The sequence below is a fragment of the Apium graveolens genome, chromosome 1 (genome assembly GCF_009905375.1).
Source record: "Apium graveolens cultivar Ventura chromosome 1, ASM990537v1, whole genome shotgun sequence".
NCBI lineage: Eukaryota > Viridiplantae > Streptophyta > Magnoliopsida > Apiales > Apiaceae > Apium > Apium graveolens.
The window spans coordinates 95,939,296-96,011,384 of NC_133647.1; positions in this window are offsets into that span (position 1 = coordinate 95,939,296).

A 72,089-nucleotide genomic window follows, 5' to 3' on the forward strand; every position below is an offset into this window, starting at 1 on the left:
GTCAATCACGTATTCCAGCTTCTCAATCCTGAGAACAATTCTCAAGTTTCGAAGCCAGTCAGCATAATTAGGACCAGTCAATCTGTGAGCATCTAGTATGCTCCTGAGTGATAGTGCAGAAGACATAACGTACAAAGTAAATCTGTAAATGATAAACACATAACACCACTTAGCAAATATTCGATTTCATTTCAAAACACTATATGAATCGGGTCTTTATTCATAAGTGGCTCCCACTAGTTTTCCTAATTTATTCAACCCCCTACATGAAAAATTAAGCATTCATAATGCTAGTGGAAATAGGGATCCTACATTCCATTACACAACCCCGGCTGTGGCACAAAACGCCATGTAATGTTCAATAGGCAGACAACTCTTGTCAATTACATCTAATGTTATTCCCTAATCAAACTTTAGCCTCTTGAATAATTGAGTCACGGCTGTAGCACGACAAACTCAATATTCTAAGTCAAGTCTAACCTAACATTCTGTACAATTGAATCAGTCCCCAAAGGCCCACGGCTGTGGCACATAACGACCTTTAGATTCTTATTCAATGTACACATCTCTATGTAATAGACAAGTATTTCTTATTTTGAAATCAAAGCCCTCGGCTGTGGCACGAAACGACAATGATTCAAAAATAAGAACTACTTTCTACCATGTTGGAAGGCTATGACCGACACAAGCCCGTTGTGTCATTGGCCAATTACTACTTGATATTATTTAATTTTAGAGGGATTATATTACGTTACAATCATAATCATATTATAAAGAGATTCTTCCTTTTAAATTAAATATTTCAAATCAATAATCAATAATCAGATGATTCCCAGATCGGGTGGAGCATTGTCAAGAGGCGTCACTTATTAACCCCTTCTTACAGATAGAAATATGTTGTTGACAGAATCATCCTTTCTCTCATATCGAAAATTCATATTCAATTACGTGTTTCATAAACACAAGAATCTCATGATTGTATTCATAATATTGTTATTAAGGTTATGAAACAATTTCACTATACTAGGTTGTCTAACAAACGCCTTATGTTCATTTAAGTTCACCTAAATCTATCATCGCATGATAAACTAAGCATATATCACATATATAAACATGAATAAACATCAAGGTAGCCATGTTACATCATCTAGCACATTGGTCTAAGCAATATACATCTCTATGTATCACATGAAGCATTTAAAAGCAACTAAAACAGTCAAAAACAGCTTTAAAACACTTCATGGAAATATAAACAGTTCAAAACTTTTATATAAACTAAAATTGATCACTCCATTAGATCCGTCTCGGAAAAACGAATCCAACGGTATATGGCACGCCCAAAACGGAGTTACGAAACTCCCAGAAAATCAAATTTAAAATCAACAGACGGGCCGTAACGCATTACAGGAACGCGTTACAGGACCTGTAACGCATTCCGGTGATGCGTTACACCCCTTTTAAGCCATTAAAGGGTGTAACGCATTCCAAGAATGCGCAACAGCCCTTACCTCGCGCGTGCGCCACACGCACCCGACAGCAGCCGCCGCGCCTCTGACTTCTCTGTCTCTTTCCTGCTGTTCTTTCCGTGCCTGTCTTCTCTGTTTTCTTTCTTTTTCTCCGTGCAGTCAGACATCACAGACAAACAGCAGTACAAACCACAGATGTATATATATACTTACAAATAATATATATATGATTTATTTAATTACGAATTTAATTGCAACAACTTCAAAAATTCATAATAAATAATCTATACATCATAAAATTATGAAAAAAATACCCAGACGATCTACAACACTTGTAGAACCCTGATCAACATTCAAAATTATTCTGAGAAACGATTTCTCATCAGACAAAATTAATCCATAATATAACTTGTAAAAATCATAATTAATTCATACAAGCACATAAAATTCTGAAATTTTTACCACAGATGTATATGCATACAACATGTGCTCTGATACCATTGTTGGATTTTAAACGCAGCGGGGGCATGGAAAAACACTTTTACACATATAAAATCCAAATAAAAGCATATAAATCGTGAATAAAAATTCGAGGGATCGAATATAACCTTTTAAAATAATTCGGAGACAACGATCAGAGATCCTTAGCAGTTGCTCCTCAAGTGTGAAGCACTCCACCGATATCCACCAAGAAAACTATGTTAAGGAGGAGGAAGGAGGTGGAGAGAATTGGGTTTTCCAAACTTTTTGGGTTTTGTGTGTGTTAGAATAAAATAGGGTCTATAATAGTGTATTTATAGGCAAAATTTTCAGCTGAAATTTTCCCATAAATAATATTATTATTATCCCATTTATTATTCTTATTAATAATTAAAACACCTTTTAATTATTAATCATTTTTCTAAACACTTTAGAAATAATTCTCTCTCTTGATTTAATTTCCAAAAATTAAATCCTTAATTAATAATATTAAGAACTTTTCTTAATTAATTTATAATCAATTAAATCTCATTTAATCAATTATTAAATTTGCCAATTAATTATTTATTTCATAAATAAATAATTATTAGCCATTATTAATTAATTCCTCCACCATTAAATCATTCTCTTTTTATGGTGTGACCCTGTAGGTTTAATATTAAGCCGGTAGTAGAAATAAATAATAATAAAACTATTTTATCATTATTTATATAAATTCTCTAATTTATTAAATATGATTAATTAATTAATCACATTTATTCTACATCGTGAGAGATACTTCTCAGCATATCGCGACTATCCGGATAATATGAATTCACTGCTTAGAATACCAAGAACCTATTCAGTGAATAGTTACCGTACAATAAACTCCTTCTACCCTACAATGTTCCGATTAAATACAAGGCATGGATCTCGTGTCAAGCCTATCTAATTCAATCACTTTGCTTACCATTTACTATGTGTAGTTCTATGCAAATTAGAAACTCCTTTCTAATTTCATTTACTCTGGCCAGAGATTCCTGAACTAGCATAAGTGGATCAGCCTTGAACATTCGCTTCCTTAACTGGAAGGGGTAGATCCTTTATTGATCATACACTATCTTCGTGTACAAATTCCTATACCCAGAAGAGCCCTAATAATTGTCCTTGGAGACTAAGAACTAAACCAAAGCATAGTTCAGTGTATACAAGATGACTATGATGACCTCAAGTCTAAGGATACTTGTACAACTATCACTATGTGAATAACTGCTGACACGTGAGTGAACTCCATCAGTTGTTCAGCTGTGTGAGTCATGTTCAGTGAACTTATTCTATAATAAGCACCTACATACTAGCTATAGTGTCACCACACAAATGTCTATGAGAACAGACATCCCTCATAATGAAGCAAGCATAGTATGTACCGATCTTTGCGGATTATTAATTACCAGTTAGTAATCCTATGACCAGGAACTATTTAAGTTTAGTGTTATCATCATTTTAGGTCTCACTATTATGATCTCATCATAATCCATAAAAAGCTTTACTCTAAACTATGGTATATCTTATTTAAACACTTAAATAGATAAAGCCCGTAATAAAAACAAAACAAGTCTTTTATTAATATCAATTAAATCAAAACAGATTACATAAAAGTTATTCCTAAATCCTTATACATGATTGGACTTAGGACATATTCCTTTCATGAGCATCTTGCGCTCTACAACTTCATCCTAACATAAGGGAGATCGACATTGTCTTCCCTCAAGGATCTCATAAGGCGACATCTCGATAATGACATGATCTATTGTCGTGAGAAAACTTAATCCGCATTAAGTGATCATTCCAAATTCTTTCAAGTCTATTGCACATACTCTCATTATAGCTTTTAGCATTAGAGCTTTTGCTTCTCAATACCCATTCTTTTCCAGTTCGTAATCGCTACTACCTTCCGTTCCTAATATTATACTGGTTATACTTTTGCTCGTTAGCGTTCTATAACCTTTTAATAACCACGCCAACCTTAGTATCACGAATATGTTTCCATTCCGGATACCATCATAACTTTACTACTCCTTTTTCAGCTGTTTCTATTTTCCAAAGTTTGATCAATCATATAGAAGTAAAGGAATTTGTTGAGAGATCACTATGATCATGAACACTTGTTATATCGCATAGTTAGTACAGAAGGTGGCCAGCCTTTAGTACTTGACAAGCAATTAAACAATATATGGTATCCTACTAGGCTTCTATCATACAGATAGATAGTCATTCGGCAATACCTCCCATTCTGGAAGGGTTGTTCTTCTCAGCTTATACAAATTGAAAAGAAGAGAAAAGAACGAATTGAAGAGAATTGTGTATATGAAAAAAATATACTGCCACAAAACATCTGGCTTGGAACCTACCTATGAACTATAGAGGTTTGTCATAGGAGAACAAAACATATGTGTATATATATCAAGTATTATCGCATCGCATTTTACATGCCTAAATATTTTTGCTATTTCGTCCATCATTCTATGGACCCATGCTCTTGCACGAGCTTATACACAATCACCTTTGAAACTCCCTCGTCATCGAAAATCGAATCTGGGATTTCATTCTTGACATCACCGTTACTAGAATTCTATGCTTGCACTGCAACCTTCCTCGTATAGTAATACGACTCTCTATTGATAAGAAGGAATAAATATTCAATAGGTAGATAATCTACTTAATTAGTCTATCAATGATAACTTATACACCACCACGACCCGATTAGTGGTACTCAATCTCAACATCCATTCCAATACAACTCTCATGGTTGTAATCGACTCATTACTCGCAGAATCATTGCTGCATTACTATGGTCCACCGCTGACCTACTGTCGTAATTCACTTTCCATGAAATCTTAATATCTAACCATACAGAGTCCATACATGTCGTATAGAATTCTCCTAAGGAGGTAACATAATTACCATTCATGATTCATGAAGAACACTCTAGATCCTGATGTACATACATGACATGAAGCAGATAAAATTGCAGAAGAGTTTCAATCAAAGCAACGATAGCAGGTTAATCCCATTCTTAATCATATACCTTCAATAGAAGACTTAACTCGAAGGTTCATCTAGTCCTTTTTGAAACATGGTCCTGGCTTATCTCAAGATAGTACCTTCTGAGATAGATAGCCCGCTCATGGCGATTACACGAATTAAACCTTTACCAACTACTATTACGGTTGGGTATTGCACAGTCATCAGAAGGAATGTCAATCTTCCAAACCATAATACAACCTTCACAGCTTTAACCATCATCACTGTATTCCTTTGGCACAAGCGCCTATAATTATCCTCTTACCTTTAAAGTGTCGGCCACCTCTTTGGCCTTTCCTGATAGTAAAATTTCCTTAAAGTCAATGTCATTTTAACCACCTCCAAATAAATTTTCTACCTTATTTCAATCACTGCTTATGTGAAAATGCTTTTCTTAAGTCCTGGTGAGAAGAAAAAAAATCACCATTTTTTTTCCATAAGTCATTGCCTTAGTCATTAGATGTGAACATTGCCACGACTAACTCTCAATCATACTTAGAACATCTTTTATCTTAGGCCCTAATGGCCCTGAACAATTTCGACCTTTACTGGTTCGATCCATACTTTCTCGTGGTTTAACACGTGCCCCACTTGGCATCATTATAATTACGTCATATTTCCTTTATCAACATTTTTACTCTTGAGAATTTTGAATATTACCTTTCTCCTTGTAAAACCTCTAAGGTTATCCTTGAATCATTCCTCCTGTATTCCCTAGATACAGGGCATATCGAAATACCCTTTACTAATACTAGAACCATTGTCTATATGTTTCTGAAAAATTTCCCCACTGATACTTAAAGGTTGTTATTACCTTAATCCTTTCCAATTCATACTGTCAAAACTCATATTATCCCTATTAAGGATGAAATGCCAACCTTTATGCATTCCCCTAGGATTCATTTTAAGTTACCGATGTTCTATCCTTAATTCCACCTTTAAAAAGGTACATGCATCCTTCCATGGATAAATCAAGTCATATATCCCTGATAAGGGTGTCTTATTCAATCATTTTCACCTCGATAGTATATGCCTAATTTCACAATAACATCTGTATTCAAAATGAGGTCAATTAATATGGCCTCCAAAAGATAACAACGGTTATCCGCTTTTCTTGCCTAATTTGGTAATGATAACAAGGATGTTTTGGAAGATATTGGTCGTGTTCAACGTGAACTTCTTCTTAATAATTCCTTATTTACTTTTGTTGTTTATCTCAACAGTCACCTTGATGCTGGAATATCTTTCATACCTGGCGTCTCCCTTTCTGGGTATCAAGCCACCGGTCTTACACTTCACATTCTCGAAGGTCACTTCCTTCATCCACTTTTCCTAATTTCTTACTTCCTTGCCTCCTCAGTCTATCCGCGTCTCATTATTTATCCTTTGAACTATCTCAAGGTTTCCTTGAATCCTCCCAAATTAAAGGGGGTACAATATATGTATCTCTTATGCCTTCAACCAGCAATTTAACTCATGGTGAATCACCCTCATCCTCACGATTACATACTTTTCTATTTCTATTGCTACGAGTCTTTAGGGTTTTCTCATACCCAACTTCCTTATTATTCCTCAAACTCTATTGCCTTTTTATTCCTTTCCACTTCAGTTTCTTTATAATTTCCTTTCTCTTATCATTATTTCATAAACCAACACAACATAAGCATTGATTTCAAATATCCCGTCATTCTGGATTCGTGTCCTCAGAACGAATCTTGACAACTTTTACAGCTTAGATTCATAATTCATCATACTCGTCTGCCTTTGTTCTGGCTCTAAAGCTTTTACACTATCTCCATAACCTTGGGAAGTACTTTCCTGAAAACAATTGACTGAACTTTAATCAGTTTATTGTAACCTCTTGCTCCGTGCTTTTCTTGGTCTTTCACCAGTGAGTGGTCTCTCTCTTAGGAGGGTAAGTGACAAAAACAGTCTTTTGTGATTCGTCAATCATTTAGAATCTCAAATGATTCCTATATTTCCTTTAGCCAGGCTCTTGCCTTGACTGGGTCAGCTTGTTCCTTAGAACTCTAAGGGCTTAGCGACTTAAAGGTCTTGAAAGAATTTCACACCACATTGTTTCCTCAAGGTGGTGGTTAGGGGTAAAAGTATAAGTTTTGTTTTAGGCAGGTCCATGGATTGCCCAATAGGAGTACCATCCTGGTTCTTCCTATCTTGCTCGACTTCTGTTTTCTCAGTCTAAATATTTCTTCCTACTCCACATAATTGGGGTTATCTTTTAATTTAAAATCCTCATTTTCCACTTCATTATATTCTGGGTTCCTTATAGCTTTAATTACGACTTCCCTGATTATCACATTCAAGGTTTTGCCCCTAATCTTATTCCTCATGGGGCATAATGCTTGGAAATTTTATTTTTTTTTTTTTAGAATCTCTGGATATATGTCTTATTTACTTTGCTTAAGTCTTTCCCTCTTTCGTCCTTGCATGATTGCAAATTATGAATTCTCAAGTTCCATAAACTTCATGACACTCTCTTAAGTGTTAATAGTGCAATTAACAATATGAACTTATCATAACCAGGCTGATCTGAACTGAAATTAACGAATATATACATAACCATTGGTTCGAGGGTACAACAACTGAACACATTAAAGAGAATTACATCATGTGATCTGATCGCTTCTATCCCAAAAGTACTACCATAGATAATCATCTAGTCATTAAAACTAATCATTCATAACTTAGGCTAATCCTCCAAAAGCGGTGCTACATGAAACCCTTGTCTGATCGCTCTGGCTCTGCACACTACCATGGATCAAGAAATGCGGGCACACACGACATCCCTAACCTGCTCCATCACAGAGGTGATGAGGTCTAAGATAGTTGCAAGTAGAGCTGGATCAATCTAACCCTCAAGATGGCCTCTAGCTGTAACACGGGTGGTAGCCTCAATCCTTTCCATGCTATGAGCTAATCCTGCCGGAAGTACCCCGCCCTCAATCCTTGGTGCAGTAAGTCGATCCAACAGATCACTCCTAACATTACGGGCGTAGGACAGGCAACCCAAAGTCATGTAATAATCGGCGATAAGAGAAGCCTGAGTGGTTGCATCTAGCAGTCCATGGGGTGCAGGTGGTGCAGGCCCAAGGGATCCAAATGGATAACCAAGCACGGTATCAGGTGACAATGGTGCAGAAGATAAAGGTGGCATTTCCTCAGTAGGTGCTGGGCTCAGTACAGGGGAGGGAACATGAATTGGTGGAACCTCATGGATGTCTACAGGAACCTCGGGAAGAAGGTCTGATACTGGTATAATTGGTGTCATGGAAGGCCCCACTCCTTCTGCCCTCATTAACCTTTGTGCCCTTGGTAACTCTTCATCCTCTAGTGCCACCCTCGAGGCCAATCTTGCTCTGGTAGTCGCCCTGACTACGGTCATCAATTCCTCAGCGGTCCTCTCTTCATTCTCGTCAGGATCCTCTACGAGATCCTCCTCGGCAACAATCCCTTCTGGGATAACATCCTCAACCGCAACATTCTCAATATGAATCTCATCCGGTCCCTCATTAGGGTACTCTATCAGATTCACAATTTGATCTCCAACATCTAATAAAACATCCTCATGCTGATGCTCCTGAACCTCAGGGTTCGGTGCCCCGCTGCCCAATACGAGAACGAACTATGTAACTATCATGATATTTATAAGGGTTCCCATAAGGGTTTTAACTGTCAGTACTACGTTAGGTAGTCCGACTATGAACTTGGCAAGAGTTCTTATTATCTTAGTGAACTTATTATCTTAACGTCACATCATCTCTGAGGTTTATAACGCTTCGCTCTAATACCATTTCTGTAACACCCCCAAAATAATATGTATAATGATTTACAATATATGAGCATTCTCATATTACTCATGAAAGTCTTGGTCAAGAAGAAATGAACCAAGTTTGATATCTTACCGTGACCAAGTCGCAAAATATTCAGTATATATGTACATATATACTTTTCACAATCTTTGAAATCCTCTGACATGTATAATATACACAGAGTTCCCGTTTATAACTGTAATAAATATCGTTGCAAGGTGATCTCATATATCTAACCTTGTCTCAACATTTTTCCAAAAATCTTTGACATGCACAAGATAATCATTTACTAGATATAAGTTTAAAAGATGAAGTTACAAGATACTCCCATATACTTATATCCGAATACTACTTGAACTACCACCGTTCAAGTTATAATCAGTTTCAAAAGTTCATCACCCAGATGAGACTACAAGATAAGACTTGAATAGATTCAATCCTTGAAATATCATTATAAATAATGAAGTTACGAGATACTTCATTAAGTCCCGATATATATATACACCTATATATATATACATTTCATACACTCCTTGAAAACCTCTGTTATGAAAATTATAAACAGAGTTGCAATATCCAATGAATTTTGGAAAGGAGAAAACCTTGGCATAAACCTGATATCTTGCTGATCAGGCAAAGATACCAATAAGTAACCTTTTCTACTAGTAGATGGATGAATCCCCCACCGGTCATCACCCTGGCCACATAAGGACCTTGTGCTGGACCGCCACCCGGCCTCTTACGCATTGATGGACTACCACCCAGCCACTTACACTTTCATGGACGCCCACTGAGCCCATGTTGCTTATGCCGACTCAATAGATGGACTTACTTCCCGAACGTTGGGTAAGTAATCAATTCATTTATCAAAACAGCAACCTCGTTGCGAATGTAAAATACACCACTGAGCCGGATCCCTCAAGTTTTGAGCGAGTATTTAAATCCCCTTCGAAAGGAAGATCTTAACTATAAAAATGAGTTTTGGGATCCGCTCTAACTTTTAAAATCATTTTGAAGACTCGAAAACGTTTTTAAGAATGTTTGGAGTAATGCTGATTTAATAAAGTAAATCAGTCCCGATATATTAGAAAATATCTGAATATTATCATTTAAATAATATTCCCATAAGGATAATCCTTATAAAAATAATTGAAGTAGAAGTGTTAAAACTCATACTTGAAATGAATATTAAATAACCAAAGATATACTTATACGAAAGTACTATCTTTATTTGAATAATCAAAAGAAAGTTTGATTATCGAAACATTATTCTTTAACAAAATAAAGAATATTATTTAAAAAAATAAGCGGAGTCATAAGCCCTCGAATGAATATTCAAGTAATATTCATTAAATAATATAAAGTTATCGAATAAACCTTATTTGATTAATAGTTTTAAAAACTATTCATATATATATATATATTATACTCGGGAGCCTTGCCTCCCGGTTTTTAGAAAAAGTTCACCTTTTGATCCCCTATACTAAGGGTATACTCAAATACCACTTATCTCTAGCATAGGTATTATGCAACTAATAAGCATTTGAACCAACAGATATATAAATCAAGAATACGAAACAGGCATGCATATATACCATATCACATGCTACAATATATCGCAAGAATTTGCTAATAACAAATATGCATTTATCACAAGATCATGCATATACACATATACATCACAACAACAGTTATACGGGTAGAAAACTTGCCTGAGCGACTGGGGGTTACAATTGGCTTGGGACGAGTCTGGTAACCTATAAACAACATATAAGTTGTAATTAAACCAAAGTCACTTATAAATCTATACTTTAATCAATTTAGACTCTAACGCTCGCTTTGCGCTTAACGATTCACTTAAGTCGCTCGAGTACCCTCGGCTCCACCATTTTTAATAAATTAACCATTACGAGTTTTAAGGCGATTCTTTCGCGAGTGTCTTACCAACTGCCTATTACACTTTACATAGATGTTTCATACTCCAATTAGTCCTTTAAGCTCTTTAACCTATGTTTCAAAGTTAGGCGAGGGGTAATGGTTCGTTCGCGAAACGTCGTTACTTAAAACGGCCGTTTCTCCTAAACCGTACATCGGAATCAAACGAACCACATATTAAAACGAAGCTCGTAACATGAACTATCTAATCATGGCAATGGTCAAAACCTAGAAGGGAGTTATCGGGTCCTAATGTTAAGAACAAAACAGCCTAAAGTAAATCAGACATTACGACGGCTATGTTTACGCGATTTCCCAAATTTAGAACATTCCAAATCAACCACCAATCAATCCCAATTCATTCATACAACCAAAATCCATCCCTATCACACTACAACAGCCCCAACACCTCAAGTTCTCCAATTTATGTTATTCTCAACATGAATTTAAAACTATACTTAAGTCCTTTACTAATCAACAAGATTCAACATTCAATTCACTACCACTCCAACCCAAACTCTAAACCTACCAGCATCAAGCTACTCTTTTACCATAACAATCAAAATCATCCTAATATACAAAGTAAAGCTAGGGTTTGGAGATGTTATACCTTCCTTGAAGTGATTGGAATAGCTAGGAAGCCTTAAGAAGCCTTGAGATGTCTTAGGGATGCTTGGATCTTAAAGGAAAAACAAGAAAAATCAAGTTAAAAATCTTGAAATCACTATTCATTATCTTCTTCATTGATTTATTAGAGAATATTGTGAATGATTTGGAGGCTTAAACTTATAGGATAGCTATATCTATGCATAAGGAGTACTAGATAATTATCTTACCAATTAAGGAAGCTTGGAACTTGAATTTTGAAATTCTTGCTTTGGAAAAGAAGAAGAAGCCGAGAGCAAGGTGAAGAAAATGAAATAATCTTTGTGTTTTGGGTGAAATGATTGTTGGTTGGTTGTTTTTAGCTTGATTTTGGTTAATTACCCTTTTAACCATGAACTTTGTGTGGTTTTAAATCAACCACACCTCCTTCCCCCCTATGTCATGCTTATGTCACCTTGTGATGTCATCATCCCTTACTTGCCCTCTTCTTATTGGTTGGATGACCTCATCATCCCTAACCTCCTTGATTAACTTCCTAATTGTTTGCCTAATGACCGCTGATATGTTATACTGTTCGCTTAACTTTCACTTTCGTTTATCGTTTGATGGATCATACCTGGGATCTTATTACTTAGGTTCCCTTAACCTTTCTCAATACATTATATTCCTTTTTATGATCCTCTCTTATAATCCTTGAATTTAAATCCTTTTTATTCTGTTACCTTATACTCAATTATTTCTGTATCTGGTAGATTTCTGGGAAAAATCAAAGTGTTCGGATTTGGATTCTGACGATCTTTACATACACTTATATACCACATAGAGTACTAATAATATCCCAGAAGATCAATAAAAAAAACCCCTACATAGTGTGGCATAAAAAGTTTTCTTATTCAGCAAAACACTATTCATAAGGGTTTCAAAAATTTCCAAAAATTGGGGTTATTACATGATTGATCCTCTTGATTAACATGCTAATGATTCCTAAGTATTAATATCTCATCCTGATACTTGAACCCCTATAGAACCTTACTTTGAATTCTGATAGTCAGATACTTACCAACGTGATTCCTCATTGATTGATACCCTCTTTCTTATCCTAAAGCTTGACAATTCTGATATGTCCTGAGTTAAAGATCATTCTTCATACCTTAACACCCTTAGTATTCATGAAGCTTACCTTCTTGATGATCCAGCATTTGAACCTTGATGAGAAACCATTGCTTAAAGCCCAATTTGGCATTATTTTTTTTATCCAATAGCCTCACTAAATCCCCATGTCTAAATCTTTGATATATGAAAACCATTCAGTTACTTTAATAGAGTATAGTTTTGTGAATCGTGGCCCTGAGATTTAGTACCATATTTCCCGTGTTTCGAGTTGATCTATAAACCCTTGATAAAAATGTTTACTGTAAAAAGAGATTTTGGTTATAATTCGTATCAGTTTTGAAATAAATAAAATGTGGATTTTTCAGTCCCAAAGGGGGATAAATGTTTTCTTTGAATGGTGGATCTGGACTGAGACACGAGTCATTTCCACACTTATATTAGGCTTAAAAGTTGCCTAGGGATTCCCATTAATGTTTTAGAACCCAGCGAGGTTCGGGATTACTTCGCGGCTTATCACTGGTTGTAATCCGTAGTGTCATAAAATGATTTTGATTAAGACATGATTTTGAAATTGTTTTGATACAAGTAAAAATGATGCCATCACTCATAGTTTTATCCCTCGTTATCATTGGTTATGTCTTTCCATTGTCATTCTTTAATGTATTATCTCGATTTATGTTTTGTATCGTACTGTTAGCACTTGTTGAGCATTTGGCTCACTCCTTGCTTTACCCTGATATTACAGCTAGCAGCTATGGGTAGATTCAAGCAGACTGCCCGTAAGACCTGTGATGCTGATGCTTATGTTCGAGCTCCAGTAGAATAAGAGATAGTAGTTTTGTGTGAGGACTCACTATTTAAAATCAGTTGTAATAGATGGTAGTGTTGGGCTGTTCGAAACCCTAAACTGTAAGATCTTGGAATTGGTTGTGTATACTTCTTTTTAAAATGTTGTAATAGTTATATTTAATTTACTGCTTAAGTTAGGGGCGTGACAGGTTTTTGGTATCAGAGCTACGGTTTAGAGTCCCTGGACAGCCCAAATAGGTTATAGGATATGTGTGTAGGTTATAGATAATATGCGAGAGAGTAGGTTAAGTAAGTTTATTATTAATACTCCTCTTATTGGTTTGTCAGCAAAGGGCGCATTCCTCGTCATCCTCTGGTTCGGACGACACTATTGCTTTCACGGTGTATGCTGAGTTGAGGCGCGAGTTCGACATGCTTCAGGGCAAGTACGACCGACTGATAGACCGACTGAAGAACGTGTATCCGGACAGCCGAAACTACGAAGGGAAGCCCAAGGAGCAGATGACTACGAGACTTTAGACCTTGGTTCAGTACGTCAATACTAAGCTTGAGGAGATGCCAGCGCACCGGGACCGTACCAGCCAGTATGTCATTCAGATGGTGGCGGATGAGCTCCAGAGCATTGTGAAGACGCTTCGAGAGGAAAGGACTACCAAGCCCCGTTCAGATGGAGTGGAGCCTTAGTTCTTTCCATTTACCTTTCATGTTGTTGTACTATCAGACTTTGTGGAATCCCCAGTTGTTTCCGTTGTTTCCTTTAAATAAGCCTGTTATTCCTAGAATCAGACTCTGTCCTAACCCTATGTATTGTGACCTTTAAAATTTCAATAATTATGTTCTATTGTCCCATTTGCTCTCAACTGTTATTTTACGTTATTATATGCATCACCATATCTGCTTAATTTGGAAACTTGACCCCATATGTAAATAAGAATGCCATGCGATACCCTCGAATCATTTTATCATTCATATCTGTTTTAACATAACTCTTTTTTCAGGATCATGCCTCCCAAAAAGAAGAACCCAACAACCACATCCACCACAGACCCAAACATTCTTCGACTACTGGAAACCTTGCAACAGCAGACCAATGATATAGCTCAACAACAACTAACTCTTCAACAACGAATTGAAAACCAAGATAACCGTGAACCACACCAACCACCTGAACCACCAGTACCACCTAGACAAATTGTCACTTTCAAGGCTTTTCAGAATGTGAATCCACCTGTATTTCATGATACCACTGATCCAGTGATAGCTAACACATGGATCAAGGAGATGGAAAGGGCTTTTGAGTTGGTACAGTTAGGGGATGATCAGAATACGCCGTATGCTACTTACTTCTTGAAGAGAGAAGTCATCTATTGGTGGGAGTCAGTAAAAGCTATGGAAGCAACTCAGCAGGTTTCTTGGGAGAGATTTAAGAAAATATTTCTGGACAAGTATTACCCTAAGTACATGCAGAATCAGATGGAGCTTAAATTTCTTGAGTTGAAGCAAGGGAACATGACTGTACTGGAGTATGAGAAGAAGTTTACTGAGTTGTCAAGGTTTGTGATGAAGTATACCAGCACTGAGGAGGAAAAAGCAAAGAAATTTCAACAAGGATTGGAGCCTTGGATCAGAGATAGAGTGGCTATGTTTGAGCTTGAAACTTATGCGGGAGTAGTACAGAAAGCTGCTCTGATTGAGAATAATGGGATGCAGTCAAGGAAGGAGAGGGATAACAAGAAGAGGAAGGTTCCATTTTATGGAGAAAAGTCTGAAGTGGGAAGTTCACAAGATCGGAATGTAAAGAGGATCGGATTCCAGAAGGGCGGAAATTTTCAAAAGAAAGGAAATTTGGGTAAAAGGCAAGAATCGAAGGGGAACAATCAGGCAAGCCAAGGGCAAGTTGGAGAAAACAGGTTCCAGAGACCGGGATGCAAGCACTGTGGAAGAAGGCACCCCGGAGTGTGCAATAAGTTGAGCATGACATGTTATAGGTGCAATCAGAAGGGACATTTGGCGAATGAGTGCAAGATGCCGAAGCCAGGAGTTACGTGTTACAAGTGTGGGAAGACTGGACACATAGCTAGGGAGTGCAAGGCAACCGGACCAGTCAAAGCTTTAATGAACGTGGCAAGTACCAGTGCAAGCGTGCCAGCTGAGGTATTGGCATTACCTCCACCACCTACACCAACCCCGCAAGCAACAGCAAGGACATTTGATATGAAGATGAAGGATGCTGTTCAGAATTCGGAGGTGATATCAGGTACACTTTTTCTCAATAATGTCAAAGCTAAAGTATTGATTGATTCGGGAGCAACAAGATCTTTCATATCAGAATCTTTTGTTGATAAGTTTCAATGTGATAAAATGATTATGAGTGAGATAGTAAATGTGGTAATTGTGAACCAAGAGAAGATTCCTGTGAATCAATTTTGTCCAAAGTGTGAGATCGATATTTCGGGGTATAAGTTTTCAGCCGACTTGATACTCTTCAAGTTGGGAGAGTTTGACATAATTTTAGGCATGGATTGGTTAGGAGAAAATAGAGCTCAGATTAATTGTAAGACCAAGAAGGTGTATTTAAAGACGAAGAATGGAAGGAAGGTAGTATTCAAGGGGCAGAGGTAAGAGCAACTATTTCTTACAATTGTTCAGGCTAAGAAGCTACTTAGAAAAGGTTATGAGTCATTTCTAGCGTATGTAGTGGATTCAGAAAAAGCAGTCCCAGCATAGAAGATATTCCTGTAGTTAACGAGTTTCCTGATGTGTTTCCCGACGAACTACCAGGCTTACCACCAGATCGACAAATCGAGTTCGAGATCAACCTTGCTCCAGGCATGGAACCAGTTTCAAAGACCCCATATAGAATGGCACCAGCAGAAATGAAAGAGTTGGCGAGCCAGCTACAAGAATTGTTGGAAAAGGGAGTGATACGGCCAAGTACGTCGCCATGGGGAGCACTTGTTTTGTTTGTAAAGAAGAAAGATGGGAGTATGCGACTATGCATAGATTATCGGGAATTGAATAAGGTAACAATCAAGAACCGCTACCCGCTATCAAGAATAGATGACCTTTTTGATCAGCTGAAGGGAGCAAAATGCTTTTCAAATATCGATTTGAGATTGGGATACCATCAATTAACGATCAAGGAAGAAGATATTCCCAAGACCGCATTTAGGACCAGATATGGGCATTATGAATTCCTAGTAATTCCGTTTGGATTGACCAATGCTCCGGCCGCATTTATGGATCTGATGAATCGAGTATTTAAGAAGTATTTGGACAAGTTTGTCGTGGTGTTCATTGATGACATCCTTATTTATTCTAAGTCGGAAGAAGAAAATAAACAACACCTCTGGATAGCATTAGAGATACTTCGTCAAGAAAAGTTGTATGCCAAGTTTACCAAATGTGAGTTTTGGTTAAGGGAAGTTCAATTTTTGGGGCATGTCATTGAAAATGAAGGAGTTAAAGTGGATCCGGCAAAGATTGAGGCAGTTATGAGTTGGGAAACGCCAAAGACTCCTACGGAAGTACGAAGTTTTCTTGGATTGGCCAGATACTATAGAAGGTTCGTCAAGGATTTCTCGAAAATCGCCACACCATTGACCAAGTTAACCAGAAAGAATCAAAAGTTTGAATGGAGTGCAGAATGTGAGGATAGCTTTCAAGAGTTGAAGCAGAAATTGGTAACAGCTCCGGTGTTAGTACTTCCAGACGATCAAGGGAACTTTGTAATATTCAGCGACGCTTCACATAAGGGTTTGGGTTGTGTGTTGATGCAACACAGTAAAGTGATCGCATATGCGTCAAGACAGTTGAAACCGCATGAGTTAAAGTACCCGACGCATGACTTGGAACTAGCCGCCATAGTGTTCGCACTTAAGATTTGGAGACATTACCTCTACGGAGAGAAGTGTGAAATATACACGGATCACAAGAGTTTAAAGTACATTTTCACTCAAAAGGAGCTCAATATGAGGCAGAGGAGATGGCTGGAATTGATCAAGGACTATGACTGCTCGATAAATTACCATCCTGGAAAGGCGAATGTTGTGGCTGATGCTCTGAGTAGGAAGGAGAGACTGGATATGATGATAACATCAAAAGAGTTATCTGAAGAAATTGAGAGACTTGAACTGGAACTTTGTGCTTGCAGAAAAGTTGAGGAAGTTTGTCGTGCAATGACCTTTCAGCCAACACTAGTGGAAAAGATAAAGAAATGTCAAGAAGAAGTAATGGAGAAAGAGAAAAATCAGTTATCTGGAGAGGAGATTAATACTCAAAGGGATGAGCAAGGGATACTTTCCAGAATATGGATTCCTCATGTACCTGAATTAAAGAATGAGATCCTCCATGAAGCCCACAATTCGAAATTTTCAATCTACCCAGGAAGTACCAAGATGTATCGAGACTTAAAGAAGAACTTTTGGTGGCCAAATATGAAGCGAGACGTGGCAGAATGGGTTGCGAAGTGTTATACTTGTCAGAAAGTGAAGGCAGAACATCAACGACCAAGCGGATTAATTCAGCCCCTGAAGATTCCAGAATGGAAATGGAAAAATATCGCTATGGACTTTATAGTAGGACTACCGTGAACGAAATCCGGGCATGACGCAATATGGGTTATAGTTGATCGTCTTACGAAGTCGGCGCATTTCCTTCTAATAAACGAGAAGTCGTCATTGGACAAATTGGTTCATCTGTATGTGCGCGAAATCGTACTGAGGCATGGAGTACCCGTATCAATAGTTTCAGACAGAGATCCCCGATTTAACTCGAGATTCTGGAAGCAATTTCAGGAATGTCTTGGCACGAAGTTGAATATGAGCACGGCATACCACCCGCAGACTGATGGTCAGAGCGAAAGGATAATTCAAACAATCGAAGACATGTTGCGCAGTTGTGCAATCGATTTTGCAGGAAGTTGGGACGATCACTTGTCGTTGATTGAATTCTCTTACAATAATAGCTATCATTCCAGTATCGGCATGCCACCATACGAAGCTTTGTACAGGAAAAAATGTAGATCACCAACAAGTTGGGATGAAGTAGGAGAAGGAAGAATTCTCGGCTCGGAATTGGTACAACAGTTGCATGATTCAGTCAAGTTAATTCAAAAAAGGTTGCTTGCTGCTCAAGATAAACAGAGGAAGTATGCGGATCCAATGCGTAAGGATGTTCAATTCCAAATTGGCGAAGCTGTTTTGTTGAAGGTGTCACCAAGAAAAGGGTTGTCTAGATTTGGCAAGAAAGGGAAGTTAGCACCTAGATATATAGGTCCTTTTGAAATTTTGAGTCAAGTGGGAAAGGTGGCCTACGAGTTGGCCTTACCACCTCAGTATCAGCATGTGCATAATGTGTTCCATGTGTCGTTGCTTAAGAAGTACAACCCTGACGCTAGCCATGTGATAGAATATGAACCTGTAGAAATTCAGGCAGACCTGTCATTTGTGGAGCAACCGGTTAAAATACTCGACTGGCAAGAGAAGAGTCTTAGGAATAAGTCGGTAAAGTTAGAGTTTGATATGCGTTCCCGGTATACTCATCTGTTCTCTTAGATTCTGGGGACAGAATCCCTTAAGGGGGAGAGGATGTTACACCCGGCATTTCTGTGTAATATTAATTGTAAATTTGGTGTAATTATAAAGCCGAATGCAAATATATTCAACTATTGTATGCTTGTGTTAATGAAAATTTCTGCGTCTTAAATTTTCATTATGTGGTATATGAATTTTCAAAGCAAAAAAATTATTTATTTCTTTCATTTTTGATTTATAAGGAATATTTTTAAACCTTGAATAAATATCTTGTTAAAAGTTATTTGTTCACAAAATTCAAAAGTAGTTTTATAAAAATTTCTAAAAATCCAAGTTATTTTATGGTATAAATTTTATAATTTTTGAACTTGTATTTTATTTTATAAAAATAAATCTTTATAAATGTTAATTGTTATAATTAGCAAATTACATAGTTATCCTTGCATGCAAATCCCTTCTATACATTCCAAAAGGGCTAAATAGTCAATAACCACCCCACTAACTCTTATTTCCTAGCCAAATACCTTCTTTACCCTTGTATGCAAATTGAACCAAGTTCAAGTGGAAGGCTAATCATGTCAATTCCTAATTCCATTCATATTTGGCAACACAAAAAAACCATAAAACAAGCAAAGACATGACCATTTCATACATCACTCACCACCACACTCATTCTTCTCTCCCTCCTCTCTCCCTCCTCTCGGCTTTTAGGCGAAACCCCCCTTCCCATTTTTTTTTCTTCAATCCTCAACCAAGCTTCCACTCTTTATACAAGTAAATGTTACTTTTCCTTCCATGATCACTCATATTTCAGAGAGTTTTGAGTAGAAAGTTTAAGTTTAAAGGTTGCATGTAAAGGTTGTAGTTGAAACTCAAAGTACAACATTGATTCTTGTGAGTTTAGGGTTGTTTTTGAGAGGACTACAAGGAATGGAGAAGTTCCAAGTCTTGAGAGGGAAACTCTTGATGATTAAATGGCCATTCCCTTCCATTTCATTCGGCCATGACCATATGGGAGCCGAATGAATGGTCCTTAAGACTATTCTTGTTGCTTAATTCAATTTTTGCATGTTTATGTGATAATGGCTTGAATTTTATGGTGAAAATTTGATAAAACTCTTTGCATGCTAAGTGATCATCTAGGTATAGCTTATGCTAGGCTTTCATGTCAATTTTATGATAGAATATATGTAGAAAATATGTTGTTTCGGTTTGCAAAACCCGAAGACATGCATGCATGTGGATTTCTCTTGGAATGTCATAAGATTTTGATCATTTGGAAAGATTTTGTTAGTGAGCTTTAATCTCAGTAGAAATAAGGTGTTAATATTGATTAATTCTCCTTGATGCATGATAATAATTCGTGGTTATCTTTCATAAAAATGCATATCTTGTTGTTTCAAAAGCATGAAGATTTATGAGTTGTGAAATGTGAAATGTGGTTTCTTTTGTTTTGCCATAATTGTACCTTAGGTAAGGATGATCTCACCCAAGGTTATTTTGAGAATAAGGGAGTTAGTCCAGTAGATTACCATGTTTAAGTCTTGGTTTGAGTATTGAGTTGGTAGTTGAGTTTGTCAAGTCAAAACCTTGGAGAAAGGAGAGTTATAGTTTCTGCAGAAAAATCAGTTTAGTAGCCTGAGGTTTAGAGTGAGTTTTGACCATGTCATTGATGTGCACTTTGAGGCCCAAGCCACCAGAAGTTAGTATTGGGAGTATATAAAAGGTTTTAGGTGTTGGTTGGAGGTTTGCATGTCATTTGGTTAGGTGCACAAGTAGAATAACAAAATCTGTCCAGCAGGGGACAGTTTTGTTGCAACTTAGAAATAGGGAGATTTGACCATGTCATGGCTAGGCCCTGTTGGGCCTTAGTTAGAGGGAGTGTCAGAGAAGTTTTTCCAACCATAGTTCATAGGATATGAGTTAGAACCATGTGTCACAAGTTAATTCAAGTCAGGGCGTTTTCTGCCCAGAAAAACAGGGGAACCTTGGACTTTTAGCTTAGGCCCAAGCCAGGCCCTTGTGCCACATCAAGTTTGTGAGATGCCCTTAGGTCAGGAGAGTCTTGTGTTAAAGTTTTGAAGGAAAACTTGTATTTTAAGAGTGTCTAATGCACTCAAGAAACCATAGTTGTCATTCTGAAATTTGCTCCAGTGAGCACTTTCACTTATCGCATAGTTTTAGAACACTTAGGAGTGAGTATTAGGTCAACCACCATATTTGTAAGATAGTATAAGGTCAGAAGAATAAAAGGCACAAGTGAGGGTCAATAGGTCTTGGATAGTTTAGTAAAGGCACGTCAAGTTAGGAAGCCAAAATAAGAAGACTTTGTCTAGTTTAACGACCAAGTGACTTAAGTTGTGAGTCGAGATCATCCAAGCCTAGTGTTGCATTATGGTGTATATGGAGTTATTTTGGTATTAATATATGATATGTGATTATGTGGCTATGTGTGTACAATTGTAATTTAAAAGTGAATATAAAATTAAGTGCATATAGGCCTAAGTGCCATCCGTGTTTAATTTCGGGTTGTAAATAGGTTAAGTTGGTAAAAATATATTATAATGAGGATTATTATTATTTATGTAGGATCTCGAGACGAGGGAAAACTTGCCATAAAGGTCGAGTGAAGCTCCAGTTGCTCCTACCAGTCAGACCAGACCAGCCTTTCTCAAGGCAAGTGATTCAACTTGACCTTCGTATTTACTGCTAATCATTCATACATTGCTACAACTATCCTGTGTCATTAGATATACTAAATCAAGCGTATCTTATGTTTATATTTGAATTATATAGAGATGCCATGAACCCTCGAGTATGTATTGTAAGTAGTTCAGAAGTCTTTTCATGATAGTTGAAGGCCATGATATAATAAAGAGTTATTATAATACTTGATTGATCCTCTTGATTAACATGCTAATGATTCCTAAGTATTAATATCTCATCCTGATACTTGAACCCCTATAGAACCTTACTTTGAATTCTGATAGTCAGATACTTACCAACGTGATTCCTCATTGATTGATACCCTCTTTCTTATCCTAAAGCTTGACAATTCTGATATGTCCTGAGTTAAAGATCATTCTGCATACCTTAACACCCTTAGTATTCATGAAGCTTACCTTCTTGATGATCCAGCATTTGAACCTTAATGAGAAACCATTGCTTAAAGCCCAATTTGGCATTATTTTTTTTATCCAATAGCCTCACTAAATCCCCATGTCTAAATCTTTGATATATGAAAACCATTCAGTTACTTTAATAGAGTATAGTTTTGTGAATCGTGGCCCTGAGATTTAGTACCATATTTCCCGTGTTTTGAGTTGATCTATAAACCCTTGATAAAAATGTTTACTGTAAAAAGAGATTTTGGTTATAATTCGGCATCAGTTTTGAAATAAATAAAATGTGGGTTTTTCAGTCCCAAAGGGGGATAAATGTTTTCTTTGAATGGTGGATCTGGACTGAGACGCGAGTCCTTTCCACACTTATATTAGGCTTAAAAGTTGCCTAGGGATTCCCATTAATGTTTTAGAACCCAGCGAGGTTCGGGATTACTTCGCGACTGATCACCGGCTGTAATCCGTAGCATCATAAAATGATTTTGATTAAGACATGATTTTGAAATTGTTTTGATACAAGCAAAATGATGCCATCACTCATAGTTTTATCCCTCGTTATCATTGGTTATGTCTTTCCATTGTCATTCTTTAATGTATTATCTCGATTTATGTTTTGTATCGTACTGTTAGCACTTGTTGAGCATTTGGCTCACTCCTTGCTTTACCCTGATATTACAGCTAGCAGCTATGGTTAGATTCAAGCAGACTGCCCGTAAGACCTGTGATACTGATGCTTATGTTCGAGCTCAGGTAGAATAAGAGATAGTAGTTTTGTGTGAGGACTCGCTATTTAAAATCAGTTGTAATAGATGGTAGTGTTGGGCTGTTCCAAACCCTAAACTATAAGATCTTGGAGTTGGTTGTGTATACTTCTTTTAAAAATGTTGTAATAGTTATATTTAATTTGCTGCTTAAGTTGGGGGCGTGATATCATAAGCAGCATTTGTGGATAGCATTGGAGATACTCTGGCAAGAGAAGTTGTATGCAAAGTTTTCCAAATGTGAGTTTTGGTTAAAGGAAGTTCAATTTTTGGGACATATCATTGGAGATGAAGGAGTTAAAGTAGATCCGGCAAAGATTGAGGCGATTATGAGTTGGGAGAGGCCAAAGACACCTACGGAAGTGCGAAGTTTTCTAGGATTGATAGGGTATTATAGAAGGTTTGTCAAGGATTTTTTGAAAATCGCCACGCCATTGACTAAGTTAACCAGGAAGAATCAGAAGTTCGAATGGAGTGCAGAATGTGAGGATAGCTTTCAAGAGTTGAAACAGAGATTGGTAACAGCTCCGGTGTTAGTAATATCAGATGACCAAGGAAACTTTGTGATTTTCAGCGACGCTTCACATAAAGGATTGGGCTGTGTGCTAATGCAACACAATAAGGTGATCGCGTATGCGTCAAGACAGTTAAAACCGCATGAATTAAAGTACCTGACGCATGATTTGGAACTAGCCACCATAGTGTTCGCACTTAAGATTTGGAGACATTACCTCTACGGGGAAAAGTGTGAAATCTATACGGATCACAAGAGTTTAAAGTACATTTTCACTCAGAAGGAGCTCAATATGAGGCAAAGGATATGGTTGGAATTGATCAAGGACTACGATTGCTCGATAAATTATCATCCTGGAAAGGCGAATGTCGTAGCCGATACTTTAAGTAGGAGGGAGAGATTGAATATGATGGCAACACCAAAGGAACTGTCTGAAGAGATTAAGAAATTTGGATTAGAACTTTGTGATTGTGGAATAGTTGAAGAAGTTTGTCGTGCAATGACTTTTCAGCCAATACTAGCGGAAAGGATAAGGAAATGTCAGGAAGAAGTAATGGAGAAAGAGAAGAATCAGCTAACTGGAGAAGAGATTGGCACTAAAAGGGATGAGCAAGGTATACTAAGGTTTTCCTCAAGAATTTGGATTCCTCATGTACCTGAATTGAAGAATGAGATCCTACAAAAAGCCCATAATTCAAGATTTTTAATCCACCCGGGGAGCACCAAGATGTATCGGGACTTAAAGTAGAACTTTTGGTGGCCAAATATGAAGCGAGACGTGGCAGAATGGGTTGCAAAGTGTTATACTTGTCAGAAAGTGAAGGCAGAACATCAACGACAAAGCGGATTAATTCAGCCCCTAAAGATTCCGGAATGGAAATGAGAAAATATTGTTATGGACTTTATAGTGGGATTACCGCGAATGAAATCTGGACATGACGCTATATGGGTTATAGTTGATCGCCTTACGAAGTCGGTGCATTTCCTTCCAATTAATGAGAAGTCGTCATTGGACAAATTGGTTCATTTTTGCGTGAGTGAAATCGTACTAAGGCATGGAGTACCCGTATTGATAGTTTCAGACAGAGATCCCCGATTTAACTCGAGATTCTGGAAGCAATTTCAAGAAAGTCTTGACACAAAGTTGAACATGAGTACGGCGTACCACCCGCAGACCGATGGTCAGAGCGAAAGGACAATTCAAATAATCAAAGACATGTTGCGCAGTTGTGCAATCGATTTTGCAGGAAGTTGGGACGACCACTTGCCATTGATAGAATTCTCTTACAACAACAGCTATCACTCCAGTATTGGCATGCCACCATACGAAGCTTTGTACGGACAAAAATGTAGATCACCGACAAGTTAGGATGAAGTAGGAGAAGGAAGGATTCTAGGCTCGGAATTGGTACAACAGTTGCATGAGATAGTCAAGTTAATTCAGAAAAGGTTGCTTGCTGCTCAAGATAGACAGAGGAAGTATGCGGATCCAACGCGTAAGGATGTTAGGTTCCAAGTAGGCGAAGCCGTTTTGTTAAAGGTGTCACCAAGAAAAGGGTTGTCTAGATTTGGCAAGAAAGGGAAGTTAGCACCTAGATATATAGGTCCTTTTGAAATTTTGAGTCAAGTGGGGAAGGTAGCCTACGAGTTAGCCTTACCACCTCAGTATCAGCATGTGCATAATGTGTTCCATGTGTCGTTGCTTAAGAAGTACAATCCTGACGCCAGCCATGTGATAGAATATGAACCTGTAGAAATTTAGGCAGACTTGTCATTTATGGAGCAACCTGTCAAATTACTTGACTGGCAAGTAAAGAGTCTTAGGAATAAGTCGGTAAAGTTAGTGAAAGTACTTTGGAGGAACCCCAAGGTCGAAGAATCAACTTGGGAGTTAGAGTCTGATATGCATTCCCGGTATCCTCATCTGTTCTCTTAGATTCTGGGGACAGAATCCCTTAAGGAGGAGAGGATGTTACGACCGGCATTTTGTGTAATATTAATTTTGGACTTGGTATAATATTAGAGCCGAATGTAAATATACTTAATGGTTGTACGTTGTGTGAATGAAAATTTCTGCATTTTAAATTTGCTTTATGTAGTATATGATTTTTCAAAGCAAGAGTTTATTTATTTCCCTTATTTTTTATTTATAAGGAATATTCTAAACCTTGGAAAATTTTATTTTAAAAGTTATTTTGTTCACAAATTTCAAAAGTGATTTTATAAAATTTCTAAAAATCCAAGTTATTTTATGGTATAAATTTCATAATTTTTGAATTTGTATTTTATTTTATAAAAATATATCTTTACAAATTTTATTTGTTATAATTAGCAAATTACATAGAAGCCCTTGCATGCAAATCACCCTTCTATTCTCTCAAAGGGCAAAGAAGACCTTTCCAACCCCACTAACTCATTTGTTGATTACCAAATTACCACACTAACCTTGCATGCAAAATGGCCTAACTTTAGCTAGAGGTCATTTTTGTACATTCTCACTTCCACTCATTATTTTGTCAACCAAAAAGCATAAAACCAAAAACCAAGTGGGAGAAGTCATTTTCACTCACTCCACGCTCCAACACACCTCATTTTTCTCTCCTCCCCTCCCTCCCTTGTTGCTCTCGGCCGAAGCCCCCCATCCCCCACTCCCTTCGATTTTTCATTACATTTATCATCTTCCCTAGTGTAAATCTTATACCTACATTCATTTTATATACTTCCCAAGAGTCTTGTGACTTGGGAGTTGCAGTTTCATGGTTGCATGTGTAGTTCTTGTGTGATCTCCAAAGAGAAACTCTTGTTTCTTGTGAATTCAAGAGCTCTCTATGAGATATATTTTATATATGTGTTAACTAAGTGTTTTATGAAGAAACCATATTTTAAAAACCTTTGCATGCTACTGAAATTTCATTATATAATTATGTTTAGCCATGCATGCTAGTTTTAAGATGTTAATATGATGATCAACCATGTTTTGCATGCTACTCTTTTCGAAATCATGTTGTTATATCTAAAAATCTATAAATTCGAAATATGTGTGCTTAAAATAGATTGTTTCCATGATAAATTTCTTATTAATAGTTAAGAGAAGATATATTTCATGAATATTAAGGATGAGTAATAGGTACAAGTCGAATTTGCAAGCATTTAAACTTTATGCTTTAGCCGAAATCTTGTTAAGTATTTTCATGAGTTGCATGTTATATTTTTAGTTGCATGTTGTTGTTCTTGGGCATGGATGATCTCCCCTCCTGTTGAGGCACTATTTTAGGACATTAATGCACTAGTTTTTCTTTGGAAAGAGTTGGATGCTTGGTTATTAAGTGGGAGTTAAGGTGGAAAGGGATTAATTAGTGTTTGCATTTTTCCAGATTTGATGCACTAGTTTATGGGGAAGTTTTGAATGAGCATTTGTTGTGCACTTTGAGGCCCAAGCCACCAGAATCTAGAACTAGGAGAATATAAAAGGTTTTAGGTGTTTTTTGGAGGTTTGTAAGTCGTTTGGTTGGGTGCACGAGTGGAATCACAAAATCTGTCCAGCAGGGGACAGTTTTGTTGCAACTTAGAAATAGGAAGTTTTGACCATGTCATGGGTAGGCCCTCATTAGGCCCTGTTGGGCCTTAGTTAGAGGAAGTGTCAGAGGAGTTTTTCCAGCCATAGTTCATAAGATTTGAGTTAGAACCATGTGTCGCAAGTTAGTTCAAGTCAGGGCGTTTTCTGCCCAGAAAAACAGGGGAACCATGGACTTTAAGCTTAGGCCCAAGGAGGCCCAAGCTAGGCCCTTGAGCCACATCGAGTTTGGAAGATGCCTTATGGTCAGAAGAGTCTAGTGTAGAAGTTTTGGAGGTAAAATTGTAGTGTAAGAGTGTCTAATGCACTCAAGAAACCATAGATGTCATTCTGAAATTTACCTTAGTGAGCACTTTCACTTATCACATAGTTTTAGAGCACTTATGAGTGAGACCTAGGTTGACCACTATGGTTGAAAGATAGTATAAATCCAGTAGATTAAAAGGCCCAAGTGAGGGTCAATAGGTTTTGGATAGTTTAGTAAAGGCACATCGAGTTAGGAGGCCAAAATTTGGAGACTTTGTCTAGTTTAGCGATCAAGTGACTTAGTTGGGAATTGACATCATCCAAGCCTAGTGTTGCATTATGGTGTGTGTGATATTATTTGATATTAAAATATGATATGTGAGTATATGTGGCTATGTGTACTATTGTATTTATAAGGTGATTATAAATTACGTACATATAGTCCTAAGTGCCATTTGTGTTAAATTTCGGGTTGTAAATAGGTTGAGTTGGTGAGAATATATTATAATGAAGTTATTATTATTTATGTAGGATCTCGAGACGAGGGTAAACTTGCCATAAAGGTCGAGTAAAGCTTCCAGTTGCTCCTACCAGCCAGACCAGACCAGCCTTTCTCAAGGCAAGTGATTCAACCTGTTTTTCATTTACACTGCAAATGTGTGATAATTAGTTCCTATATATATATGATGCGAGCATCCTGAGTTGTCTTGATATACTTGAACCAAGTGATTCTTAAATCTATCTTCTTATTATATAGAAATGCCATGAACCATCAAGTATATATTGCAAGTAGATCAAAAGTCGTATCATGCTAGTACATCAAAGTAATTGGAATGCCATGATAAAATAAAGATTTGATATAATACTTGATTGATTCTCTTGATTAACATGCTATTGATTCCTAAAATATTGACATCTCACCCTAATGCTTGAACCCCAATAAAAACTTTACCTTGATACCTAAAAAAAAACCAATTATTCTTTAAAAGTTGTTCTTAATTGATTGATAACCCTTTTTCTTACCCCTAAGGTTCAACAATCCTAATATACCTTGAGTTATAGATCATTTTCTTCATACATTAACACCCCTAGTATTCATGAAGCTTATCTTCTTGATGTTCTAGTACTTGTACCTTGTCAAAAACCATTGCTTTAAGCCTAGTTTGGCATTACTCTTTTATATTATCCAATAGCCTTGTTAAATCTCCTTGTCAAAGTTCTTGTATATGGAAACCTTTCAATTACCCTAATATAGTAAAGTCTAGTGGATCATGGCCCTGAAATTTGGTGACATATTTCCAGTGTTTCAAAGTTGATCTATAATCCCTTGATAAAAATGTTTACTATTTATGAGATTTTATTTTGAATCGGCATCAGTTTTTGAAATGATTAAAATGTGGATTTTCAGTCCCAAAGGGGGATAAACGTTTTCTTTGAATAGTGGATCTGGACTGAGACCCGAGTCATTTCCACACGTATATTGTAGGCTTAAAAGTTGCCTAGGGATCCCATTAATATTTTAGAACCCAGCGAGGTTCGGGATTACTTCGCGGCTGATCACCGGCTGTAATCTGTAGCGTCATAAAATGTTTTTGATTAAGATATGATTTTGAAAATGTTTTGATTCAAGCAAATGATGCCATCACCCAAAATTTCATCTCTTGTTATTATTAGTTATATCTTCGCAATGTCATTCTTTAATATCTCGATTTATGTTTTGTACGGTATTGTTTAGCACTTGTTGAGAATTTGGTTCACTCCTTGCTTTAACCCTGATATTACAGCAAGCAGCTATGGTTAGATTCAAGCAGACAGCACGTAAGACCTGTGACGCTGATGCGTATGTCCGAGCTCAGGTAGAATAAGTGATAGTTTTGTGTGAGGACTCGATATTAAAATCAGTTATAATAGATGGTAGTGTTGGGCTGTTCCAAACCCTAAACTGTAAGATCTTGGATTCGGTTATATTTACTTTCTTTAAAATATTGTAATAGTTATATATTTTGTTTGTTAAGTTGGGGGTGTGACAAAGAAAGCCCCCTCTGGTATCCCTCAAAAGATGCCAATTGCAAAATCCACCAAATCTAAAGAGGGGAGTGTGAAGGTGGGTAAGGTAGGTGAGGGACAGGGTGAACATAAAAGAAACCCTAAGGATAAGGTTGGAGAGGTGAGTGTTTCCCAGCCTAGCCACACTGCAGTTTCCCAACATACTACAGTGATTAATAAGGAAATTAGCTCATTCTAGTAGCATCCTCCCAAAAGGATGTGACTATTGAACAAAGCTCTCAGCCAAGAGCACAGGCCAAAAGGGTAAGGAACACAAGCTCACCCCAAACCTATATCAGAAAGAAGAAACCAAAAACTCTTGTGGATGCACAGGGTTCACACACTGTTACACCCGGCATTTCTGTGTAATATTAATTATAAATTTGGTATAATTATAAAGCCGAATGCAAATATATTCAACTATTGTATGCTTGTGTGAATGAAAATTTCTGCGTCTTAAATTTTCATTATGTGGTATATGAATTTTTAAAGCAAAAAATTTATTTATTTCTTTCATTTTTGATTTATAAGGAATATTTTTAAACCTTGAATAAATATCTTGTTAAAAGTTATTTGTTCACAAAATTCCAAAAGTAGTTTTATAAAATTTCTAAAAATCCAAGTTATTTTATGGTATAAATTTTATAATTTTTGAACTTGTGTTTTATTTTATAAAAATAAATCTTTACAAATGTTAATTGTTATAATTAGCAAATTACATAGTTATCCTTGCATGCAAATCCCTTCTATACATTCCAAAAGGGCTAAAGAGTCAATAACCACCCCACTAACTCTTATTTCCTAGCCAAATACCTTCTTTACCCTTGCATGCAAATTGAACCAAGTTCAAGTGGAAGGCTAATCATGTCAATTCCTAATTCCACTCACATTTGGCAACACAAAAACCATAAAACAAGCAAAGACATGATCATTTCATACATCACTCACCACCACACTCATTCTTCTCTCCCTCCTCTCTCCCTCCTCTCAGCTTTTAGCTGAAACCCCCTCCCCATTTTTTTTCTTCAATCCTCAACCAAGCTTCCACTCTTTATACAAGTAAATGTTACTTTCCCTTCCATGATCACTCATATTTCAAAGAGTTTTGAGTAGAAAGTTTAAGTTTAAAGGTTGCATGTAAAGGTTTTAGTTGAAACTCAAAGTACAACCTTGATTCTTATGAGTTTAGGGTTGTTTTTGAGAGGACTACAAGGAATGGAGAAGTGCCAAGTCTTGAGAGGGAAACTCTTGATGATTAAATGGCCATTCCCTTCCATTTCATTCGGCCATGACCATATGGGAGCCGAATGAATGGTCCTTAAGACTATTCTTGTTGCTTAATTCAATTTTTGCATGTTTATGTGATAATGGCTTGAATTTTATGGTGAAAATTTGATAAAACTCTTTGCATGCTAAGTGATCATCTAGTTATAGCTTATGCTAGGCTTGCATGTCAATTTTATGATAGAATATATGTAGAAAATATGTTGTTTTGGTTTGCAAAACCCGAAGACATGCATGCATGTGGATTTCTCTTGGAATGTCATAAGATTTTGATCATTTGGAAAGATTTTGTTAGTGAGCTTTAATCTCAGTAGAAATAAGGTGTTAATATTGATTAATGCTCCTTGATGCATGGTAATAATTCGTGGTTATCTTTCATAAAAATGCATATCTTGTTGTTTCAAAAGCATGAAGATTTGTGAGTTGTGAAATGTGGTTTCTTTTATTTTGCCATAATTGTACCTTAGGTAAGGATGATCTCACCCAAGGTTATTTTGAGAATAAGGGAGTTAGTCCATTAGATTACCATGTTTAAGTCTTGGTTTGAGTATTGAGTTGTTGGTAGTTGAGTTTGTCAAGTCAAAACCTTGGAGAAAGGAGAGTTATAGTTTCTGCAGAAAAATCAGTTTAGTACCCTGAGGTTTAGAGTGAGTTTTGACCATGTCATTGATGTGCACTTTGAGGCCCAAGCCACCAGAAGTTAGTATTGGGAGTATATAAAAGGTTTTAGGTGTTGGTTGGAGGTTTGCATGTCATTTGGTTAGGTGCACAAGTAGAATAACAAACTTTGTCCAGCAGGGGACAATTTTGTTGCAACTTAGAAATAGGGAGATTTGACCATGTCATGGGTAGGCCCTCATTAGGCCCTGTTGGGCCTTAGTTAGAGGGAGTGTCAGAGAAGTTTTTCCAACCATAGTTCATAGGATATGAGTTAGAACCATGTGTCACAAGTTAATTCAAGTCAGGGCATTTTCTGCCCAGAAAAACAGGGGAACCTTCGACTTTTAGCTTAGGCCCAAGAAGGCCCAAGCCAGGCCCTTGAGCCACATCAATTTTGTGAGATGCCCTTAGGTCAGGAGAGTCTTTTGTAAAAGGTTTGAAGGAAAACTTGTAGTTGTCATTCTGAAATTTGCACCAGTGAGCACTTTAACTTATCACATAGTTTTAGAACACTTAGGAGTGAGTATTAGGTCGACCACCATAGTTGTAAGATAGTATAAGGTCAGAAGAATAAAAGGCACAAGTGAGGGTCAATAGGTCTTGGATAGTTTAGTAAAGGCACGACAAGTTAGGAAGCCAAAATTAGAAGACTTTGTCTAGTTTAGTGACCAAGTGACTTAAGTTGTGAGTCGAGATCATCCAAGCCTAGTGTTACATATTGGTGTATATGGAGTTATTTTGGTATTAATATATGATATGTGATTATGTGGCTATGTGTGTACAATTGTAATTTAAAAGTGAATATAAAATTAAGTGCATATAGGCCTAAGTGTCATCCGTGTTTAATTTCGGGTTGTAAATAGGTTAAGTTGGTAAGAATATATTATAATGAGGATTATTATTATTTATGTAGGATCTCGAGACGAGGGAAAACTTGCCATAAAGGTCGAGTGAAGCTCCAGTTGCTCCTACCAGTCAGACCAGACCAGCCTTTCTCAAGGCAAGTGATTCAACTTGACCTTCTTATTTACTGCTAATCATTCATATATTGCTACAACTATCCTGTGTCATTAGATATACTAAATCAAGCGTATCTTATGTTTATCTTTGAATTATATAGAGATGCCATGAACCCTCGAGTATGTATTGCAAGTAGTTCAGAAGTCTTTTCAATGATAGTTGAAGGCCATGATATAATAAAAAGTTGTTATAATACTTAATTGATCCTCTTGATTAACATGCTAATGATTCCTAAGTATTAATATCTCATCCTGATACTTGAACCCCTATAGAACCTTACTTTGAATTCTGATAGTCAGATACTTACCAACGTGATTCCTCATTGATTGATACCCTCTTTCTTATCCTAAAGCTTGACAATTCTGATATGTCCTGAGTTAAAGATCATTCTTCATACCTTAACACCCTTAGTATTCATGAAGCTTACCTTCTTGATGATCTAGCATTTGAACCTTGATGAGAAACCATTGCTTAAAGCCCAATTTGGCATTATTTTTTTTATATCCAATAGCCTCACTAAATCCCCATGTCTAAATCTTTGATGTATGAAAACCATTCAGTTACTTTAATAGAGTATAGTTTTGTGAATCGTGGCCCTGAGATTTAGTACCATATTTCCCATGTTTCGAGTTGATCTATAAACCCTTGATAAAAATGTTTACTGTAAAAAGAGATTTTGGTTATAATTCGGGATCAGTTTTGAAATAAATAAAATGTTGGTTTTTCAGTCCCAAAGGGGGATAAATGTTTTTTTGAATGGTGGATCTGGACTGAGACGCGAGTCCTTTCCACACTTATATTAGGCTTAAAAGTTGCCTAGGGATTCCCATTAATGTTTTAGAACCCAGCGAGGTTCGGGATTACTTCGCGGCTGATCACTGGCTGTAATCCGTAGTGTCATAAAATGATTTTGATTAAGACATGATTTTGAAATTGTTTTGATACAAGTAAAAATGATGTCATCACTCATAGTTTTATCCCTCGTTATCATTGGTTATGTCTTTCCATTGTCATTCTTTAATGTATTATCTCGATTTATGTTTTGTATCGTACTGTTAGCACTTATTGAGTATTTGGCTCACTCCTTGCTTTACCCTGATATTACAGCTAGCAGCTATGGTTAGATTCAAGCAGACTGCCCGTAAGACCTGTGATGCTGATGCTTATGTTCGAGCTCAGGTAGAATAAGAGATAGTAGTTTTATGTGAGGACTCGCTATTTAAAATCAGTTGTAATAGATGGTAGTGTTGGGCTGTTCCAAACCCTAAACTGTAAGATCTTGGAGTTGGTTGTGTATACTTCTTTTTAAAATGTTGTAATAGTTATATTTAATTTGCTGCTTAAGTTGGGGGCGTGAAGACACAGTCACTACACCTTCTCTAAGTCAATTTGATGTGGCTCCATTAAATGTGGAGTCACATCCAAAATCTTTAGTTATGGAAGCACCCCAAACACCAAATTCTATCACAAACTCTCTGGATGTGGATATGATCAACACATCAATTCCTGATTCCCCTTCTTTAACTCTGTTGGGGAAGCCAAAATCTAGTACAAGTGAGCATCATCTTTTGGATGATTTGTTGGCTCACTTGCCAATTCTTTCAGAAACCATTGAGACATCTATGCCAAAATTTTCATCAATCTGCACAGAGTCCACAATAGTTTCCACTCCAAACTCATTTACTCCTACTCTCTCGATGGATATTTTTCATCCGTCGAGTCGTGATTGTATCCCGACGGATAAGCTTAACAGCAGTTATCTGTCGGATAGTCAAACTGCTAACCCGACGGATATCCCTTATCTGTCGAGTGTCTCTGCACAGCTTCCAATCTCATCAATTATCTCAAGTACAGAAGACTTAGTGGTAGTACAATCACTCCTAGGATTGAGGGAAGGGAGTGAACTAAGTGAGAGTCTGGGTTGCTCCCAAGAAAAAGGAGAGGAAAGAGTGAAAATATGCAATCCAGTTCTTCAGGATTGGCAAAAGAGAGTGTGTGGAGTCCCACCTTAGATGGTGAAGGTGAGGGTGTGAGGGTGGGGAGCCAAGGTGAGACCTTGATGCAACAAAAGAGAGAAAATAAGAGAAAAGAAGGTACTGAAGATATAAGGATGGATGTTATTGTAAGTGAGTTAATGAATGTCCAGGATGCAGACAGGGAGGGACTATCTCAGCAACCTCAAGCTGTTATAAAATCCACCTCCCTTGATGCTGAGACATTTACTCACCCTGTTCCAGCATATCAACTTCTAGCTGAACAGGGCAATGACAATGCAGAAAGGATGCTTAACTTGGTGCACACCACACAGTCAATGCTAAGGGATAAGGATGCCATCACAGCTTTGCCCTCTACAGCTAGTGATATTGATTATGAGACTGGTGGTTCAGAAGATTTCTTTGGAGGTGAAGGTGGGGATAGTGAAGAAGAGCCATTGGACATAGGGGGAGAAGTAGGTTCTAGTTCAAGATCAGGCATGCCATCTTGGGCATTTTCAAAACACTGTGATGAACACTACTTCAAGACAACCCTGATTCAACTCATAAATCAAACAAATTCTGCTCTTCAAACCACCACAAATTCCAACACCAAAAAGCTCCTTCAAGCACATCTTGCTTCTCTGCAACTACAACAAATTCAAGGTTTTCAACATGCTTGAGATGTCAACACTATCAAAGGTGATATTGATGAGATGAAAAAGGCCATTTCTGACAAGATGGACTCTAAACTTCCAAAAGCTACAATGCTTGACATCAAGAGATAACTCAGGAAAAATTCTGATCTTGCCTCAAAGATAGATGCCTTAGATACAAAAATGTCAGCAATGGAAGCATCTCTTACAGTAATTCATCTAAACCAAGCTCAACAGACAGACTTGCTTCAGAAACTGGTGGTTGCACAAACCTCCTCTACTCAACTTGTTGATAACAAAAAGGGGGAGAAAGAGAATTCCAGGAGTGAGGGGGAGCAAAAAGTTCTCAACATTGAAGTTAGCAAAGTAATTGTGCCTTTAATTACTTTCACCAAGCCATCAGCTAAAGATAGCATTGATCTGATAAATGAAGCAGCAGCCAATTTAAGAGCAGCTGAAAAGGAGCAGTTGAAGCCAATCAACTAGGAGAAGATTGATGAGGATATTCAGAAGAAGTTTGGGCTAGAAAAGAAGCCAAAAAAGTCATCCATTCATCACTCTCAACTCAGGCAAATCTCTGTGAATGAAATGAGCATGAACTATCTGGAAAGAGGACAGCCATCCTGCATCAAATCTGCAAAGGTTGTAGTACTTTTGAAGCCAAGGGTGAACTATCCAAAATCATCACTAAAGAACCCTTTAGACACAGTGTATGAGACACCTTAGCCTGATGAGAAGAAACTATTGTCAAGATCCATTGCCTTCTACAAGGATCCAGCTGATTCACCTTTAAAAAGGAGAACTGCTAAAGTTTTCAGGAATGGTAAAGAAATTTGTGCGGTGGCTGGACATCCTCAATTTGCTGAAGCAAAGAGAGAAGAAAAGGCAAGATTGAAGCAAGAAAAGAAGCAAGCTGCTCTAGATGCTAAAAAGGCTAAACAAAAGAAAGAGCAAGTTGCTATCTTGGCCAAGCTACAAGCTGTGAAACCAACACAACAAATTCCTGCTCAGCCATCTGAAATCACTGAATCTCAAGATCCAAAGAAGCAAGTTGAACCACAACAGAAGAAATCTCAAAGATACAAGGAATTGGCCAAAAGAACCAAAAGGAAATTGAACTTTTTTGGTAAGGAATTGGAGGATCAGTTTCCCAAGGAATCCACTCCAACTACGACTCAAGCACCAAAACCCTCAGTGGTATTTGAAGACATTAAGGTGGTGGATCCTTACAGGAACATTCATGGTGAACCTATTGTGCCTAAGGATGAACCAATAGACTGGGAGAGTCTACCAATTCCTGACTTCAATTTGCCAATCCTTAACAAGCCAAAGAGAACAAAGTCAAGAGCAGTCAAGAAAGTGAAGCTGTCACCTCTCAAATCCAAATCTCTAGTCAAAGCTCAATCTAAAGTCAACAAGGGAGATTACTTGTACTTATGTGACATCAAGGAATTCTCTGACCTAAACCTCTATCTAGATGAACTGGAAGAAGTTAAAGGAATTGATGCCTACAGGAATCTACCTGAAAGATTATTTTTCAAGTACAAGGGAGGAAAGGAGATTCAATGGCCACTTCACCGGATCCTTCAAAAAATCCAATCTGTGCTGATAAAGGTTTATTCATCATTCAAGAAGAACTTTGGATTCAATGTAACTGCAAGAAGACTGGTTTTAAAGAAGATTGAAGAACTGAGGAGTATTAGAGCTAAAGATACACTCCCAAAGACTCTAACTATTCCTTACACAGGAAGAAGATGCATCTAAGGCCCTACTAGCTGATGGAGTTCATGGATGACAAAGGGGTTAGAAAATTTTTAAGATTAGAAGACCAATTGAGCATCTCTAGCAATGAGACTCTTTTGGAGATGCAAGAAAAGCTAAATCTCTCAGAATCTGATGAACTAGAATTTTACAGAAAGCTCCAAATCAGATAGAAGAAAACAACAGAAAGCTTGGAAAGAGATCCAGACCTTCAAGGAACTAGATAAATCTACTCAGGCTAGAGGAGCATCTTGAAAATGACTGTGAGTTAATCTTTGTACATTTTGTTATTTGAAGCACTTTACAGTTTTATCTACTTTTAAAGTTGTATTTTTAGGGTGTTTTATTATCATCAAGTTTCTCTTAATTTATGGCTACAATTCCAGTAAACATAAATTGGGGGAGATTGTTGTGGATATGTTGTGAACTTGATGATTTCATTAACAAAACACCTTAGTAGATTTTACTTAGTGAAAAATGTAGCACTCGACGGATAAGGAATATAGTCCCGACGGATGACTCAATATAGTCCCGACGGATGATGATCAATTATCCATCGAGTGAGTAGCTTATGTAATAATGAGTCTGTAGCACATTTCTGCATACACCTTATTTAGATTCTGTAGTAGCACTCAAGTCATGTTGACTTTAATTAGATATGCAGAATAGGTTGATTAATTGTACATAGATGATGTCTTGTAATTCTATATAAATGAAATGAAGTCAAGTGCCAGATTGCTACCCGACGGATAAATAACAATGCCACTCGCCGGATGATCATTTAGGCAACCCGAAGGATGATCATGTACCCGACGGATAATCAATTCAAAAATCAGTTGACAGTGACAACACAATCACATGCGTCGAGTGTATGCAAAAGGAATGTGGAAACCTATTTAACTGGGTTTTAGAGAACAAAGAAGCATTGTCATTTCCATGCTATTATGAAGATATTCAAAGATGCTGGAATAGAGTAATGAAGCAGCATAGTATTAGACTTGATAGGTTTTGTTTTATTATCTTGTCTTATTACTTTGTAATCTTGGTCATATATAAACCAAGAAGTAGCAAATAGAACAACAAGAACACTAAGCAAGAAATTTCTCAGAGAAACATTTGTAAGCTATATTCTTAGCATTTCTCTGAAGACTTAGTTGTTCACATTTTTAAGCAGTTGTGAGCAAATCTTGCTACACAGAATTCTCTTGATATAATATATATATCTCTGGTGGATACATTCAAATTCACCAGAAAGTTTTTAAAAACTTGTGTTTTTAATTACTTGTGTCTTGATTCATTCCAAGTTATTATTCCGCACTTTGCAAATCAATTGACACAGATATATATTTTAAGTTAGAACACTTTTAAACCAAGAAAAATTTTCAAGAATTCCATCCAACCCCCCTTCTGTAATTCTTGTTGCATTGTTAGGGACTAACAAAAATCTTGTACTTTATTTCTTAATTATTAATGAATATATTCTATCTTCTTTTGCTTTCTAAAATGACTTCTTGATTACTTTCTTGTATGTGTGATTGAATGTTCTTGAATGTTAAATGTTAAATCAGTACTACATGCTATATATCAGATATTTTTCATAGTGTATGTGGACAAACTAATCTCTGTTTGAGTTCATGTAACACTTCAATACATATTAAGCACTATAGGAAGTAACTGTTATTAAAGAGGAAAATGTAAGGGAAAATTTATTTCTTAATCACTAAGAGTTATACTCTTTGAGTGTTGCTTACAATTCCGAATCTTTTGAAACTTTCTTTTTCTAATCAAGAAAGTTGTCCACACTCAATCTCAAATTTTATATATCTTATATCTTAAATTTCTTCTTACAACTAAAACACTTGATATCTTTTCTCAAATGTTGCCAAAAATCAAGTGACATAATTCTTGAATTATGTTCAGCACTCAGAAACAACATTTAGTTGGTTAGAGACTACAGAGACACAAAGGTTTCATCAGTTTTTACTGAAGACTCTGTGATAGCTTTTAATAAACACATTTAAGTGTTAGTTCTTTGCAAGAAGAACAAGGTTTGAGATCATGATACATGACAGTAACCTGATCAATTCCTCTCCAATTCAAATGGAGGTTCTCATTATTGATGAATAACAACTGTCATAACCACAATATCTACTGTGAGCCTAATTGTGAATTCATAAGGTATAAATACTGATGTTACTTATCATCATTTATTTTAATACTTATTTAGTTATTTCAGCATTTATAGTATACTTTTCATGATATAAATCCTGTTGACATGATTACATCTAGACCTTAGTAAAGGACTACCTCTAGTTGTATGATCACCTATCACCCTTCTTTAGCCACCTCTTATTTCTATAGGACAATCTTTCTGAGCCTTTTTCTGTGAGATGTGTGAAAATATTGAGAGAAAAATAGAATTTAAGAGAGGCAGGATCCTTCCTGGAAAAAGAAGAGGTAAATGAGAGATAGGATTTAGTAATCCTTGTGTGGAAGTTCTGACTATTAAAAGTCATGAGATGTGTGGTGTGAGGAGTAGTGAGACTACTGTAAAAGAATAGAGAGATTAAGTTTTATTTGCTATATGTTTATAAATGTTCAGAGTACTAAAGGAAAAGATGCTCAACAGCAGTCTGTTGAATCTCAGGAAAACTCTGATGTATCAAAGGCTTTTAATCTCCCGGCAGGTCTAAGTACTGATACTTTCTTGCAGTCCATACATTCTACTATTCCACCACATGAGATAATCCCTGTTTTTATTGAAAAATAGTCCATTCATTCTACTTTTCCATCACCTGAAGAAATTCATGTTGTTGCTAAAAATGTAGTAGCACAACAGTCCATTCATAAAGATTCATTCATTTCAGAATCACCATAGCATTCTACAGGACCTGAGCTCCTGGAAGTTAATATTGAAGCTCCAATTCATTTATTTATAATACTTGAAGACATGGAGATAACTGCTAATAGTGTGGAAGCTTCTGAAGCCACTGGATCAATTCCTCATTCTATTCTGCATGCTGAAGCTGGTAATAAAGTTTAGCAATTAGTGTAAGATCCAGCTGCTATTGAAGAATCTAATGATGGTAAAAAGAAACTCATATATATAATGCTATGTTAGATATTGAGGATGACCTTTTATTTCCTGAAGATATGCCTATGCATGTCAGACAACATAAAATGAAAGAGTTAGATGCTAAGAAGAAGCATGATTATTCTGATAATCCATGGAATGCTTATTGGAAAGATAATACATATCCTATTTCCATAACACAAGCAGTTGAACATCTGGAAACAGAAGCACAGGAGATTACAAGTCTTGATGTGTTAAATTATTTGAAAGCATCAACTTTGGTTCTCGGATCCTTACACACAACTCATGAAGTAACTACTGCTCAAATCAATCATATTAAAGAATCATTGATTGCTTCAAAGTTGTTTACTCATCAGGAAATTCAGAAACAAATTTCACCAATAGTTTCCAGACAAACTGTAATTGAAGCCACTCAAGCTGGATTGGAAGCTCATCAAGCTCAAATGTCTGATCAACTTATAAAAGTACAGAATTCAATGGAGCTGATTCTTTCTCTACTGCTTGGTGATGATGCCAAAAAGGGGGAGAAAATTGATAAATCTAAATGCAAACAGCTGTCATTGATAGGTACTAATGATCAAAATTTTGATGGAGGTAATAAGGGGAACAGAAGGAGAGCAAAAGTAAAAGAGGTGAAGAACTAGTTGGAGTTAGTGGTTCATTAAAAGTAATCACTAGATTTCAGTTTAGACAAGAAAGAGGAAGTAAGAGTAATGAAAGAAGAGTTGAAGAATTGACTGTGACTACTAAAAGGCAACAATCTTCACAAGTCACAACTGTTGTTGATGAAGACCAAGGTATTCTGGAGAAAGAAGCTGGTGCTGAAGCAAGCCAATATCTTCAAACTCTGAAAGTTAAAGGAAGAAAGACAACTCTATTCTACAAGGATCCAAAAATTCAATTATTTGATTCTGAGGTGAGTAGAAGAATATTTGCAAAAGAAAATCCTGGAGTTGATCTTGAACAGCTAAGGCAAATGGAGGAAGACTTTAAAAATTCTATGAAGACAGCAAATGCTGATATTGTTGTTGTTTCTCAAGTACTTTATGGAGATGATCCTTCTAACAGACCAACCAGAGGTATAGTTATAAGGGACATCAGTCAAGAAGAAGATGAAAGATCTCTCATATCACAAGCTATTGGAACTGCTGACATAAAGCTTAAAGGAAAGGAAAAAATTGAAGAAAAGTCAAGGATTTCAAAGTCTAAAGCCAAAGCTGGAGTCAAGATCTAAGGAATCTAAATTTAAACTTTGATAGATTTAATCTATACAGTAGTTCAAGCTCTTGATACTGAAGAAAAATTACTTGAAGCAGAAATCATCCAAGCTGGTCAAAGAAGGAAGATTTCTGGAAGTATTCTGAGCTGAGGAAGTGGAACTAACTTCTAACATTGCTCAAGTTAAAGAACCAGTTGAGGATGAAGAGTTAAAGTCTGCTATTTACTAAAGCAAGATTGAATATGCATATTTGATTCCTACATTTAGATAGTTTTGACATCGTCAATTGGAACTTGTCCATAATTCCATAATGAACAAGTAGGGGGAGATCGCTAGGAGCAATTAATGATATCAAACCAAAATTATCAGAAGTTCATATCAGAACTTATATATCAACGGATGCTGATGACATCAACGGATGCTGATGACATCAACGGATGATGAAATATCAACGAATGATAGGATATCAACGGATGATGATTTCAACGGATGATGATGTCAACGGATAATGAAATTAGTATTTGTCACATCAGTTGATCTTCGAGGAGGAAAAGGAAACATGAATTAAGGCGGTGAAGGACTTTATCTCAAAAGCAATAGTATAGGTTTCCTTGTTATTAATAGAATAGGATTCCTTATACATTGGTAGTTGTGCTCTATATAAAGCACAGATTAGGTTCATGATATATGCATTGCGACATTGTTATATCTTTCGCATAACCTAGCAGCTCTCAAGGATATTTGTTCATCCTTTCGAGAGAGTAATTTTGTAATAAGTTTTTATCATATAATATAAAAACTGTTGATTATGTTGAAGCTTTGTCGAATAAATTATGTTAACTGTATTCACCCCCCCCCTATAGTTGATTAAGGGCCTAACACAAGCTACTATTGAAGCCAATCAAGCTAGATTGGAAGCTAAGCAACTTCAAATGTTTGAACAACTTACAGAGGTATAGAATTCAATGGAGCAGATTATTTCTCTACTGCTAGGTGATGATGCCAAAAAGGGGGAGAAAATTGTTAAATCTAAATGCAAGCAGTCTGACATTGACATATACTGATGATGAAAATCCTGATGTAGGTAATAAGGGGGGACATAAAGATAGTGAAAAGAGAAAAGGTGAAGAGCTAGTTGGGATTAGTGGCTCATCAAAAGAAATCACTAGGTATCAATCTAGACAAGGTGGAGAAAATAAGAGAAGTGAAAGAAGAGTTAAATCTAAAGAACTGACTGTGACTACAAAAACTCAACAAACTTTAAAAGTTACAACTACTGATGAAGACCAATGTATTCTGGAGATAGAAGCTGGTGCAGAAGAAAGTCAATATCTTCAAACTCTGAAAGTAAAAGGTAGAAAGACAACTCTATTCTACAAGGATCCAAAGATTCAAGCATTTGACTCTGAGGTGAGTAGAAGAATATTTGAAAAAGAAAATCCCAGAGTTGATCTAGAACAGCTAAGGAAAATGGAGGAAGACTTGAAGAATTTCATGAAGATAGAAAATACTGATGTTGCTGTTATCTCTCAAGATCCATATGAAGATGATCCTTCTAACAGACCAACCAAAGGGGTAGTCATAAGGGTAGTAAGTCAGGAAGAGGCTGAAAGCCTCTTATGTCTCAAGTTATCCTAACTGCTGACAGGAGTCATAAAGGGAAAGAGAAGATAGGAGAGAAGTCCAAGCCTTTAAATTCCAAAACCAAAGTTGTTGCTAAGAAGAAATCAGTATCTAAGGCAACTAAATCATAAATACTGATAGATCCAGTTTATATAGTAGCTCAAGCATTTGATACTGAAGAAATTATTGAAGAAGAAGAAGTCAGTCAAGCTCATCAAAGAAGGAAGATTCATGGAGCTGGCTAGGCTGAAAAACTGAAGGTAACCTCTGACATTGCTCAAGTTAATGAAGAAGAAAATGTTGTTATTCAACCGATCACAACCTCTGATACTACTCATGTTTATGATTTTTCAAGCCCAATTCAAGATGATTGATCAAATCTTAATTTTGAAAACATAGTCTCTGATTATCCAGAACTTACTCTTGAAGAGAAGAAGAAGCTGCTATGGGGAAGCAAGAAACCTACAGCTAGAAGAGATTCTTCTGAAATATTAAAGAAAATTTACAGTGGAAGTTCTCATGCTAGAAAACCTGGAATCACAAGTGGTCTAGGAAGGTTAAATGCCGATCCATCTTTAGGAGATGCTTTGATTCTAAGGAAGCATGTTAATCTGATAGAAATTGGAGATAATGTGATGCTTGAAGACTTACAGAAGATCATATCAGTAAAAATTGTTATTGATCTTGTTGGAGAGAAAATGATTTATTTTCTAGAGTCTGGGAGAAAATTAAAGTTGACTCAAGAACAGTTAAGAGACAAACCATGGTAGGAATTGGAACTTATTGCTATAATTCTCAAGGTAACCAATCCTATAACTGCTAGATGGTCTGTATTTTTAATGAATTTGATACAATTAAAGCAGAAAGGAATGCCTTACAAATATAACTACATTCCAAAGTATATTGATCAAACTGAATATGTTGTTGATATGCCTATTGGAGGAGCTAAGATAGAAATGATTCTAGGATTACAAGTCTTAACTTTTAATCCCGATGGAAAGAAGATTGGGTTTCTGGAACTGGATGATCTATCTCTAGGAAATTTAAAGTTACATGACCTCAGGGCTGCCATCTATCAGAATGATGAATCAACAGATGAATTGAAAGAACACAAACAGAGGATGCAATGGTATTTGGATGTAATGAAAGAAAATCTGCTGAGGAAGTTTCTTGAAGATTTTCCAGATTGTGTTAGAGTTCAGAATAAAGAGTAAAGTCTGATATTCATTGAAGTAAGAATGAATATATTTACTTGATTTCCGCATTTAGATAATTTTGACATCATCAATTGGAACTTGTACATATTTACATAATGCACAAGTTGGGGGAGATTGTTAGATATAATTGATGATATCAGGACATAAACTATCAGAAGTTCTTATGAGGACTTAATATTAGTATTTACTAAGAGTGACATCATCAGTACTTATATCAATACTTGATGATCAGCAGATGATGTCATCAGGATTTGTCACATCAGTAGATATTCGAGGAGGAAAAGGAAAGCTGGAACTCAAGGCGGTGAAGGACTTTATCTCAGAAGCAATCATACATTGATATGTAATAGTTTCCCTTATTATAATAGAATAGGATCCTTATTGATTGTGTAATTGTGCTCTATATAAAGCACATATTAGGTTTATGCTATAAGCGTTGCAAACATTGATATACCATTCACATAACCTAGCAGCTCTCAAGGATAATTGTTCATCCTTTGAGAGAGTACTTTTGTAATTAGTTTATATCTGTTAATATAAAAATTGTTGATTCTATTATCGAATTTTGCATAAACTGTATTCACCCCCTTCTACGGTTGATTACGGACCTAACAGTCATCAGTATTTATTCACATCAGTAATTGTGAAGCTAGAAATCAGGAGATATCAAAGGAGGATATATTTATAGAGATATATTGGTGCAGCACTTTACTTATTATAACAATCAATATATGGATATGTATTAGAATTCCTAATTCAGTTATAACATATAATCTAGATTGATTGTGTAGTTGTGTTGTATATAAGCATAGGTTAGATTTACACTTTATTTGTTCGAATATTGTTACATCATACACATAACCTAGCAGCTCTTAAGGATATATGTTCATCCTTGGAGAGAGTATTGTAATCAGTTTTTATCCATTAATATAATAACTATTCTTTCTGTTGAGTTACTATTTCGATTTGTTTGTTTAACTGTATTCACCCCCTTTATAGTTAATTTAAAGGCCTAACAATTGATATCAGATCTTTCTGTTGATACACAAACAGTTTAAGAATAAAAAAAATCAATAATGGCAGACAGAGAAGCTCAATAGAATCCCCCACCACCAGCCACAAATCAAATCAGTCATAACATGAGTAGATATGAGGCTATCAAGGTTCCAATTTTAAATATTTATGCATATCCAATCTGGAAAGTCAAGATGACCATGTGTCTAGAAGCGACAGATCCTGAATATTTGAACATGATTTATGATGCTCCTCACATGCCAATAAAACTGGATGTTGCTATTACTGGCCAAGAGGAAAAGATGGTTGACAAAGAGAAACAAGATTATACTCCCGAGGATCTTTCATCAATCATGAAAGATGCAAAAGTTAGATATATTTTGCATAGCAGTCTTGATAGTGTGATGTCCAATAGGGTTATTAGATGCAAAAATGCCAATGAAATTTGAGATAGTTTAGAAGTGAAATGTCAATGCACTAATTCTATCAAGAAGAACATAAGAACCATACTCACTCTGGAGTATGAACACTTTGAATCAAAAGCTGATGAGTCCTTGACTAAAATCTATGATGGGTTTTAGAAATTACAGAATGGCTTGTCTCTGGTATACAAATAATATGATTCAGAAGACTCTAACTTGAAGTTTCTTCTTGCACTTACTGAAAAGTGGTACTTGAAGGTCACATTTATAAGAGATAACTAAGATCTTGATGAAACATCTCTAGATGAGATCTATGGTATGTTGAAGACTCATGAACCAGAGATGGAGCATAGAAGCAAGAGGAAAGGACCTAGAGAAAGACAGGTTACACTCAAGGTTGAAGAGAAACCACGGGAGAAAGCTGGAAGTAAAAGCCATTCCTAAGGAAAGGCTATGGTTGGAAAGTCTGATACTGAGTCATCAAACTCTGATGATGACTTAAACTCTTTTAATAAATCAAACATTGAAAGTGATCATGGTAATGATGAAGAAATATTACAGATGGCTGCTTTATTGGTAAAAAGCTTCAAGAGGATGGTCTACAAAGACTTCAAGAAGGGAAAAAGGTTTTCAAAAAGAGGTTCCAGTTCCTCAAACTCTGATAGGAGGAATTATAGAAGAAACTCTGATGAAAAGATTCAAAGTCTAGGAACATTGACAAGTAAAATGTCAAGTGTTACAATTATGATTGAGTTGGACACTTTGCAGCTGACTGCAGAAAGCCAAGAGTTGAGAAGAAACAAGCCTTGATTGCCAAGAAGAAGAATTGGGGTGATACATCAGAATCAGATGAGGGTGTCGACTATGCTCTCATGGAAAATGCTGATAGTGAGGTTGAGAGTACCGAGATGAAGGTACCTTAAACTACTCTTGCTTTTGATACAGATGATATCTGTGAATTAAGGCTATTTCTTAAAACACTGCATGTTAGTTATAAGATCAAACATTAAAAATGCTAGGATCAGAAGTGAAAACTCTGATTTAAAGAAAATAAATGATAACCTAGAAGCTGAATTGATTTTCATGTTAGAAACTCAAAAAGAAAGAGATGATGCTTTGTATGTTAAGGAAAAACTTTTAAAAAGCATGCTTACCTTGAAAAAAAATTAGCTAAAGAAAGAGAAGTTATTAAGCTTTGGAATAATTTAAGAAAAACAACTTAGGGTTTAACAGCAAATGGCTGTCGGGGATCAGGATTAGATTATGCTAGTAAATCTAATTCTTATATTTTAAATGAAAAAGAAACTAAGAAGATTAAACTAATAAATGCTGATAAAAAGGTAATATTGAACAATTCTCAGTTAAGACCTATTAAGTTTAATTTAAGTGTTGATGTTGTTAAGTCTGTTAATGAAATAGGTTCAACATCAGCATCTAAGTAAAATTTAAAACTGATAAGTGTGAACAAGTTCACACCAATTTAGTGAATGTTGGTTTAATGACTGTTAGTCCCAAAGTATCGTAGAAGGAGGGTTGAATATGATACCTTCAATATTTTTGATTCATTTCAAGTTCTTCGTTAAATTTATGGAAACAAAATAGACATAAAATAATTCAAGGAATATATTATTTTATTAATATAAACGTTGAGGTTGCTACATTGTAATCAATCAAATGATTAGTTATAATAAATTCAACATCGTAATAGTATGTTTAAAAGCTAATAAATTTGGCCTTCAATAGAGCTTCGTAAAATACAATTGGGAGCTGAGGAAGATAACTGAATGAATTGAATTCATTCTTTTTCCATTTGTGTAGACTTTCAATTGTTTGGACACGTGGCTTAATTTCAGCCAAGTAATCAAAATAATTGTTTTTGCATCAATAAATTTCACCAACTTGTAATTGGCGACACGAGGGGAAAGATTTGCTTTTGTTTTCTTCTTATTTGCGCATACAAGGAATAAATAATTCCTTGTTTTTCCTTAATTGTGAGTACATGGGGAAACTTTCACTTAGTCAAATCTTCCTGAGTTGTGCATACAAGGCAAATGACTGCCTTATGTAACACCCCCAAATCTGGGGTCGCGGTCCGAGTTGTCATGAATTCTATTTCCATTAATAAACACTTAATCTTGAATCAACAACTAACTACTGCGTATTGATCCCACAATACACACACACCACAGGTTATAGTCTCAGTGATGAAGCCGAAATAGTACAAGTCATACGATCCATAAATTATAAGTTATTACATCTCAAAAGAATTTTTGAATAAATTACATGTTCCTCGCCATTATAAAAATTCATAGATATACATAAGTCTGGTACATCGAAAGTTAAAAGCATAGCCTATTGCTAGTTCTTACCTCAGCCACAACGACATCAACACCTACAGGAAACTACGGAACATTTCCTATCCGTTCGCGAATTGGGAGCTTAGTCATGTCCATCTCGCCTAGCTGTTGTTGTGATAGATAAAATAAGCAAGAGTGAGCAACACAACCCACCAAAATAGCATAACAGTATATGTACATTTTTATGGTATTTATGAAAGTCTTGATCAAGCAAATCTGAACCAAGTTTGATATCGTGATGAGACGAAGTCAAAAAATATTAAATATATATACTTTTCATAAATATTTGAAATCCTCTACTATGCATAATATACACAGAGTTCCATTATATAAACTTTATAAAATAACGTTACAAGGTGATCTCATATATATAACCTTGCCTTAACGTTTTTTCTGAAAATCTATACCTTGCATAATGTACAATGCTTTGATATATGTTTTGAAAGATGAAGTTACGAGATACTTTAATATACTTATATATCTTTTCAGAAAACTGCTTGAGATTACTACTGTTCAAAGTATAATCAGTTTTCAAAAGTTCATCATAAAGATGAAGTTACAAGGTAAAGCTTGTATAAAACATTTTTGCAAAGACTCTTGAGGGCTTTTATCCTCTCAAAGAAACTCAATTCTCAGGTCATTATCAAAATATGAAGTTTTGAGATATTTTATTATCAAAACACCATTTTGAACACTTGACCCTGCCAATACTCATCGGTCACCCAGTCGTAGCCTTTCTCTCGGGGTGCTCTGGATGGTGTTGCAGAAATATCCAAGTTGGATGATGAACTCATTTCTGGAGTATGCCACACGAGGAAGTCGACCTGCGATGATCAGTCGTCATACAACCCACCAATTACCTACATATAGGGGAGAATAGTTGGAAGTACTTGTCTTCCGCACCCTGAACTCCTAAGGAATGAACCACCGCAGCGGAACTTTCGGGCTATTTGGGCTAATAATAATAATGTTGGGCCTGCGCCACTAGGCCACTTATGCCACTCCTAGTTCTGATGAAATCCATGACTCTGAAACATAAAGCTCGTCTCCCTTTTCCCCAAGTAGAAACTTGTTGATACAACTCCACCAAAAAGTCGTGTCTAGTTGGAAAGGGTAATTCACCAATATTTCCCAAGTGCTGCTTGTTAATGGATTAACTTGTTCCATATATTACTTTCCGAATGTTGGGTAACTAATCGGGACTCTCTTTATCCACCTAGCAACTTCGTTGCGAAGATAAAGATATTCCATTTCTTGAGCCGGATCCCCTATATTTTGAGCGAGTATTTAAATCTCCATCTAAAGGAACGATTTAAATTTGAAAATTGTTTTGGGATCCGCTCTAACTTTTAAAATCAATTTGAAGATTCGAAAATATTTTCGAAATCGTTTAAGGTAAAGATAATTCTAATAATATAAATCAGTTCAAATATTAGAAGAATATCTAAACATTATTCTTTAAACAATTTTTAATAAAGAATTATTTTTTATAAAATAAATGAAGTAAAAAGTTTTGAAACTAATATTTGAAACAAATATGTAATTAATAAAAGAGATACTTGTGCGTAAGTAAAATCTTTATTTGGATAATCGAAAGTAATGTTTGTTTATTATTCAACACTATCGAATAATCCTTATTCGATTATAGTTACCGATCGGGAACATCGCCTCCCGGTTTAGGTACAATGTTCAACTTTGGGCGCCCTATACTAAGGGTATACAGAAAATACTGCTTATCACCAACATATGTATTATGCAGCTCGTAAGCTCTACTTTAAAACAGTTGAACTTTATTAGTGAAAAATCATCATTTCAAACATGCATGGATATATATCACAAGATTTTAACTTTAGAATCATACATGCATTATATCACAAGATATCATTTTATAAAACATTTATGCATTTTATCTAATGATATAGCATTTCATTATCACAACAACGGTAATAGGGTTTTGAAAACTTGCCTGAGTGTCCGGGGTGGTAACGAGCTTAGGGTGGGTACGGTAACCTATAAACAATAACATAACCCAGAATTAATTATCTGTCACTTAAAAAACTAGACTTTACTCATGCATACCCTAACACTCACTTCCACGCTTAAAGGTTTACATTAGTCACTCGCGTACCCTCGGCTCTAACATTTTTATAAAATTGATCGCTAAACATTTTATGGTGAATCTTTCGCAAGGACCTTACTAACTGCCTAAGCAACTTTACATAATTGTTTCATTTTTGAATAAGTCTTTTAGGGGCCTTAAACATGGTCTCAAAGTTACTGGATGGGTAGGGGTTCGCTCGCGAAATGTCGTTACTTAAAACAGTTGTTTCTCCTAAACCGTAAATCTGATTAAAGCGACCACATATCAAAACGAAGCTTAAAACATAAACTATATAAACATGGCAGTGGTGAGTTCATATCAGTAGTTCTTAAGTCCAAAAGTTTTGCACAAAAATAGTTTCAAGAAAATCTGCATTACGACGGCTATACATTAATGATTCCCAAAATTTTAACATACTACTCTACACCAATTCAACCACAACTCATCAAAAATTCACGATCAACTCAAAAACCAATCTTTTGAAAATTACACTACATCAAAATCCTCTCAGGAACACCAAATCCACCAAGTACCATTCATGGTTCAATAATCATCAAAACAATCTTAACAACCTTTACTCTAAACATGCTCAAACAACTATTCTACAAATCCATCATCCAAAAACCATTAAAACTCAAACAATAAAGCTAAATACTAAGGGTTCAAGAGTTTATACCTTCCTTTGAGTGTGGGTAGTCACTAAAAAGCCTTTTAGGAACCTTGATCTATGTTTAATCAACCTTAAACTTCCAAAAAAATCAAAGTTAGTTCTTGAAAGTTACTATTCATCACTATTCATCATCATCTTTGATGAATTAATTTGCTAAGAAAATCATGGAATCTTGATCTTAAACTTATGGTATATTTAAGTTATAAAATATAGGATCCAAAGAAACAAACCTTGTAATTTTTCAAGGTCTAGAGCTTGAGTTTTCATTTTCTAATCTTCTATTTCTTGAAAAAGTTGAATGAAGAAGAATAGAAAAGGGGGAAGAAGTCTCTTGCTTAGTTTTCTTGATCTTTATGCAAATGAAACACTTGGTTGTAATTAAACCTTGGCTAAATATCTTGATTAGATTTAATAAAGTTCTTACCTCACTTTGATTACATCACTACTATGCCACTTGTCCTGTTCTTATGTATAATGATATTATCTTGCTCTAATACTTTTATATAGTGCTAATTGCTTGGTTAATCTTTCTTGATACTTGCATAAGCTTGATCCTTGGTCGCTTATTTGTTTTACGGTTCGCTTAACTCTATCATATTCGGGATCTTATCATTTGGGTTTACCTAAGCCCTTCTTAATATCTTTTATTCCTTTAATGATCATCTGCTATATTCCTTAAATTTAATTACTTTTAATCTTATCACCTTATACTTAATTCATTCGGTATCTGGTAGATTCTCGGGAAAAAATCAAAGTGCTCGTAATCAAATTCTGACGACCTTTACATACACTTATTTACATTACGAAATATTAAATATGATATCAGAATTTCCATAACAGAACTCCTATATATGGTGGTCGGATAATTTTTCAAAATCAGCAAAAATCAGCAAAAGTGACTATTTATCAGGGTTTCAAAAAATCCAAAAATTGGGGTTATTACACCTTAGATAAACTTCTATTAGTTGCGTTCACAGGGAGAGCCACCTTGCCTTTTAAACTATTCTTGACTTGCGACCACAGGTGAAAGATTTCCCTTCGAATATTTTTTGAACTTGTGATATTTAGGAAGACTGATTCCTTTTAAAATAATTCTCTAGGTTGCGACCACAAGGGAAAAATATATTCCTTGGAAGCATTTTGACTTAGACAATTTTTCTGTCTCTTGAACTCAATTATACTGTATCATATTCAAATCTTCTACATGATCAAATTAATTTTTTTCTGATGTTCTGATGCTTGGTGTATTGGTCTGGTACACAAACAAGTAGCACTGGATTGATTTAATTCAATCTCTTTATAATACTGAGCTGATACAACTTTTTGGTCATTCATTGCTTCATCCACTGAACCCCTGGTCTTCAATACTTCAAATCAATACATTTCACTAACACTGGAAGTCCTTTGACGTTTTATTCTTCACGGAGGCTTGAACATATTAATAAACTTCTTTTCATGACCTAGTTACGGACTTAGAGCATTAATTCCATCTTTTGATTCTTTGTATTTATCTAGTCTTCATCTTCAGGGTTCTTGTGCTTCACAGTTAATATTATTTATCTTTTTTTGTTTCATGTTGAGTTATATTTCCACGGATACATATTACGTTACATTATGCTTTATAAACAGCTTAAGCAAAAGCTGAAGAAAGTTAAGATGAAAAACAAAGAAAAACAGCCTCGAAAGAACAAAAATGGCAAAGTAGGTGTTAATAAGGATGTTAGATAATGAATCGCACACAGGGGGGATGAATGTATTTTTCTGATTTTAGGCTTTTCTTGAAAGTTAATGGTTGAACAAAGTAAATTAAATCTTGTATAGAAAAGTGTTCATGCAGAATATAAGCTTGCAGAAAATAAAGAACACAGATCTTCAAAACTCACTTAATTTTTGTATTAAAAATTAAGATGTTTTTCTACAAAATTTCTAAGCTCTTTGAAGTTAAAGAGCTTAGCTTCTTCTCGAGAGTGTTACAAGAATTTTGATCTAAATTGTTACTTCTAACTAGAGGACTAGTGTTAACTTTATATCTCAGTTAACTGCTAGTTTACACCATGGATAATAAATATGCTATTAACTTTTCAAAACTGTCACTTGTCATTTATATTTATAGAAAAGCAAATCTTCCTTTTCTGGCTTAGCATATCTTTGGCATCCCGTGTTTACTTTAATCTTTCTCTGTCAGTTAATCTTTGCCATTGATCTTGCACACTGTTGAAGATACTTTTTGTAGACTTGTTAATCTATCTGTTGGATTGTTTGTTGATTGTTTATCTTGGATATTAAACTGATCTGCAATTCTGTACTTTGAGACTGTACTTTGAGATTCCCAGTTTGAATTAATAGAACACTTGACATCTCGATAAGTACATAGGATTATCGACATCTCTAGCACTCCATATTGAGTTTGTCTTGTAGAGGTCTTTAGCTTGTCGAGATCTCTAGTATTTATATCTTCACTTTGACTTGTAGATATCTCTGAGTTCTCGAATGAATATAGACTTGTCGATAACTCTGAGTTCTCTAGTGAAGGAATGACTTGTCGATATCTTCTTGAGTTCTCGAGTAGCTTTCCTGACTCCTCTACTCCCGGTAGATATTGCTTATCCATCGAGTAGTGATTGCTTATCCGTCGAGTAGACATTGCTTATCCATCGAGTAGATGTTGCTCATCCATTGAGTAGATATTGATGATCCGTTAAGTATACACTGCTCATCCATCGAGTAGAATTTGCTCATCCATCGAGTAGATATTGCTCATCCGTCGGTACTCTATGGAGTTTGAATGACTTCTCGATAAGCCATTCTGGAGTTCTCGAATGACTTCTCTATAACATTAAATCTGTGACTTGTAGAGATCTTGACTTAGAACATTTTTCTCCAAATAGATTTATTCAACTCCAAGCTTCTTCAAAATTCTTCTGAGGCATGATCTTCTTGATCTACTTCCAGATAAAATCCTTAGGCTTGATACTGTTTTAGGAAAAAGACTCCAGTCTGCTCCTTTACATTTTTATAGACTTTAAGTGTTACAAGTACAAAATACAAATTTAGATAACAATACAACTTACTTAGGGTTGACCCCAAGCTTAACTAATTACTGGAAATAACTGTACATTAATCTTCTACTTAGATCATAGATGCTAATGACATTGTTAGCTTCAGTAATCTTTGACATCATCTATTATATATTACAATCTCCCCAACTTGTTCATTATGAAATTATCCACAAGTTTTGATTGATGATGTCAAAACTTTAACTAAATGCAGAAACCAAAACCAATCTTCCCACCAGGTCTTCTTTTGTTGAGTTGCATTTAGATTTATTCAACATCCATTAGCTATTTTGGCATTTGGATATATATTCTCCCCCTTTTTGACATTATCCCCAGGAAGAAGGATCCATCTAAATGCACATTGTTTAAGCTGCTGTCATTTTCCATTTGGAACACTGTCTGCAGCTTCAAGCTTCATTGAGATTTATGGTGATTTGTTTATCAAATAGAATAGAAGTTTCACTTAGATCTGCAGAAAAAGTATGTCAGTGATAAAAGTCCTAAGCTCTCTGTTCTTTTGAATAAGTAGTCTCACTACTTCTCACTGCACTAATCTCATGACTTTTGAGAGTAAGAGTTCCCTCACAAGGATTACTAAATCCATACACTCATCTACCTCTCATTTTGCCAGGAAGGACCCTGCTTCTCTTATTCTCTATTTTTCACTCAATCTTTTCTCTTATACTCACATGAAAGGCTCAAATGTTGTTTAACTTACAGAAATAAAAGGTGGCTGAGAAGAGTTCATCTGTGATCATATGATTAGGGGAAATTCATATAGGTCTAATCATACTCATTTCATCAGAAAATTGAGTTCATAAACATCTGTGACTAGGGTCACAGTTTGACTCACAGATTGTTATGTGGTTTTGACAGTGTATTGTCCTCCACTTATAGTGGGAACCTCCAATTGAATTGAAGGGGATTTGACTGGGTTACTGTCATGTGCACCAGCCTCAAACCCTTGTATGTCTTGCAACACACTGGCACTTGAATGTGCTATGCTTGCCTCCCCTATGACAAGATCATGGGCAATTATACTCCTAGCTTCAATTGCAGAGGCAATTTCTGCTAGAGTTATGAGGGGAGTTGTTCCTTCATAAGGAACCTCCAATTGAATTGGAGAGGATTTTGATAGCTCCCCCTCAGGAGTACTACCCTCAAACCTATCAGTCTGTTAAGACTATTTTGCACATGAAAGTGCATTAGTGACATTCTTGAAAAAAACTGATGAGTTTCCATGTTTGTGATACCATGTTTCTTTTCTCAAATAACAAAATGACTGAGAACATTCTGGGATTTTGTCCTTTTGTAAAACAGGTTCCTTCTGAGAGTTACTTGAGTGGGATTGTGTTTGAGTTTGTGTTTGTGTTTTTGTGCCTGGGTGAACTGCAGTTTGGTTTTGAAATGTTTTAGCTGCAGTTTTAGCACTAATACCTGTGGATTGATTATCTGAATTCCCTGTTGTTGTCGGAGTATATTGTGTTGGACCTGTAATGTATTGAAAAAATGTATTTTTTTGAAATTTCATTAGACAAATACATTGTAAGATATTTTAGTTTCAAGCATTATTACAGAGAAGACAATATTCAATACAAATATAAGCACATAGTAATCATTACACAAACAAGAGAATGCTTAGAGAAGAATTTGGATTTTCATTAATAATGGAAACAGAGTACATTAAGACATAGATTCAACAAGTAAATCCTAATCCTAACTACTTTAGTTTGGGCTTCTTCTTCTCTGCCTCCAACCTCCTTGCCCTGTGCTGGTAAGCTCTGGACATGGAGTGAGCAAGAGAAATGATTCTCTCCTGCAACTCCAAAGTAGCAAGGCGTTGCTGCTCAGCTACTCTTGCACGTCTCTCCTGCTCGAGAGAGACTTCCATCTCAAAGAAAAGAATGCTAAGTTGATCATCCCATGAGAGTTCATTAAAGTTCTCTCTTGGAATATCAAAGGGGCTGCAAATAACCCCCCTGAGACGGACACGGAGTCCGAAGGGATCAAAGTAAGTTTGGTCTTCATCTAGATGATGGACAGGCTAATAAGCTCCATGAATAAGTCTGTAAAAGACTGGGGAATCCATTTGAGTGAGAGAGAGAGAGAGAGATGAACAGGAGGTGAGTTTGAAATTGGATGTTTGTTGGGAATAGGAGAGTGATGAATAATAAAGAGTGAAGTGTTTTAATTTATAGAGGGAGTAAAGATAGAAACCAATAGACTCTTGAGTTGCCCGGATAATAAGAGTAATAATTACATAAGCATATTTGACAGTTAGAAATGACTAGTTACTATTTCTCATGCAAGTACTCAAGAACTCTACAATGACTAGTTAGAGAACTCTGTGAATGAACATTATTAGAGAACTCTACAAGGACTTATAGATAAGTCACTTTAAACCTATCGAGAAGTCACTCGAGAAGTCAGTAAGTTGACTTATCGAGGACTCACTTGAGAAGTCCCAAAATGACTTGTCGAGAAGTCAATTTATACTTATCGAGAGCTCAGTTCTCTAGATACTTTTGGTTATTGTAATTCTGCCTTGAGTTAATTTACATATTAAGGATGTAAATTAACAACTAAGAAATTTACTCAGAATTTGAAAAATTCCAAGTTAAATGAATTTGAAAAACAAATATGCAGAGATTTCTGAAATATTTATAATTCATATTTCTGTTAATTTCCAATTTAATCAAATTAATTTTAATTTACTGGAGATTAATATGCCGCAAAACATTAGCTGAGTTCTTGCCTTAGGATGAAGAATTGAGCATTCTAATTTCACTTACAAGTCTAGTGAAAGTTGCTTTATCCAAAGGTTTAGTAAAAATGTCAGCTAGTTGTTTTCTATTGGTACAAAAATGAGCTCAGTGGTAGCATTAGTAGCATGTTCTCTAATAAAATGGTACCTCACATCAATCTGCTTTGTCCTATAATGATTAACTAGATTAGCTACTATAGATATAGCACTAGTATTGTCATACATGATGGAAATTTTATGTAACACTAGGCTATAATCCATTAGCTGATTTCTAATCCAAAGCACTTGAGCACAACAACCTCCTGCAGCTATGTATTCAGCTTCAGCTGTAGAAGTTCATATAGATTGTTATTTCTTGTTGTACCAAGATACAAGTCTTTGTCCAAGAAATTGACAGCTTCCACTGGTACTCTTTATGTCAACCCTGCATCCAACAAAATTTGCATCTGTGTATCCAACAGCTTCAAAACCAGTTCCCTTAGGATACCATAATCCCAAGTTTGGAGTTCCCTTCAAATATATGAAAATCCTCTTTACAACCATCAAATGTGATTCTTTTGGATTGGCTTGAAATCTTGCACATAGACATGTTGTAAACATGATGTCTGGTCTGCTTGTTGTTAAGTAAAGCAATGATCCAATCATCCCTCTATAGCTTGAGATATCTACACTTTTGCCCTTTTTATCTTCATCCAACTTTGTTGCAGTAGACATAGGTGTAGATGCAGGTGAACAATCAACCATTCCAAACTTTTTTAAAAGATCCTTGACATATTTAGTTTGGCTGATGAATATACCATCACTTGTTTGGCTGACTTGAAGTCCAAGGAAGTAACTCAGTTCCCCCATCATACTCATTTCATATTCACTTTGCATAAGCTTGGAGAATCTTTGGCACAACTTCTCATTAGTAGAACCAAAGATAATATCATCCACATAGATCTGGATTAGGATCATATCTTCACCATATTTCTTATAGAAGAGAGTCTTGTCTATGATTCCTCTAGTAAAACCATGCTTCAATAAGAAATCTGATAGTGTGTCATACCAAGCTCTAAGTGCATGTTTTAGTCCATAAAGAGCCTTGAGTAACTTATACACAAAATTTGGAAATTTTAGATCCTCAAGGCCAAGTTGTTGCACATAAACTTCTTCTTCTAGCTCACCATTCAGAAAGGCACTTTTGACATCCACTTGATACACTTTAAAATTTGAATGTGCAGCAAATGCTAGAAAAATTCTTATAGCTTCAAGTCTTGCAACAGGAGCAAAAGTTTCATCATTATCAATCCCTTCTTCTTGTGAGTAGCCTTTTGCAACCAACCTTGCTTTGTTTCTGGTAACTATACCATTTTCATCCATTTTGTTCTTGAACACCCATTTTGTTCCAATAATGCTTCTGTTCTTTGGTGCAGGAACTAACTCCCAAACATTGCTTCTTTCAGACTAATTCATCTCTTCCTGCATGGGAGATATCCAGTCAGGATCCAACAGAGCTTCATCAATTTTTTTAGGCTCTACTTAAGACAGAAAATATGCATGTAGGCACTCATTAGCTGTTGCACTTCTAGTCCTCACACTAGCAATAGGATCACCAATAATTGCTTCTCTAGAGTGACTTCTATCCCACTTCCTTGTGTGAGTTTGTAGACTTGTGCCTTCATCATTTTCTCCATAATTGGTATGACTGGTAGATCATTGTTCTCTTTCTCCCCCTGAGTTTGTGCTATCAAATTCAGGTGTTTGAGATGAGCTTCCATTCCCATGATTTTCCTGTTCAGTAGACTCTTCATTCATCATTCGTTATGCATTACCTTCATCTTCTCCATCAGAATCACTATCAATGTTGAGTTTTTCAAATGCAAGGGCTTCAGCTTCATTATCATCAAGGCATTCCAAGCCTGGACATTTGTCATCATCAAAGGTCACATCTGTGCTTTCCATAATCTTCTTTTGATCAATTACATAAACTTTGTAGGTTGTTCTTTTCAGTGAATATCCCAGAAAAATTGCTTCAAAAACCTTTGAGTCAAATTTTCCCACATATTCAGAGTTGTCTTTCAAAATGTAACACTTGCTTCCAAACACATGAAGATGCTTTACAATAGGCTTTCCCTTGGACATGATTGAATAGGGTGACTTTCCATGTGCCTTGTTACTGAGATGTTTGTTCTGAGTATAACATGCAGTGTTAACAGCCTCTTCCCAGAAACTTATTGGCAACTTGGCATCTTGCAGCATTGTTCTAGCAGCTTCAACCAATGTTATGTTCTTTCTCTCAACTACTCCATTTTGTTGAGGTGTCCTGGTAGCTGAAGATTCTTGAATAACGCCTTTGCCTTTGCAGAATTCACCTAATGTAACATTTCTGAATTATGTTCCATTGTCACTTCTCAGTCTTTTCACACAATTTTAATCTTCAGCCTGCTTTTCTATCTTTTTCATGTGCTCAATTATGATATTTGGAGTTTCATCTTTAGAGTACATGAACTCTACCCAAGTGTATCTTGAGAAATCATCCACCATCACAAGTGCATATCTGTTCCTTGAAATTGATAAGACATTTACTGGCCCAAACAAGTCCATGTGAATAAGCTGCAAGGGTTCACTAATAGAATTCACAGTTTTTGACTTGTGACTAGATCTTTTCATCTTTCATTTCCAGGTAGTGGAGGAGTCACAGCGGTCTCGCTTAAAACCCACAGCCTTACAAGTTCGATGAACCCGTTTTTGACAAAATTGCCCCAAATCAGAAATAAAGAAAATCTGTCTAATCATGCATTCAAAATACACACATAATTTTAGCAACATATAACATTTAATTAAAGTAATAAATAAAATTTATGTCCATGTTGTCCTAATTAAGTTAAACATGTAATTTTAAAAGAATTACACACATAATTAACGACACACATAATCAATAAATTAAAGCAATAATTAAAATTTAATGGAAAAAATTAAAATAAATTTTCCACTATTATGGCCCTTGAAAAAAATCTAGCTCTCAAAAAAAAATATGCCCCAAGCGCGCCCCGACGCCCCCAGCAGCCCCAGCAGCCCCGGCTGCCCCAGCAGCCCCAGTAGCCCCAGCACCCCAGCAGCCACAGCAGCACCAGTAGCCCCAGCAGCACCAGCAGCCCCAGCAGCCCCATGTAATCGCACAGCGGAACAAAAAAACTACCGGAATTGATTTCCGATCACACATAACTATTACAAAATACCCGGAACAATTACAAAAAAAAATAGATCTAATACAAAACTAATTTTGTAAAATCTATTCTAACACGATCAACCCTCGTGTAAATTACAACCATGATTAAACCACGTGGAAACCAAAACAAAAATTAACCACGATTAAACCACGTGGGATCCAAACACATAATTAAAATATACATGGCCATAATAGTGGATTAACAACCTGCATCAAAATCAATACAAGCAAAACACTATATACACGCATATATAATTACGACATGGACATTATATCATAAAATGTAGAACCCATTACCAGGCTCTAATACCAATTGTTGGGAACCACGGACTTGGGGTGTTACTACGTTTTACGATAAAGATTACGAAAAGAAGATTACCTTGTTAATGGTTGATTCCACGCTCTTCTATTGTATTCTCAAATTCCCTTGAGCGAAGTGTGGCCTCCGTCTTCTCAAGTTATCCTCTCTTCTTGCTCTCTGGTGGTTACAATATATTTTCACACATTTTCCAAGCAAGAAGAGAATAAGAATATATATAGGCTACAATAGGGACCATGGATAATTAGGTTGGGCCTTCTAATTACATCTTGAGCCTAGCCCAATGTAATTAAATATTAATTCAATCCACTAAAGAATTAATATTTGCACTACCTTTCCTAATACCGTAATTTAATTAATTCGGTTCCAATATTATTTGCTTATTAAATTCCCCATGTTTAAAATATCATATGTCCATTAATTAAATAAATTACTGATAATTTATTTAATTAATATCTTTTATCCTTGATCATCCACTCAACCTTTATTTAATTATGCCAGAATAAATTCCACCTGCAGGGTTTCACATAATTAAATCTTTTTGAGCTTTCAAGGGGACATCATTAACCCGAATATTATCAGGACATGGATTCCTTCAATAAATAATATCCACCATGTATATAATTCCATCACCCAAAATATAATGATATAATTCAAAAGAATTATTTCATATATAAATCAAAGCATGTAAATAATATACACGTGTCAATTATTATTTCCGGATTAAGAACCTAAGCATTAATAATAACATAGAATCTTAGTTCTCCTTCTTAATCAGTATTAAGGGAACAATTCTAAATTTGATCATGTTCAATATACACAAAGTATACTAGCATTATTTATTAGTCAATATAAACTAATCTAAATAATACTACAGCCATACCAGTGGATTGTCCAACACCGCCTGTGCTGTGAACCTTATTATATTATATAACCGTATTTAACAATCTAATATTCTGTATCCCATTTGATACTAGATTGTTCACAATATATAATATTAGACAACATGTAAACATTCAAATGATTCTCAATTAAACTGGCCAGAAATAAATGTATATACTTCAAATAAATATTTTCAGTATACACTAACAATCTCCCACTTATACTCAAAATATTCTATGTGTATATCAGTGTTTATTTAATCCACTATTACATAAAAATCTATGTGTCCAACCATACAGCCTCCTTGGCAGCCTAAGAGGCCGCCACGTACTCGGCCTCCATGGTGGAGTCTGCAATGCATTTCTGCTTTACACTCCTCCATATAACAGCTCCACCTCCCAAAGTAAAAACATATCCCGAGGTTGATTTCCTCTTATCCCTATCTGATTGGAAATCTGAATCAGTATATCCCAAAGGAAATAGATCTGAGGCCTTGTAAATTAACATATACTCCTTAGTCCTTCTCAGGTACTTGAGTATAGTTTTTACTGCACTCCAATGTTCCTGACCTAGGTTCGACTGATATCTACTAACCATGCCTACAGCAAAGCAGATGTCAGGCCTCGTACATAACATAGCATACATTAAGCTTCCACATGCTGAAGCATAAGGAACTGCTTTCATGCTCTCTATATCCTTAGGTGTCGAAGGACACTGCTTCTTAGATAGAGCAACTCCATGCTTAAAAGGTAGAAAACCTTTCTTGGAGTTCTGCATGTTAAAACGAGCTAATACTTCATCAATGTAGGGCTCTTGAGATAAAGCCAACATTCTTTTCTTGCGATCCCTTATAACTTTGATCCCAAGGATGTATGCCGCTTCACCTAAGTCCTTCATGTCAAATTGTTTGAACAACCATGCCTTTACCGATGACAACATCTCAACATTGTTTACAATGAGTAAAATGTCATCTACATATAGTACTAGAAAAACCACTACATTACCTTCACTTCTCTTATACACGCACGATTCGCTTGGACTTTGATCAAATCCATATGACTGGACTGCCTGATCAAAATGAATATTCCAGTCTCTAGAAGCTTGTTTAATTCCATAAATAGACCTCTTAAGCTTACATACCAGATGCTCTTGGCCTTCCTTAATGAATCCTTTTGATTGCTGCATATAGATGGTTTCTTCAAGACTTCCATTAAGAAAAGCTGTCTTGACATCCATTTGCCAAATCTCATAATCGAGATGAGTTGTTATAGATAAAAGAATACGGATTGACTTAAGCATGACTACCGGTGAAAAGGTTTCCTCATAATCGATACCTTCTTTCTGAGTATACCCTTTCGTAACAAGTCTTGCTTTCCGGGATTTCACCTTTTTATCTAATCCCCTCTTTTTCTTGTAGATCCACTTACATCCAATAGGTTTTATACCTTTGGGTGGTTCCACGAGCTCCCAGACCTGATTAGAATACATTGATTCTATCTTAGATTCCATCACCTTTTGCCAAAGATCTGCATCTTTGTCTTGTGTTGCCTCTTCGTATGTACGGGGATCATCATCATGTTCACCAGAGACCAAGTCTAAAGACTCACCCAAAAACATGAATCTATCAGGCTGTTGAACAACCCTCCCACTACGACGAGGCACTGGTGCGGTATTAGTGACAGGTTGTACATTATGTTGTGGTTGTTCTACTTGTACTACAGCTTCATGGGTATTATTTGTCCCTCCCACTAGTTCCTCTAAAACGACACTACTCATGGGTTTGTGATTCATTATATATTCCTCCTCTAAGAATCTTGCATTGGTGCTAACAATGACATCCCGATTCTTCGGACTATAAAATAAATATCCTTTCGTTCCGATGGGGTAGCCTACAAACAACCTTACTTCTGTACACGATTCTAACTTAGTCGCATTCTTGTTCAGCACATGTGCTGGACAACCCCATATTCGAATATGTCTTAGACTCGGTTTACCCCCGGTCCACAATTCTAAGGGGGTTTTAGGAACCGACTTAGAAGGTACTAAGTTCAGAAGATAAGCTGATGTCTCTAAGGCATGTCCCCAAAACGACTTGGGTAAATCCGAATAACTCATCATCGATCTAACACTCTCTAAAAGAGTCCGGTTCCTTCTCTCTGCTACACCGTTCTGCTGGGGTGTGCCTGGTGCAGTTAACTGGGATTCTATCCCATTTTCTGATAAATATTCCCTAAATTCTCCAAGCAAGTATTCGCCACCACGATCTGATCGTAGTGACTTGATACTTTTATTAAGTCGCTTCTCCGTTTTAGCTTTGTACTCTTTGAACTTATCAAAGCACTCAGACTTACGGTGCAACAAATAAATGTACCCATATCTAGAATAATCATCAATGAAAGTGACGAAATATTTATAACCACCTCTTGCTTGGATATTCATGGGTCCACATAAATCAGAGTGAACCAATTCTAACAGTTGTTTGGCTCTATTCCCTTTTGCCTTGAAAGGCCTATTAGTCATTTTACCTTCTAAGCAGGATTCAGAAACTGGAAATGGCTCCACTGCCAATGAGCTTAAAGGCCCGTCTACTACCAGTCTTTGAATCCTCCTCAAGTTAATATGACCTAATCTCAAGTGCCAAAGATATGTTTGGTTCAAACTAGAAGGTTCCTTTCTTTTAGTAGAGTTAGAAGATGTGTTGTTCAATTCCCTAAATTGCAGTTGCAATACAGGTTGACTAGGATTAATTATATACAAATTGTCTTGCAATGTACCAGAACATATAATTCGTTTATTCATCATAATAGAAACATTACGATCCAAACAAACATTATAACCATCCAAAGCAAGTTTAGAAACCGAAATTAAATTCCTTCTAAAAGGAGGTACATAAAGACAATTGTTCAAAACCAAAATCCTATCAGAACCAAAAGATAAATGAATAACTCCTACTGCAACTACTGCTACTTTCGTAGCATCTCCCATGAACACGTATATCTCACCATCTCTAAGCATTCTGGATAGTTGGAACCCCTGCATAGAATTACAAACATGATCAGTGGCTCCTGTATCTACACACCAAGTGCTCGTAGATATAACCGCTATAAATGTTTCTGTAACTAGAGAAAGAGACATACTAGTATTGTTTGTCTTCTTAGGAAGAGGACAATCCTGTTTCCAGTGACCTGACTGTTTGCATCTGAAGCACTTTCCCTTAGGCTTTTTCACACCACCCTGAACTCCCACTGCCTTCACAGCTTTCTATGTCTGAGCCTTTTTCTTCTTCTTAATACCTTTCGGCTTAGAGGAAGAACCTTTCTTAGCCACATTCACTTGAACACTCTGCCGAAATAATCCTTCAGTTGCCTGAAGTTCTGTCAGCAGTTCCGCGAGACTATACTGCCTCTTGTTCATGTTGTAATTCAAGCGGAACTGCTCAAAACTCTTGGACAAGCTCATAAGGATAATGTCAATCTGGGTTTCCCCGTCAAGTTCAGCACCAAGGATCTCTATCTCATTCAGATGCGACATCATCTTGAGAATATGATCCCTTACAGCTGTGCCTTCAGCCATCTGAGTGTTCATTAAAGCCTTCATGGCTACTTGCCTAGCAGCCCTATTCTGATCTCCAAAAAGTTCCTTGAGATTAAAGAGCATATCCGAAGCAGTGGCCATAGACTGATGCTGATGCTGCAAAACACCCGACATTGCTGCCAGAATGTAACATCGCGACATCTCATCAGCCTTAATCCACCGTTTATAATACTCTTTCTCATCTTCAGGAGCATCAGCAGCAGGCTGTTCAAGCTTGGGTTCATAAGTGCAAAACTTGTACTCCTCAGCAGTCAACACAATGTCCAATTTCGTTTCCATTCAATATAGTTAGGTCCGGTAAGTTTGTTATCCTTAAGTATGGTGAATAGTGGATTAAAGCCCATTTTATCCTGAGAATCATGCATTAAAACATCACATAAATAAGGGTGCATTAATTATTAAGATCTATTGATTCCTCTAACAATTATTAAAATTTAATGCACTAACATATAAACACCATAAGCTTCTGGTACGCCACGATGTGTGACATGTATACCACCTAATTTTGTTTAAATGTTACTTCGGTCCTATTACAAAACAATATGCCACGTTGGGGTGGACTATATTATTTTTCATAGCTAAGTGTATACCATCATCAAATCTTAAATTATTTGAAATCTATGGAACTTGGTACGCCACGATGGGTGGCGTGTATACCTTCCAATATTTGTAATTTTGCCTTGAATAGAATACTTCAATATAATATTCATCAATGGTTTGATTTCCAGGTAGTGGAGGAGTCACATCGGTCTCGCTTAAAACCCACAGCCTTACAAGTTCGATGAACCCATTTTTGACAAAATCGCCCCAAATCAGAAATAAAGAAAATCCGTATTTATTCCTTTCAAAATTTATTAATTTAAGAAGTTTGTTCTAGTAATTTCTATAACATTCTAGACACCATAAATTACATGCCACGATGGGTGACGTATATATAATTTATATTCGTCTTTATGTTAAATTACCTACAACCAATAATGGAGACCATGGGATTTAATTTTATATTAATTCCCTCTCCCACTTAGAATTTTTTTTATTAAAATTGAGGAATTTTAAAATTAAATGGGGCCCTATGTTGTTATAATTATGTCTAATCATGTATTCAAAATACACACATAATTTTAGCAACATATAACATTTAATTAAAGTAATAAATAAAATTTATGTCCATGTTGTCCTAATTAAGTTAAACATGCAATTTTAAAAGAATTACACACATAATTAACGACACACATAATCAATAAATTAAAGCAATAATTAAAATTTAATGGAAAAAATTAAAATAAATTTTCCACTATTATGGCCCTTGAAAAAAATCCAGCTCTCAAAAAAAAATCTGCCCCAAGCGCGCCCCGACGCCCCCCGCAGCCCCAGCAGCCCCGGCAGCCCAGCAGCCCCAGCTGCCGCAGCAGCCCCAGCACCCCAGCAGCCCCATGTAATCGCACAGCGGAACAAAAAAACTACCGGAATTGATTTCCGATCGCACATAACTATTACAAAATACCCGGAACAATTACAAAAAAAAATAGATCTAATACAAAACTAATTTTGTAAAATCTATTCTAACACGATCAATTCTCGTGTAAATTACAATCACGATTAAACCACGTGGAAACCAAAACAAAAATTAACCACGATTAAACCACGTGGGATCCAAACACATAATTAAAATATACATGGCCATAATAGTGGATTAACAACATGCATCAAAACCAATACAAGCAAAACAATATATACACGCATATATAATTATGACATGGACATTATATCATAAAACGTAGAACCCATTACCAGGCTCTGATACCAATTGTTGGGAACCACGGACTTGGGGTGTTACTACGTTTTACGATAAAGATTACGAAAAGAAGATTACCTTGTTAATGGTTGATTCCACGATCTTCTATTGTATTCCCAAATTCCCTTGAGCGAAGTGTGGCCTCCGTCTTCTCAAGTTATCCTCTCTTCTTGCTCCTTGGTGGCTACAATATGTTTTCACACATTTTCCAAGCAAGAAGAGAATAAGAATATATATAGGCTACAATAGGGACCATGGATAATTAGGTTGGGCCTTCTAATTACATCTTGAGCCTAGCCCAATGTAGTTAAATATTAATTCAATCCACTAAAGAATTAATATTTGCACTACCTTTCCTAATACCGTAATTTAATTAATTCGGTTCCAATATTATTTGCTTATTAAATTCCCCATGTTTAAAATATCATATGTCCATTAATTAAATAAATTACTGATAATTTATTTAATTAATATCTTTTATCCTTGATCATCCACTCAACCTTTATTTAATTATGCCAGAATAAATTCCACCTGCAGGGTTTCACATAATTAAATCTTTTTGAGCTTTCAAGGGGACATCATTAACCCGAATATTATCAGGACATGGATTCCTTCAATAAATAATATCCACCATGTATATAATTCCATCACCCAAAATATAATGATATAATTCAAAAGAATTATTTCATATATAAATCAAAGCATGTAAATAATATACACGTGTCAATTATTATTTCCGGATTAAGAACCTAAGCATTAATAATAACATAGAATCTTAATTCTCCTTCTTAATCAGTATTAAGGGAACAATTCTAAATTTGATCCTGTTCAATATACACAAAGTATACTAGCATTATTTATTAGTCAATATAAACTAATCTAAATAATACTACAGCCATACCAGTGGATTGTCCAACACCGCCTGTGCTGTGAACCTTATTATATTATATAACCGTATTTAACAATCTAATATTCTGTATCCCATTTGATACTAGATTGTTCACAATATATAATATTAGACAACATGTAAACATTCAAATAATTCTCAATTAAACTGGCCAGAAATAAATGTATATACTTCAAATAAATATTTTCAGTATACACTAACACTTATGCCATAGCTTGCTTTGTTCAATTGATGCCTTGGTATAGAAGCATCAAATACCATCCTTATTTTTTGAGTCCAAGTCTGCAACAAATAAGCTTTCTTTTCTTGCTCCTTTCAGAGCAATTTCACCAGTTTTCTTGCAAATAAAGGTGCATTCTTCTTTATTGAATAAAACTTCAAAGCCTCTGTCTGTAAATTGGCTAACACTGAGAAGATTCACCTCAAGACCAGCTACTAGTGCTACATCACCAATGACAATATTTTCAGAAACAATCTTGCAATATTTCATTGTGAATCCTTTGCTGTTGTCTCCAAAGGTCACCAATGGGCCAGCTTTCTCCTCAAACTGTGGTAGCGGGGCCTTATCACCTGTCATATGTCTGGAACATCCACTGTCAATGATCCATATGACTTTCTTCACTTTGCCCTACACACAATGAGATTCAGGTGTGTTTAGTGACCCAAACAGTGTTGGGTACTTTCTTCTTGTTAACTGATTTAGCAGAAGTAGAGTGATTTGTTTCAGATAAAATAGAGTTCAATGATTGTTGTGCATTTTCTCTTTCTGATGTAGACTCAATTTTTTTCCCTTAAGATCAACTCTCAGTTTGTGGCAACATTTCATCACTTTTAAGTTGCAAGGGATGCAATCAAACTTATCACATAATGAGTAGGGATCATTTAAAGTTGCTTCATTGTATTTGCAAGTTCCTTCTATTGGCTTACTAACACCCTTTTTACAAAGGTGAGTTAGATGATTTGTAGAGCCATATTTTCCACACTTCTTTCCAAGAACATCTGCAACATAGGCCAGATTATTGCTTTTGGTTATCCCCTTTCTCCCATTTTTATTTTTCTTCTTCTTTCTTGTATCTTCAATCTTAGTTTCTTTGACAGGAGTCTTGGTACTTTGATTGTCCATAAGATTTTCTTTAGCCTTAGAAGATTGAATTGAACTTGCATTTTTAATTTCATTATCCTCATCTGTAATTTCTTGTTTGATGATCAATTCTTCTTCACTGAAGTTTACCTCACAAGTCTTAAACATAGGTGACCCAACATTTCTCAGCATTGCTGGAACATTTTCACTCTTTGTTGTTTTTCCTCTGTCACCGGTGTTTTTCTTTTTGTTGTTTAAGGCATCATAATCAAGACCAATAACAATGTTTGCACATGGTTTGTTTTTCTCATTGTATTGACCAACCAATTCAGATGCATTCTTGAAGGACTTCAACTTTACTTCACTTTTATCCAGTTTTTCCCTTAGCACAACCTCAATCTCATTTGCACACTTGAGCTTGTTTTTCAGATAGTCATTTTCTTGTTTCAAGGCTCCAAGCTCCACTATCAACAATTCAGCTTCTTGTTTTTTACTTTCAAGCTTCTCATTTAACTTTGTTAATCTGTTAACTTCTTTATTAGCAGCAACCATGCTTGTATGAATATGAAACATTTATGTGCTCATCTTTTTAACAGTTTCCTTATATTGATTCACATTTAAATCAGTGGAGGTAAGAGTTGGTACATGTGATTTAGATGAGGATGATTCTCCTTGCTCCAAGGCCATGAGTGCAAAGTTTCCAAGTTCTTCATCTTCATCATTTTCAGAATCATCCCAACTTTTACCTTTGGCAATATAAGCTTTGTTTTGCTGTTTCTTCAGAAGAGCTTCATACTTTACTTTAAGTTCAAGATAAGCCTTATCATTCTTTGCCTTCTTTGGTTTCCTGCATTCTGTAGCAAAGTGACCTAGTTCATCACAGCTGAAGCACCTTATATTAGATCTGTCAACAGATCCAGTTTTGTAACCACTCTTGCTATCAGAATTGTACTTCCCTTTCTTTTTCCAGCTGCTGTCTTTGTTAAAGGACTGTCCTTTACTTTTGAAGTATCTTGGCTTCCTTACTCTAATGTTAGAGAATTTTCTAGCCAGATAGGCCATTGACTGATCTAGCTCATCCAGTTCTTCAAGAGTGTAGAACTCATCCTTTTCCAATTCTAGTATGACTTGCTCCTGTGAATCAATTGTTCTCTACTCGCTTGTTGAGGCAACTGGAATATGAGATCTTGGTTAATCATTAGATGTTTGACCTTCATTTACAATTAAAGCACTTGAACCATCTATAACATATCCTTGCCCAGATCTCAATGATTTCCTTTGAATCATCTCTAGTTTATAGGTTTTGATAATTTCATATAGAACTTCCAGAGTTATTCTGCCCAAGTCTCTCCCTTCCCTGATTGCTGATATTTTCTGTTCCAAATGGTCAGGGAGAGTAAACAAGAACTTCAGATTCACTTCTTCAGCTTCATAGAATTTGTCATGAAGCTGCAAGTCATTTATTAGCTTATTGAATCTTTTAAACACATCAGTAATGCTTTCCTCAGGCTTAGCCAAAAAACCATCATACTGTGAAATCAATATTCTTCTTTGATTAGGTTTAACCTCCTCAGTTCCTTCACAGAGTATTTCAATCTTCTCCCATATTTGCTTGGCAGTGTCACAGTTAACAATATTGTTGTACATCACATTGTCAAGTGACTCAATCAATATTAACTGCAAGCTGCTATCTAGGGAGACTTTCTCTTTTTCAGGGTCAGAATACTTAGCTGGATCTTTGGGAACATAATGAGCTGGTATGACCATGTCTCCATCTGTAGATTCCTCAACTCTTACCATAGGAATGAAGGGTCCATTCTTGAGGATCTGAATATAGAATGGATTGGCCATCCTGATAAACAACATCATTTTCTTTTTCCAAAGAGTGTAGTTAGCTTTGTCAAAGGTAGGAATTTTGATGCTACTAATTTTCTGTGTATTCATTCTTCCAAGATCTTGCATCTGTTTACTTTTAGATTTTGCTCTGATACCACTTGTTAGGTAATGAATCACACACAGAGGGGGGGTGAATGTGTTTTTCTGATTTTAGGCTTTTCTTGAAAGTTAATGGTTGAACAAAGTAAATTAAATCTTGTATAGAAAAGTGTTCATGCAGAATATAAGCTTGCAGGAAATAAAGAATACAAATCTTCAAAACTCACTTATTTTTGTATTAAAAATTAAGATGTTTTGCTACAAAATTTCTAAGCTCTTTGAAGTTAAAGAGCTCAGCTTCTTCTCGAGAGTGTTACAAGAATTTTGATCTAAATTATTACTTCTAACTAGAGGACCAGTGTTAACTTTATATCTCAGTTAACTGCTAGTTTATACAATGGATAATAAACATGCTATTAACTTTTCTAAACTATCACTTGTCATTTCTATTTATAGAAAAGCAAATCTTCCATTTCTGGCTTAGCATATCTTTGGCATCCCGTGTTTACTTTAATCTTCCTCTGTGAAAGGCATATGTCATAGCCTATTCGTTTATTCGAGGATTTAACTCAACTCAAATAAGAATGTAATAAGTAAATAGTGGATCTATCATCAGAGAGATCTCACAAAGTAACATCTGTCAAAGGATAAAGAAACCTGCAGACTTGAAGATTCACTGGAAGAAGTTCAAGAATTTGATCATGCCTCAGTGATATAAATCAAGATCGTGGATTTAATCAAGTGACAGAGATCTCGTCAGGGTATCATATATTACAAGGATTTAATCAGAGTATCAAAGTCAAGACATGAAGAAACGTCACGGAAGTTAGTCACTCATGAACCAGACAGTACATCGAGTGTCAGCATTGAAGTGGCGGAATTGATTCATAAGTCTCAGTGATTTTCAGAAGATTGTCAGAAGAATGGATGCTGCTCAGGGTTAGTATTAATTCTCTATTAATTAATTAAGTCATATAATTTAATTAAGAAAATAAATTATATCTGCAAAGATTAATTTATTGATTAATTGAATTAAATTGATTAATTAATTTAGAATTAATATTGAGGATTTACAAGATTTTAATTGGTTTAAAATCTGCTTAAATTCAAAACAAGACAATTCATTTGAACTAGTATGACAATCGGTATGACAATTGATAGTCATACCGAAAGTCATGCCAATACATTTAATTGTCTTATTAGAATTTCTGTTTAGATTAAAATCTGTTATTATTTCAGCAAGACAATTTATTTGAACTAATATGACAATCGGTATGACAATCAATAGTCATACCGAAAGTCTTGCTAGTTCATTTTGATTGTCTTGCTAGTTGTAAATATTGTCATACCGAAAGTCTTGCTGGCCAAAGAGATTGTCATGCCAGTACATTTTTCAGTTCGGTGTTTGATAAAAGCAGCAGAAGACTTTTGTTGATCAACAAACAGAAACCAATAAAACAGAACACACAAGAGAAAAAGGAGCAGAAAACAAAAGCATAACATTTTATTTTTCATCTGCTTTTCTTCAAGATTAAATTTCTAGATTGTAAAGTTAAATCCAATCAACTAGAAATATTTATCTTGTTCTTGTGTATCAATCTTGTAATAACCCCAATTTTTGGGAAATTTTTGAAACCCTTATGAATAGTGTTTTTGCTGAATGAGAAAACTTTTCATGCCACACTATGTAGGGGTTCTGATATGGATATTCTGAGATTTTATTAGTATTTTATATGGGATATAAGTGTATGTAAAGATCGTCAGAATCCAAATCCGAACACTTTGATTTTTCCCGGAAATACACTAGATACGGAAAGATTTGAGAAAAAGGTAACAGGATAAAAAGGATTTAAATTAAAGGATTATAGGAGAGGATCATAAAAGGAATATAATATATTGAGAAAGGTTAAGGGAACCTAAGTAATAAGATCCCGGGTATGATCCTTCAAACGATAAACGAAAACGAAAGTTAAGCGAACCGTATAACAGATCAGCGGTCATTAGGCAAACAATTAGGAAGTTAATCAAAGGGATTAGAGAGGATGATGTCACCCAACCAATGAGAAGAGGACAAGGAGGGGAGGATGACATCATGAGGATGACACAAGCATGACATGGGAAGGAAGGAGATGTGGTGGCTTTTTAACCACACAAAATCAAGGGCAACTAGGTAATTTACTAAAAAAAACACAAAAATCAAACCAACCAAGCCAAGCAAATCATTTTTCATCAAAATCAAAAAGAAACCAAGGCATTGTTCTTCATGCTCTCGGCCAAAACAGAACCAGAACACTAAAACTGCTGTATCTCCTTCATTTCTCACTCAAATATTGTGTTCTATAGCTCATTGGAAAGGTATTGAGATGGCCTACAA